Raw genomic sequence first — 55,847 nt, 5'->3', positions numbered from 1 at the left:
AATTACGAAAGCTTCTTTTTAAATTTCAAAAATACGTCTTAATACTGTTATAAATATTAAATATAGTTATTAATAGTTCGATGAATCATCTGACAGCGCCTTACCATACGCCATTGATATAACGACGTATTTTCATATCATAAATATTACGCATTGATCTTTTCTTCGAAATGCGATTTATGACTAATTTTTGCCTTTCTAAATTCAAATGCATTAAATCTTTGATGATTGAAGCTTTAAACTTGGAACTTGATTCTGGAATTTTTTATTATTTTCCGGTGTGAAAGCAGATTTTCTATATCGTTAAACACTTGTCATCTCTTCCGTGATATTATCCGTCACTTCTAAACCTGTTAACGCTTCCTATCTTCTAATCTTTCAATTTTCCGTTTAATCCCATTTTTGCACGCACGATCGAAGAATTAATTTCTGAGTGTTGATCTTTCGTTTATGCTTGATTTATTTTGTATGGTCTACAAAGTTTGCCGCGAAAAGAAAGACCAAGGGAAAAAGAGAGATGAGAAACTAAGACTTAACTCAGGAAAAATTCATGTCGCCCGTGAGAATTTTTACCTCCCACATTATATATAAAAATAAAAACTTTATTTTTACTCGTATATGAATAATATAGTTATTAAATTTTTATCTGACAGTAATAATTTAGTAACATGGTAAAAATTTTATTCTAAATGTTAACTTTTTAATTTTTTATTTCTATATGTAAAAATGTTATGTCTGATAAAATGTCCAATTATATCTTATTTTAAAAACACATATCATATCTGACCCAATTTCCGTTATATTCGAAGATTAAAACTATTAAATTTCTTAAATTTATACTTTCGAGATAATAGAGGTGTCGCAAATTATTGCTCGAAAACTTCAAAACAAATTGGCGATCTATAATCTATGGAACATAATCTACAACGTTCTCACGAGAAACTCTCGTCTTCGATATCCCCTAATTTATAATCTTGAAACTCATCGAACAAAGTGTTCAAATTACGCTCGTTAACACCGTTTCGTATAAATTGGAGTATATTGGAGAAAAGAACAAAAGTTTCATATATGTTAGGGGACACGCAAGTCTAATTTATTTTATCATAAGTTTTTATATATATACTTGTTCGTTTGGATTTATTTCTTTTATTTTATGTACATAAATTTATATAAAAACGAGTTATATATAAACGTTGTATTATAAAATAACTTATATAGTTTAACTTTAACGGGGGGGGGGGGGGTTAAACTGTAGGAATTAATTAATTTTAATTAGTGCAATGCATTCCAAATTAGCCAAATAACAGGCCCGAAAAGTCGACCATCTCGCGATGCCGGAATAGCCTGTGGACAATGACCTGTTCACGGTCAAGGTGAAAATCACGTTGTCCCTGGTATGCGTCGATCATACGAACAAATCCTCTTCCGCTACGTGATCGGAATTCAATCGATCAAATCGTGCTGTGATCTACGATCATTGATCTGGCCTGATTTATCCTTGCGTATGCGGCTGCACGCGAAACGACCCGAGTTTCTTTTTCATTTTATACGTCATGTGAAAAAAATTCAGTTCACGTTCAGAGCATGAAACATGTCCGTTTGTATATTGCATTTATTAATAAAATTAAATCTTATAATATAAACAATGTGATAAAAAATTCTAATAATCTTTGAGCGTAGTTAAAAAAAGTCTAAAATATTGAAGCACGCGTCAATATTTTAGATTTTCACGCGAGAACGTACACAAAAGATCGCAAATTTATTTTGTTGCCGCGCGTATATGTTAAACAAAATCCGATTACCATGCAAATTTAGCGACGAAAATGGCAGCTTTCCAGCAGCGGAGACCGTTTGACGTCTCTCTCTTTCTCTCTCATTCGATACACATTGCAAAACGTATAATCGGTATAATGATGTAATTGTTACGAAATAAGGTCGCGGAATGTTCGCACCGCGACTCGCTACGTGCGAAATCTATTTTGCAGCTACATAGGCACAACCGCGTGCAAGCGTGCAATTACACGTAATACATAATGGCCGAAGTCGGGAGGCGAAAACGCGAAGTCCGCGCGCGACGCGGCGTGGCGCGGCGCGGCGCGATTTCTCCTGCAAAGTTTTCCTGTCGTTGGAGAATCCCGGCTTTGTTCGCCGACGACGACAGCGGACCGCAGCTCGTTCGTACCTACCGAGAAATAAAAATAAAAAAAAAAACACCATAAACGGCGCCGATCGAAAGGTATAGAGGCGACGGAGCCACGAGGGCGTGCCAGAAAAACGGGGGAGACGTCGCTGCATTCCCGATGCACCTAAGTAGGCGCGCGCATAATTATGCGCATCTCGTATTTCGAAACGCTTCTCTCCTCGCGTCGGCCGTTATGCGCTGCCGTGCGGCTCGCCTTATCCAGACTTTCCCATCGAGAGACACCGACGCTTTCCGACGAGGAAAACGGCCGAAGGCGGAGTAACGTCGGGCGGCCTTTGCGCGAAGTGTCAAAACTGTCGATAGCGAGAACTTTCTTGGGTAAACCTTCGTAAGATCGAGCGACAATTTTTCTCGTCTTTTTTTTTTTTACATCAATTCGTGCCTGCATTCATGCCTAAATAGATAAATCACATATACAGAATGGTTAATTTGGTACAAGTGGCCTTTTAAGTGACAGCGCTAATCCTAATTAAGTTTCTCGGAATATAAGAAAGACTATGTGTATACGGTGAATTATTGAGTTGAATTATTTCTCGTTTGAATAGGCAACTTAATTGCAAAATCATCGCACAAGAACGAAAGCGGTTCACCTTGTGACGGCAATCTTCCGCCTCGCTTCTCGTTCGGCGAAGAAGCTATATTAAACTGTTAAACATTAATATGTAAAATATATATTTATATGTGTATAATGTGTTTTTTTTGCCAGAGAGAAAGAAAGAGAAGATTAGTACATTATATAAAGTTTCCTTTTTCTCTCGTTCTCTTTCGCAACGCCAGCAATCTAAAGTTTTGGAAAGAGAAAATTTGTTGTCGCAAGAGGATGATCCGATAAAGCTTGCTCTCAAGTATAATTTTGAGAAATAAATTAGATAAAAAAAACATTAGTGAGAAAAGGTGCACTTTTACGCAAGAAGTAGATCACCGAGGAAGATTTTAATAACAGACGCTTTCCCAAAATATTCTGTTCGAATGCGTGCATTAATGGATGCAGCCGGTACGTGCATGAATGCGTTCTTATAATGCATACAGAAAGTGCGCATTTACAGGAAACGGTTCGACGGGAACGCGACGGAGTGAATTATTGGCCGCTTCCATGTAAAATCTCATCCGAGAGCCGACAGCGGAATTTATTCTCTCTCATCGGCGCGTTCCTATTAAATAGAAAACTTTATACGGAGATTAACTCTCGTGGCACATTGCGCCGATAATTGCCAGGCCCCCCCCGGGGCTAATATCAGCGAGTCGCATTCGCGAGGGAGTTAATTAAGGAGGCGATATTATGAAGAATCGCATCTACGCGGTGACCCAACACGTTGCTTACTTTTCTTCCTTTGACAAGATATTTTTAAGACAATTTTAGTTCTGTTCTTTAAAAAAAAAAAATAAGTATATCAGTTGTCATCTTCTGCGATATTTTCGCGGATAATTTCTTTCACTCGCTCGTTAGGCGTCTCAATATATAAATGGAATTCTGGATTAACGTTCGGAAGATTCTGGAACACCGCGTACACGCCGCGGGATAATCCAGCGGGGATTATTTCTTTTCCGACGCCGTAAAACTTTCAGAAGGAGAATCGCGAGAGAGAAATTCTGTTTGGAAAGGTACGCCGGCCGATCTGTTCTGTATAGGTGAGAACGAAGGTGGTTCACCTTGCACAAACAGCCTTCCGTTATTTACCGTAATCCGCGCCACGGCCAGCGGCGCTATATCGATTCCCTTCGGCGGCGATAGAATGCGCCGGGACGTACTTAGCGCTTTCCTCGAATCGCACCGCGGTCGGATCTGTCATACGCCGGGAATTCGTTTCCTTCTCATTTTTTTTTCCCGCCATTCGCGCGAAGGACACGGCCGTATTTGGTGCAGGGTACGCGACGCGACTTATTCTGTTCAGCCGCTGCGTTGCGTTCGCGGGGTTTGATGAATCAAGATTCGCCATTTTAGGGAAATCAGAGTTGTCGGCAATCGAGATGCAATTGTAATTTCATGCAGGAAAATTTAGAACTCAGTGTATAATAATTTAATTGTATTTTTATGCTTATTAATTAGGCTCTATAATTATTGGTTATTCTCGACCTCTGATTATTCTCTACATTAAAATGCTTTCATTATACGAAGTACACGTACATACATAAAATGCATTCCGATCATACCAATCAGACTTTCTGGTTATCGTGATTAAATTTCTGCATGGTTTCTCGATATTTTATAGCTAGAACGTTTGATACAGATAAATTTAATTATAAACATCTGATTTGTAATTTTGTGCTTGCATCTAACAGATTCCAATTTATTGGCAAATTTTTTTATGTTTTGACCCGCGTATCTATTGCACGTCTGCAAAGTTAAGTATAAAATTGATGTCGATTTTGTCCGTTTTGTTTCGGACAAATATTGCTTCTGCATGCAACTCACGTGTCAACCGGACGCTTATTATGCGCCGAGTCATTCCGTGACAAAGAGGAATAGCGTTTTAAGGCACTTTGCTACGTGGAAGGTTAAACGGGGTTTTCGAAAATGTACATTTTGTCACCGACCTATTATCGTTTATTGCAACAAGCGGGATTAGCTGCCCGTTAGTCCTTGAAACGTGCGTCGCGTGCACTTTTTCGCGGCCGAGAGAAGCTATTAAGAAAGAGTCGCCTAGGAGGAACAGTTGCGCGATTCGAAGAAAGTCCATACGGCGACCCGAATTTTATGATCCACCTTTCTAAATCGACCTCTAGATCGTATTGCCATCAGCCCGCCGACAGGGCCGGCTTAAGCCAACACACATCCTTGCACACCTTCTAGCTTAAAAACAGGATGAGCTCCTGACATATCGGATTTTATCGAGTGAAAAACAAGAATGTAACAGTGCCCAGAATATTAATAGGATGATGAAGGTTCCCGGCTTTAATTTCGCCGCGAGATATCTTACGCCGGTCCTGCGCGAGATTTTTCCTTGTGCGATAAATTCGTAAAAGCAATTCTCCGTCACGGGGTGAAAAAAATATCATGCCTATATTTGTCGTAATCCTCTTTCTCTTTATAAATAAATTACTTCATATCGCTCGTGCTGGGTTACAACACTTGTATCTCCAAAAATTAAGATTCAACTTAATATTATATTCCTCTCTCTTCTTTCATTTTTTATGTTCATTTTAAAAGAGGTCAAAGTGATTTTAAAGCCGCGAATAAAAATAGCGAAGATGACTAATCCTGCCAAAAGAATAATTTATTTTTTAATTAAAAGGTTTCTCAGTTCCATTGAATATAAATTAATAATAATTTTTAAGGAAGGAAGAAACGATCGATTTTTGCATAGCTGCAGTGCAAAAATATTTCGTACGATTAATTTTGACATATATTTTATTGCATTCGTTTTTTTTTTATTATCTTTTATTGCGCCGGTTTAATGCCGAAAAATCGTTTATCATGCTGAAACATAGCCCAGCAATCATACATCTTCAACGTTGTTTGCGTAAAAGCGTCACGACCGTGCTCGCGCGTCGTTTATCTACGAGGAAGCTATCGATGTGGTGTGCGACCAAATGATCATCATAGATCGTGATCTACTTGACATCCCGGAAATCTGTCACGGATAGTTTCACGTTTTATTTATCCTCCTGCACACATTTCTCCGTGACAGCCACGTAACTTTACTACCGCTTATTACGTCTCGCTCGGCGACACGCGACGATACGCGACGCTCGTAATTGCAATTAGAGTACGTCGGCGAAATTGCAAAGCTCGTTTTCCTCACTCTCGTGAAGGTATGTGCACGCGAATTGGAATCGATTTTGATACGTAAGCTCTGCAACAAGTTGAAACTGTTTGCTCCAGATAACTGCCTCTTCGATCATTACTGTTAAAGCAATATTTTCCCGGAATGCCGACTGCACCTAGGTATCGTTTTATGATCGCCCAAATGGGTGACCACCTTGTCACGCTTTCGTGAAGAAGAGCGATGCGTCTCTTCGAACGGTTGCGACGGTTAGAAATCGCCGGTGAAATTTAATTGTTTGCCTTAGAGATATAAATCACACGGGAAAATGGAGCAGGTTGCGCTATCATTTTTCGGTCAGCTTGTACATTAATCATGAGAACTTGGCTAATTGCATTTCGTCAGATATTTATATATATATATATATATTTTTTTTTTTATTTATCATCAAATATTCATTTAATCGAACTTTCCTGCGTATTTTTCTAGAGAGAGAGAGAGAGAGAGAGAGAGAGAACTGTAAATTCTGAACGAGGTACATATCAACACGTAACATTTTTCATTTAAAATATACCATCTGAAATTTGTCCACTTGGCTCCCGAGAGAGTTACATGTTTATGTCGACACGAGAGTATGGATGTTTTCCGCATTGGACTGGACCTGCGGACATCTCGCAAATCGACATTTAACGGCCGTGCCTTTTTTAATGGTCAATCTTTAATTTTTATAAACCTTGCGCAAGTTATTCTCGTATCGGCCGATCGAATACCGGCTCCGATACGTGCAGGCTCCGAGCGCCGCGGTTTTCGAGGAATTCCTGATTTTGTAACTCCCTGGCGGCCCGGGGACGACCTTGCCTCTTGTCACTTTCACCAGTTCGTCCGCAGGGTCGGACGAGTTGGTGGTACACGGTCCTCTGGATGAAGGACCAAAAGTGGAGCAAAAATGAGAAAGAGAGAGAGAGAGAGAGAGAGAGAGAGAGAGAGCGAGAGAGAGAGGAGCAGAATGCGACTGCAGCCACGTGCAAACGTCCGTTTGGACCAATGAAACTGTGCACGCGTGTGCACGCGTGTGTGCACGCATGTGTGCAAGCGTGTGTGCACGCGTGTGTGCACGCGCACACGTATGTGCACACGTGCGTGCCACGATGGGAGGGAGCGGTCGACCTTGCCCCTGAGGAGGTGCGTTGCGATGTGCCGGAGGACGGAGGAGCGCGGTCAGAGTGTCCCTAGGACATGCGATCGATCCGCGAAATTCATATAGCACTTCGCCGGGGGATCATTGACGATTTCCTGAATCGGACCTACGCGACCTCGCGGCATTTCGCGCGACGAGAAAAAACGAACGCGCGAATCTTATGGAATGTTATTGTGTCTTGCGGGAGAGAGAAAGAGAGAGAGAGAGAGAGAGAGAGAGAGAAAGAGAGAGAGAGAGTAAGAGTGAGAGTGATAAAAAGTATTGAGGCGTGAGAGAAGAGGCGCTTCAGTTTTCAGAAAGTCTCGCTTTCGCCTTGCCTACTTTGCATCTAAATCGTCATTAGATTAGATTTTGCAGCCGCTTCGTGTATAGTCAAATGAGACAAACTTCCACGATGAGAAAACGGTTTGCCGACTTAAATGACTTTGCTTTCGATAAACACGGAAAGATTCATGATGCGTCGGTTATTTTCGATGTGGTGGCCGTTAACGGCGACGAGGAAGGAGAGGAGAGAGAGAGAGAGAGAGAGAGAGAGAAGGAGAGAAAGAGAAGGAGAGAGTGAATAGAGAAACGCTGTTCTCGGACTCTGTCCCTGAGAAGTTCGGGACACGCCGATCTTATCTATCGCTCATTTAGCTGACGTGGATTTTCTGGAGGTCCGCGGAGGGACCTCAACACAGCTCGGAGGGGGATGGGGGGGGGTGAGGGGAATCGTGTCCTCGCGCGGCTGAAAGCCTCGAAAGACTGGACGGACGGAGACGACGGACGAAGCGGTTTACGTGCTGCATGGCAGCTCGAGGGCACATAACACGGTCTCGCGCGCCGGGAACTTTCACTGTCAAACGTCGTACGTCATGTAATCCAGGGCCGAAGTCGGTGATGCAGCGGGGACGGCGGCGGATGAGGAGGAAGAGGAGGAGGAGGAGGAGGTGGTGGATTTCGTATTATCCGCGCGCGATCTCGGGAGGATTCGTCCCGCCGGGACCGACCGATCGACCGGGTTGTATTCTCGTATGTGCATAAGTATGAGAATGACCCCGCTTGCGCGAATAATGCGACGGTGTCGCAACGGACACGACTGAAAAATCCCGTTACGTTGTGGTAGATTGCGGTACGTTTACGGTCGGCGATTTTTAGCATCATCGTCTGTTTGTACAATGTCTTATGTTCGATCCTATAATTGCATCGAACGTAAAGAAATTTTGCTAAGAGATAAGTCTAAAATTTAGCTAAATGTAGGTCTACACTCTACATATATACTGCACGGAAAGAACGATTTTGTTGAAAGATCTGAAAATTTTGCCAAAAACAGATTTGAAAATAATTTTTTGTTGAATGAGTTGAATCATCAAAATAATTTGTTGTAATGTTAAAACTGATAAGCATTGCTATAATTTTGATATTCTAGCAATCACTTTGACTTTCGCACAAAATTATTTTGAATATTGAAAATTATTTTTAGATCTGGATTCAGTAAAATTGTTCTTTCCGTGTAGATAAATAATTTTGTTGAAACCAAAATAATTATGTCGCAATCTCAATATTATTGATGAGAATGATGAGCAATGCTGCAGAAACATTTTGATGTTTTAGCAAGCAGTTTCAATTTCCAACATAATTATTTTGGTGAGTCAACAAAATTATTTTCAGATCTGCAGAAGAATTCCATTAATTTTAGTATCTTTTAGCAAAATCATTCTCTCCATGTAACTTTCATGTATTTATCCCTTGAACATTTGCGATTAGACAGATTAATCGATACGGATCTGCACACATACAATAGAATTGAAATGTCTTTCGCCAATCCTGTCGCTATTTATAATTTTGATGTTATCTTTGTCATTAAAATTTATGGTTCTATACTACTAGAGATGATTGCAATCATCATCAAGTAACTGATTGATGACTTTTAAGTCAGCGTTGCGTTTAATAACCGCGGTACTTGACTGTTTAATTCTTCAGGCAAGAAGACAAGGGAGGCACAATCCGCCGCAATCATAATCCACTTTTGTCCGTGATTCATCGGATAATCGCGAACGCATATTCGTGGCTAAGAAAATCGCGTAACGCTTATGCGCTTTATTCAATCCGGCCGATTATGCGTCGCCTTCTGGCTCGAGTCTCCTCTCTCTCTCTCTCTCTCTCTCTCGTAAGATCCTCCGGCGGATAATAGGAGGTGTCGTAATAAACGTATAGGTATCCCGTTACACCTTCGACGTACATTCAGTGACATTAAAAAAAGAAGAGAGAGAGAGAGAGAGAAAAAAAGAGAGAGAGAACTCTTCGAGTGGGGAGAACACGATGTTAATGGGGAGTTGAAAGTTGAAAGCGACAGTGGAAGATGCTGAGGTTCTCTCGAATTCAATTTCGTTTTCATCCACGAGTCAATAATGAAACTGTATCCCTTCATCTCGATACTTTACACAGAGACGTGTCTATAAATATCAACGATCTACGAATATAATGTGTCGCGATAAATTCTCCGCGCTGATACAAATGTACCGATAAAAAAAAATAATCAGATAGGCGCGCGCACCTCGAAATACAAATGGGTTAATTAAGAAAATACATTGATTATCTCTTCCACGATCTCAGAGATATTGCGACGTTAAATAGAGATATCAATCGTGAGCCCCATTAATCGAGTGCGGCGGTCGCATAAACCTCCGGGTCGCACGCTCTCATGCCTTTCACTACGAAAATTCTTCCGATATCGTGTCCCGATCGCCATTAAAACGCATGAAAGAAATGAAAGAAACCCGGCCGGCGGAGCGGGCCGATAACAAGGACGGCGCCGCTCGATCGATCGCGAGAAATTCGCGCGCTCTCGTGACACTGACGAGACGCGGTCTCGAGGTCGCGTAATGCACTTCGCCGCTGGCGAACCAACGATCGCTTAATCGATCTTCCGGTCGCGTCCTTGCCTGTCTGCTGGAAAGGAAGAAAGCCTTGGGTTAGCCGGAAGAGCTGTTGACGAAACGGGATCGGTGAAACTGCTTTCCCTAATGCTATGCTCGTCTGTCATCTCCAGCAGCCAACTATCACGTGCCGTATCCGCGATTCTTTTTCTTTCCGAAGACTCGTATACCTCGTATACGTCGCGGTGTCTCTTTCTGGTGAAAAGCGGACGGAATGTGCGTGGGTAACTCGGCGAGGTGTGGCAAGTGTACGATATGCAGCTTACTCGGAGAATTTTCGAACTACCGATTCAGCGACGAGCACCCGTGAACCTGTGGTGGAGGAGGAGGAGGAGGGGTCGCTGGATTCTCTGCTTCGTCTTTCATTTCGCGCAGCGGCTCGGATTTCAACGAGACAATGAATAAAGTAGTTAATTAAGTCTGCTGAATATGATAGCGTAATTGAACACCGGAAAAAAAAAAGGAAGTCGAAGGGAGCTCGAGTTAACGAGGTCGCGCGAGGCAGCTAAACTTGTTCGCTATTTTCGAGCAGCAGGTTCTCTACCGGCGCGGCGGGTGAAAACGCCTCGCAGCGCCGGCTCGCCTTTGCCACTCTGAAATCTGCATAATCACTTTCCATCGAGATTAGATTTTCCCTTGCCGAGGGGAAGGGCGGATCTTACCCGCCGCGCGGGATTTTCCAGCAGATTGAATTGGCTCACATGCACATACCGCGAGGGGGGCGGGGGTTCCACCCGGCAATTTAATATCCCTCGTTACGCGGACTTGCGGCTTCGCCACAATTATCCCCGTTATTCGGCTCGGAGTATAATCGGTCCGCTCGCGATAATCGAGTCCCGGCGTATATTCGACTCGGAATCGGGGGAGTGGGGAAGGGAATTTCGCTCGTCCATGCGGAACGCCTCGTGTAACGCCAGTAGCGGGATACGGTTTATTATTACGCTCTCTACCTGTCTTACGTCGACGGCGTTACATTAATATCGCGGCAACGCACCGGAACACGCCGAGCCGAGCGAGAAGCGCCTGTCGCCGGTGCGACAATGTCGTAAATTTACAGCGATGTTTTGCAAATCGCCGTTTTTATCGCCGATTTCTACACGTCGGGTCCGCACACGCGTGCCGACACACTTCGGGTGCTATCCGGTCATTTTTATCAATTATGATGGTGCAATTAAGCGCAATTGACAACAGCCTTCGATAGCTCAGTTGGTAGAGCGGTGGACTGTAGTTGTTTATGCAAAAAATGAGACATCCATAGGTCGCTGGTTCAAATCCGGCTCGAAGGAGATCTTTTCTTTTAATTCCGTTATGATATGCTTTTAATTAATTGAGCACCTCTGAAGAAGCAAATCACAAGCCTTCGATAGCTCAGTTGGTAGAGCGGTGGACTGTAGTTGGCTAATTAATTAAGCAAAAAGAGACATCCATAGGTCGCTGGTTCAAATCCGGCTCGAAGGAATTCTTTTACCTTCTTTATGGTGGCCTTTTTAATTAATTAGGCACCTCTGAAGAAGCAAACCGCAAGCCTTCGATAGCTCAGTTGGTAGAGCGGTGGACTGTAGTTGTTAATTATTAATGCAAAAAGAGACATCCATAGGTCGCTGGTTCAAATCCGGCTCGAAGGAAATCTTTTTATTATTCGCTGCAAATTTTATAAGTCTAATGTCAAATAGAGATTAATCATTAAATTTAATCGAATTGGATCATTTATTTGAAGAAAATAATTTAATTTTTGCTAAGAACACATTTGTTTTTATTTATTTCTATTTTTTGTTTTTATTTTAATTATTTTCGGTTACGCAGAAACTATTTCTCGTAAATAAAATACGTATTTTCGATAGCTTCATCGACAGAGTGATGGAATATTTTTTTAAAGCAAAAATCGTAGATTGCTACGTTAAACTCAACCGTAAAAATTTTTGTGAGATATATGTCAATTCTTTATTTTATATATAGCTACGATATCACACTCTTATTTATAGAAGTGATATCCAAGATATTTTAGAAATAAATGGTCAAACTTTAGTAACATATTTTACTTATAAACTTGAAGAAAAGTTATATGAACGTACATGAAAATATTTCTGAACTTATGGTCACTGCATTAGTTTTTTTATCTTTACAGTGAATACCATCTGATTATAAAGTTTGGCTAACTATCTCTAAGACACCCTATATATGTATACGCACTCTTCAGCTCAATTAGTAGAATGGTGGACTGTAGTTACTCATATTTAAATATAGCATTCATAAATGGTTTAAATCCGGCTTGAAAGAATTTCTTTACTACCTTCCTTCCAAGAACTTTCTTTTAAAAGTATTTAACATCCTATGCAACGTTAATGAAAGTTTAACAGGTTATTATTCATTCTTTTATAGGCGAATACCTGCATTTTCTATATCTTTAATAGCTTCATAGAATGGTGGGCTGTAATTGATTATTTTCTTCAGAAGATCCATAAGTCACTGGTTTAGATTCGTCCTGAAGGATACTTTTTCATATTATATCATCTTAATTTAAATATATAATAACGCAATGCGTAAATATTTTGTTTTAATAGTTATAGACAACGTCTTTTAAAAAGATCTGGCTAATTTAAGTAAACTTCTCCATGAGCCTTCGATAGCTCAGTTGGTAGAGCGGTGGACTGTAGAGGTTTAGAGCTCCGTTCAGAAGAAATCCATAGGTCGCTGGTTCAAATCCGGCTCGAAGGAAATTTTTTTGGCGGTGAAAAACCGCCAATACAATATGAAGTAGATCTTGGTATTTGATAAATATATTTTGATAATATATTTTCAGACACCAAGATCCCCTTTGTGCGGTGTTCGTGTTCTTTTCACCTTATTGTTAGTTGTTTGAAACATTCTACGGTCCATTCAGATAATTGTTTTTTTTTAATTAGAATAAATTCGCAAACATCCTTGGTTTGATTGTATTTTTACAACAATAATGGCATCATTCTACGTTTTATCCATTTTACTGAAATTAAGCTATTTTTTTATATAACAATTTTATATAACAATAGAGCCTTCGAAGATATCATATTACATTCTATTTGTATGTACATTGTCATTGAGAGTTAAAATTTCTTGTTACATAATAATTTATTTATTTAAAATATTAATTTTTACACTGACATAAAAATAAAAAATGCGATTATGTATTTTATTCTATCTATACGTCGCAAATTTATCAGTTTGTTTTACATTTGCAGCTCGCCCAGCACAAATATCTGTTGTTTACGCTAAGCGGATTTTATTTTTAAATCATCCGTCACGATATCATCGGGCCGAGTGAAATTGAGCATTGCGAGAAAATCTCCGGGCCCCGCCTCCGATCTCGTCGAGCAAGGAGAATTTCAATTAACCGCGCGGAGAGATAGACCGGCAACGATGTTTATCTGCATGCGACTGACTGAAAACAAGCCGCGGCAAACAGATAGACGAATATCTGGCCGCGTCACTCGCCTTCCGTCACCCACTGACCTAGTAGGAGTCAATTTCACCGACTCATGCCGATCGTTTCATCGTTCGGCTTGGTATCGAGGCGCGCCAGCCCGCGCCGTGCCGCGCCGCGAGCCGCGCGCCGACCGGAGAGTCAGAAGTTATTAAATATTCCATTATCGGGGATTCTTGCACTTGCGAGCGGCTTAACGGGTCCGGTCCGCTTTGTTTCAGGTCGGATCTCGTTATATGCTACAGCACCACCGGAAGCGCCACCAGAAGCGGCGGTACGCTGCCTTCAGCTTCCGAAATTGCATTCCCCTATATCCTTGTTCCCTGCGCCGCGCCGGAGCGTATTATTATTAATAATGCAACGTACGCGATTTTGCATAGAGCGAACTGCGCAGTTGCACGGCTTGTATACACTTATCGACATGCAGACCGTTTCAAGTTGCTCGAATTGTATCCTCCTAGCACATTACATCTGCAATTCGGAGGCTCAATCCTCAAGACGTGAAAATATTCATGACAAACATTTTAGCCGCGTTGGAACGTGTGACGTAATGAGAGTAATTTATTTTCACGTGCATTAAAATTGGGCCGATACATCCAACTGAGTCATGTAACATTGCATAAAAGCACTTAACGTTTCGGAGCAATCAAGCGTCTTTGTGTAATCATGTGCGGATCACGTTCGCACCGAAGCGACAATATCGCTTTTAGAACTAATACCGGTGCGATAAACTTAGGGGGGCGGGGGGAACTTAATGACAGTTCTCGCTCGAGTCCATGAAAGTTTTATCGTATATCCACCGAGGATAATCGATCCGGTGCGGCGAACGCGATTAATACCCGGTGGCGCATCTGGAAGACGCGCGCACGTGATTGTGGCATCTGGACGGCGCCGCGCCATTAGGCGTGTTTCGTCTTTAAACAGCAACGGCCTTGCCGCGGCTCCGCGAGACACTCAGCTTTCTCTACTTTCGCTTATGCGCGAGATTTTCAGGTTTGCCGTTTAGCGCCGTTTGCTCCGCGTTCCGAGCACGGGCGCCGAGAGAAGAGGAAAAAATTCGGCCTATCCCGGTACGAAATGGATCAACGCCGCCTTCCCGCGACTCCGCTCATTAAAATGCTGCTCGCGAAGTCCTCGTGTCCAGTCCATTAAATCGCATTGTATTCAGAGCAATTAGCGAGATTATTAATTTACACTGGAAAGAAAAATTTTTCGGCCGCGATCGCGCTCGGTGCTAAAGAATTGAATGGTATAATGTAATCCTAATCAGGATTAAATGTAATGTCCCTCTCTTTAAAATAACATTGATTATTTATAACATATTAGTTCGTTTTAATTACCGCAAAATTAATTACCGTTTAATCAATTATATATAAATATTAACTGTTACATAATATTTCAATAGGTCTGTTATTGCCTAACAAATTTCTAAGGATTGTTTCCACCGATTCCTGACATCTAGCACAGAAAGAGATGTTACGAGACATACTATCTTTAAAGGATACCGCCTTTGTGTTGCGAAAACTATTAGCGTGCCTTCCGCGGATGAATGGAATTTGAACGTGGGTGCACCTCCCATTCGCGTGACGCAGAAAAATTATCTGACGAAGACTTTATACCGCGAGTAGAAGTGTGGATGTACGTCGATTATGCGAGTAGGCATTTGAGAGAGACCTCGTTTATGGTTGCCATGACATATTCTGCGGAAACGTGTATAAATATTTGACATATCGTCCTTTATATTTTCGTGTAACATAAAACTAACAATAATTACGATACATCGTGTGCAACCTTTCATTTACGATCGCGATTGAGGTACCTGTTGCTCGCGGAATAAAAGTTCCATCAGCGGCGGAATTCACCTGACGTTGATTAACCTCGTCTCGAAACGGCGCTCAAACGGCGACGAAAGAGAGGCTGCTGCATCGGAATGCAACCGTCGGCGGCCGGTTGGTATTTCACGAGGTTACCATTATTTTTTTCTCCCATCCCGTCCTTTCTTTTTCCCCGATTCGCCCCGATCCCGTAGGCAGGGAATAACGGTGGGACGGCGCGGCATGCGAAGCGGCGTATTTTGTTTGTATAATAAAACGCGAACGTGCGCGCGCGCGCGCTCGCATGTAACGACAGCGTAACGCCATTAATCTGCCTTAATTTATAGATAGGTGAGACTTGGTGAGCGTTCGTGAGATAGAAGAATAGCGGACTCGTCGTAATTCTGTTTTCAGCAGCGAGCTGTTATAAATGCGCGCGACGCGCTCCTCTTCACTTTTACGAGATTTAATTCGAAGTTTCGCATGGAAGCTCGCGTGCAACGTTGTTATAAATAATTGCATATTCCCGTTTGGGATGTATAATTATTTGCCACGCCTCTAATTACCGGCGAAAAAAAAAATAATAAAACTCCAAACTCTCATCCACCTCGCTGTAATTAGTCGGCTTTTTTAATCATGAATAACGAAGATATGTAAATATAAATATACTTTCTCAGCACATGTATGCTACTTCAACGCCTGTTTAATTAAGAATTTAGATATATCAAAAACTTGAAATATATCAAATTGGACGGGTATAAACTGTCATAATCGATAGCTTCTCAATAATGCAGGGCTCTTATCGTCACTGTCACCGAAAATTCGGAATTCAGTGTTCGAAATACGGAGCGCTTTCTTGAATTCTCGCTTTCGGGGATCCTCTCGAGGATCGACGGAGGATCAGCTCGTCCTTAATTCATCGCGTCATCGATACCCGCCGCCACGGTGAATCGAAATCAGATCAAGGCCGCGACAGTCGCGACACGCGAGTGAGATTTTCAGTGCAATTACGAAATCGGAATGAGTGCCTCTCCATTGTGGCGCATAAATTGAAATACGTTCTTTGCATCTCGCGATGGTGCACCGGCCGTAAAACTTCTGACGAATATCGAACGAAGATGTTCTTTTTCCACCGGAGACGGATGACCGGCCTGAGAAAAGGACGCGGCGGGACTCGTCCTCACGCGGGGAGGAGTTTTTGCGATTCGCAAACAAGATTTCTCTTCAACGCTCGCACACACGCGGTAGCGGATGTTTTCTCCGCAACGCGTTCTGTATCGCGCGATTTTAACGAGGCACATTAATTCCAATTAACTTCAGAACGAGCGCGCGCGCGCTTTAAAAGCTCCCTCGGAGCGCGGCTCTATAACTAACGACCAAGTAATGGGAAAATTAATGAACGGATGAATCTCCGTCCACCCGTGCTTTCGCGTTCGCGCTGTGTCTCGCATCTGAAAAATAAATTCTCCCCCCCCCCTTTTTTCCACCACCGGAATGGCGGTCAAGTTTGCGGGGCCTAAGCGTGCCCCACTTTCCAACCCATTACCGAACGATCGCAATGGTTAATGCGCGGTGAGCGAGTCCGGGGGGAGGGAGGGGGGAGGGGGAGAAAAGAAATAACGAAACAGATCTCTTCATGTGTGATTTCTCAGAATCTTTTATTCAAAGGTTCGTCGAGAACGCTACGTTGGTAGTATCACTTAGAGTTTTACAAATATACATACGCAATATTTAATTTTCATACATATATATTTATAAATTTATATATATATTTATATTCGGTACACCCTTAAAAAAAATAAGGGCACACCTCGAATCGGGGGAGCAATCGATTTGGCGATTTTCGAGGATTATTTCTGTGGGCGGGAGAGGAAGTTTGACGGGAAGAAAGCGCGTGTTTTCGCCGATAGATCGATATCGGTCGTGGCTTTCGAGGGGTATCGGGAGGATGCGAGGGGTGAAGGGGGAGGGGAGACAACGGTTATATTACATACGGAATATCCCACTCGCGGATCATCAAGCCGCCTCCATCGAAGGATCCGCGATTTCTCCTCGTGGGACGCGGGTGGGGCGCGACATTTTGCCTTTGCTTCTGCCGTTTTTTCGAGTGGAACGCGCGCGCGGCTCTCGTCATCATCGTCATCGTCATCGTCAGCGTCGTCGTTCAACGTGATCGGTCAATGTCGTCGCCGCCTCGAGGACCTCGAGGTCGTCGCCTTCGGGAGTCTATCACACAACTGCTGGCGCAGTGATGAAACGTTAGGTTTAATCGCCAGCTGATAACGAGGCACGCGCGAAAGAAGAAATACAGTAGCGATTTTCCTTTTATAACGTGGAGTGCGAATTTCGGGTATAAGACTGAAGACGAAGCTGAACGCCATTGCTGAAGGGGACATCTGTGAATGCGAAGCGGGTAGAGAGCTTCATTTTATACTCCACTCACCTTCAGTCCATTAGACTCCGTGTTATTCCAACTGAACCAAACTATAATCATCACAGATACGTCGTTCTCAACGATAAAAAGCAGCGAAAAAATATTGGCAACTATAAAACCGGAGTCTAACGGAATGACGATGATCTTTCTCCTCGTTTCTTCCATGTGTTTCGTCGCCGTAATCGCCACGCCTTGCTCTCGAAAGTCTCGAGGACGCTTGGCGCGGCGCGTTTGATCGGCGACTTCCGGCGCCGTGGTTGGACTCGCGACGCGCCTTTCGACCGACGTCAGGTTGAGATACGGGGAGGAAAGGATTTCGGCAGGACTGAGGAGAAAAGAGAAGGAGAAATTTGACTTAGACGAGAAGGAGAATCGCGCTCGGCAGTTTAGAAGAAGCCGTCACCGGTCGGGTCGTTCACCCAAGGGTAGTTGTTGGGACAGCGCACGCAACTCTGGAGGTTGATGGTCTCGCCGGGCACCTCCTTCGAGGTCAGTTTGCAGGTGTGGGGCACCCAGCACGCCGGCGGTCCCTCCACCGAGCACTTCTCCCGCCAGGGCTCGAAGGTCTTCGACTCGGTGATAGTGCGCGGGTTCTGGATCCACTGGATCACCTGGGTCATCGTCACGAAGTACACGTCATTGTGGCTCTGCAGGATCTCGTCGATCCAGTACAAGAAGGCGTCCAAGAACTCGGGATTGTTCTTCAGCCAGGCGGCGTGGAAGTAGAGGCCGAGGGGCGAGCGATTCTGCTCGTAGTGACGGTCGAAGTTGTGATTGAGGAAGTTGTAGAACTGATCGCCGGTCAAGATGTTGCTGCACGAGTCCACCATGGCGCAGCCGGGCAGATACTCGTCGTTTTGCGGATCCTCGCGCCGATCCAGCTCGTTCATCACCATCTCCCATACGGCGTGTGACCTGCGAACAATTATTCGATCATACTTAAGATGACCGTCGTTAAAGAACTTTTTATGATCGGGATTGATGTGTTCACCTGGTGGGGCAGTGCTGAAGATTTCCGTGGCAGCGATGCGGCATCCTGAAGTACATGGTGTACGGCCACAGCGGGGGGTTGTTCAAGGCCGCGGTGATGGTGGAATCGTACAGGAAGGCCTGCTCCTCCATCATGGTGAACTGATTGTTACCGCCGACCCGTAGATACGGCGCCCTCACGCCGACCACGCTGTTGTCCGTCAGATTCGCGAACTTCTCGGCGATGATCCTCATGCCGGCCATCTCCTTGGCCCAGTCGTCGACGGTCGCGTCCGACCAGAAGCGCTCGTCGTCGTTGTGCCTTACCCCAAAGTTGTCATGTAAGAATTACGTAGTGACCGTGTTCTGAATTTAAACAATTGTGACTATGGTCATGAGCGACATGACATGACAGGTAGGAGCAGGTGTACTCGTGAACCTGCCCTTCAATTTACGAACTCGTGAACCTGCTCGTCCTGGGGGGAAACCATGCGCACGAACGAGACCATGGGTCTCTCCGTGGTAACTTCGCGAAGAATATCAAAATCGGGGGCGGACGACTCTCTAAATGGCATGTAAATGAGAGAAATGGCAGTGTTAACAGAAGGAGTTGATTCTTACGAGATTGAATGGACGGCGATCTCGTGGCCCTTCCTGTGCATCTCCTGGACCGCGGAGTAGTTGGTGTACTTGTGCGACACGAAGAAGGTGGCCTTTATGTCACAGCCGTTCGGATTCTTGCGTTTGCTGTTAAAGATTTCTTTGTAGAGGCCGATGTTGTTGTTGTTGATGGCGTCGTCGAAGGTGATCGTGACCATCTGGGGAACGTCCTTGGACGGGAGGTCGCCGGGTATCGTGGTACCGTCCTCCGAGCAGAAGCAGTCGGGCAGGATACACACGGCGGGATCGCATGGTGGAGCTCTATTGGGATCGTTGTCCATGTCTGGAACATTGAAAAGATTGCAACCGTTTTGAGTAAAAAAAAAAAATATATATATATTTTTTTTTTAAGAAACTTTACGATCGAGAGAGGGAAGTGTCGCTCGATGTAGAGCGCCACTAATTTCCTTCAACATCAACCTACCGCAAATGTTTTCGTCGGAGCCGTCAGTGCAGTCCTTCTCTCCGTTACAGAAGAGACCCCTCTCGATACAAGATCCGTCACCGCACGCGAGATAGCCGTCTTGGCAGAGCGGCTCCTCGGTGTAAAGCAGGGGCTTGGCCTTCCTCTCTTTGTTCTTTAGCTTGCAATTATTGACGGAGTCCTTCCAGTCGCAGGTCTGCTTGTCGATGTCGAAGTACAAGCCGGCCGGGCATCTGATCGCCTGCAGACCGGAACTCGTGCACTGGATGACGTCGCGGCAATTGTCACCCTCACCCGCGACCAATCTGAACCACTCGCCCGCATCCTTGTCCTTACAGATCTCGCTCTCGAAGCTCTCTTCCTTCTTCTCCTCTTGCCGCTTAACTCGGATCGAGCCCTCTGAAAGAAAACGGCGCGGTTTGATAAACATTTTATGTTGTCCAGCAATTAATTATTTGTATTTAATAATATTTTAGATCTAAGAAACACATATTGTTAGTTAATACAATAGAATAAATTTGCATCTAAAAGAAGACAGATTATAGTAAGTACTTATATAGCATTTCCGTTTATCACAATTATTATAACAAAACAACTATTTATAAATAATCGTATTAATATTTCTATAATTATGTTGCTAATAAAATGTAATTCGTTAAAACATTTAATTTTCTCGTGTATTAAAAAAGACATAGGAAACAAGATAAGACTTGCCCAACAATCTTGCGAACTTAAAGATATTATAAATTGATATTTCAATCATCAAGTCTTTAGAGACATTATTCAGAATTTCTTCTAAAAAAATAGTCTGTCAGAACGCTCGATCCCGTTGGTCCCCCGGGCTCGCGAGATAACTTTGTGACGGAGCGACAAACAGGGAAAGTTGTGCCCCCACCCGCGCCATTTTCAGAGGTTCGGGGCACGGCAGTGACGTCACCCATCCGGGACCGACCGGACCGAGAAGCTTTCACGCTCTAATCTCTTATGCAACCTGTCGTCCCGATGATCGGCTCGGCTATACAAAATTATTGCTTCTGCCGCCGCGAGCATTGCTTGTCTGCGACGTGGAAAAAAAAGGAGATCCAGCTATAGGACCGCGGGGTAGAAAATACAAGAATAGATTAAGAAAATGCCAAGCGCCAGATTGCAGTGGCACTTTCGCCATCTTGAATGGCTATACGCGATCTCACGTGTCCACCTGTGAGATATCCGAGATATTTCTCATTAGAAACGCCTCGTATATTAATCTTCGCAATTGATCAGAATTCCTTAGATATTTATTCCTGATTTCTTTCTATAAGATACATATGTACATGTATTTCTCATAATTTAATTGATGTATGACTTTAATTAATCGAGATTCTTATCGGCGCTTTGGAAAACGTACGTTCAACATCGTCTGTGATACCGCGAATTATTTCCGGTAAAATCGGATTCTTAGCAATTCTCGTGTAATTCATAAAGAAGGCGATGACTAAATGTAACATAAAAAATAATTAATGTATTTAATCGGTGGAAGAATCTCGGATCGCGCGATTCTCGCGAGTCTATAAGAATCTCCTATACACATCACGATCGACGGTAACGCTTGGAGAACTCTCACATGCTGCCCCGCCACCGGGGAATACGCGAGCCGCATATAGCCGATCGACGTGGAACGATATCGGCGACGGCGAGAGAGCTGAGCAGAGAAATCTGTTACTCACCGGCAAGGACGAAAGCTGCTACCAGGAGCAGCACCAGCGAGGACCTCATGCTCGTCCTGACCCTCGGCGGGGAATGCAACTTCCTCTTCTCGACCACGTCGTTGCTGTCGTCGTTTTGCCACGAGAGCCGCTTCCAGGGTGTCACCCAACTCTTTACCCCTCAATCACTCCCGGTCAACTGAACGCTTCGAAACGCTTACAGTTCAGGAAGGGATGAAAGGGAACCGATCCAGGGGTGGGGTGGCGACGTTGGCAACGTATCCGTTCACCACTTCCGGGGCGGGGTAGGGCGCGCGGGAGAGGGGAGTGGGGGTCAAGTGCTGAAGCGCAGGGCTCCGATTCTTCACGGAGGGAGACCCTCTTAGGCTAGAACTCGGCCGCGCGAGACGCCCGCAACGGCGAATGGGTCCTCTTCGTGTAACGGCACACGGATCGGGGCGAGGACGAGTGACGCGTCAAGGACGCGGACCTTGAAGGTGTAGGTACCGCTCACGGACTGGCTGAGGCCCGCCACCGGACGGGCCTTATATTGCCACCACCACGACGGTGCCGCGAACGGGTCCCCTCTTTCTCATCTTTGAGCATTGCCGCCCGCGTATATCGTACCTCCGCCGCGTGATCCAGGAACGTACGTATCGAAACCGCCGGGACACCTCGTTTTCTGAGGACACTCTCGAGCATGATATTACCGCCGCCTATAGGTACTTGAGTTAAGAATCGCGAATCCAACTGGAGATGGAGCGAGAGCGCCTTTCAGAATATGCCGCGAACAATTGCTGGCTCGACGACGGCACAGTCGTTTAATATTCAACGTGAATCTTACTTCTCACCTTGAAAGCAACGTAACTCTGTCGATCGATATGATAACGTTCGAATAACGTGATGATTTTGGGAAAATTAATGGAGTACGTCATGACAGTGTAAAAACTTATACCGGCAGCGACAGTGTGAGTTTTTTTTCTATCGCGCCCTGGGACGCAGATTCAATCCCGCAAAGCTATATCTGAATCTAGATATCTCCTTGAAGATATTTTGATCTATGACTATCATTAATCGCGCGTCCGCTCGCAGGAAGGGAAGAGTAATTGGTCAATAATTTCCCGGCGCGGTATGAAAGTACAAGGTACAGGCAATTCATCTGGTGTCGGTGGTAGGTTCCGAGCGTACGACCTCGACCTAGGAAACTTAAAGAGAAGTATCTCTCGCGACGCTAAGTGCTTCACGCACGTTTCCCGCATAAAAATTCCCGCGCAACGCGTAGCGTGTTGCGCTATTCTCGTCGATTTTATCTCCGTCGCCGTTAATTGAAAGTAAGTACATAAATTAAGTTTCCGCGACACGGAAATTTATAGCGAGTGATATAAGAATGCAATAAAACGATCGTACGACCGCGATCGTTATGTAGAATGTTTCTTTATGGCAGCGGGGAATGTATGTCTAACTACTTGGAAATCTTTTAAATCGCTGTGAAATTAATAAAATCGACGAATCGGAGTAATTTTTAAAATAAGCAATCAATTTTACGGTCAGAAAACAAACATTGAAAACGAGAGTCCTGATTTCATTTAGACTTCGAGCAGCGTGCTATCAATACCATTGCGTCATTCTATATCTTTATTTTACATCTAATGAATGATAGAATGACACATGGCATTGACAGGTTCGCGTTCCTCGAACGCAGTCGTAATATTTTCAAATGAGATGCGAATATTTCCGAGATTTTTTTTTTTTGCCTAAACAGGGATATTACAATCGTCGTTGGCATTTTAAAAAAGTTTACGTTGACAAGACTTGAGAAAGTGATGAGAGGTGACGTAAGTTTATCAAGGTCGAAAGAATAACGACCTCCTTCGACGGCTTTAGCATTTCGGCCGGATAAAATCAAGGTATACGCACGCGGAGTTTCAAAGATGCAGATCGGAATGTCTCGGGATTGCGGATCAGGCAGCCTCGCCGTTGAGAAAACGCCATCGGAGAAATGGACGATGGGTACTCTCGTCTCTCCTCGCGCATCGTGAATTCAATTAACGATCCTTAAACGTCTCTTGCAGTTTATCGGCTTTAAAAACCGCAGCCGACGGGGAAGCGAATCCCCTCGGATCCCCGCCCGTTAAAATTCTTCGTCTTTATTGTGTCGTGAAGCGACGGAATGTTGCAACGATCCCAGCGATTCGAGTTATCCACGAGTTCGCGATCGGTCAGCTTGCGGCTGTTCGAGCTTTCGCGCGGGTTCTATCCGCGCTTCCGGTAACTGTAATCATAAATCCGAGTACGTGCATCGGCGGCCGATCGCGCGGGTACGAACGCCGAGTAGAAAATGGGGCGTTCCCCGGGCGTATAATTGCTGGAAAGTCGCGCGAACGATGCTATTAACGTTATCACCAAGCGTCCGAGGAGTTTTACATAATATTTGTTTATATCGATCGGCGGATCGCGAAAATTCGTCTTGCATCGCGCGAGCGCGCGCACGCGGCAGCTTTCTACGATGACCTAAGATTTTTACATAACGAGTCGAGAAATGAAGCGAAATAAATAATTTCGTTATAGTAGTACTCCTTACCGTTGCCGTTTTCTCGCAATGTTATTTTTACACGAACAAAACACCATCGCGCGCCGCACCGCGCGGCCGATCTGTCATCATCATCATCATCATCATCATCATCATTATCATTGTCGTCGTCGCCGTCGTGGATCTGCGGTCGAAAGTGAAACGATCGCGCACGCGGTCTCATTTGCGGACCGGGTGCTTGCTCGCCGCGCGCGCGCGTTCGTGCGCGCCGGTTAATGATAGACCGATAGATCGAAACATTACAATATCGTGACACACAATCGTCTCTCGAAAGTGGCGGCAGCGGCGGCGGCGGCGGTGGCGGCGGCTCTCGAACGCGACGCTGTAATCACCCGCGGGCGTCGTCCGGGCAGATCTTCTTTTTCAAATGTCAATGCAGAGGAGAGGAGGAGAGGTGGTAGGAGGGCAAGGGCTCGTTTGGCATTTTGGACGGGCCCGCGCGGACGCGCCTATTGCACCATCGTCGACGGACTGACTCTCGAGATACAAATGCCAAGCGGCGCTCGCGAATCTCTCCGCGAATTCCGGCGCGGATTCGCTTTTCGTTCGCGAGTTTCGATGACTCGGCGAGAAAAAGCATTTGCGGACCCGCGCGCGAGAAATGCGCCCCCTTTGTCAATTGCGAATTCCATCATTGCGCTCGCCGGCTCGCAATTCGCGCGATCGTGCACGCGGCGCGGCGGCGACCCGACGCGATTTGCCGAACATGTGTTCGCTGCAAGTCGATTTAGCGATTCTTTTATTTTGGAATTTAAATGTGGAACAACGCAGCGCTGTACATCGTTGTACGCATCGCGAGTTCCGCATTTAAATTAAAAGAAAATAAAAGAATCGCTAAATCAACTTGCAGCGAACACATGTTCGGCGAATCACGTCGGGTTCTATTTTCTGCGTATTTATTTCAAACGACTTTCGCGGATTCAAATTTCTACTCGCGGTTTTTACGAGCATAAAAAAAATGAAAGCATCTCCAGACTCTTCGGCATTTCGCATTTTTCAGTAGCATATAATCGGATATTGCGCGCCTCTCCGTGTGGTGCAACCGTCGACACAATGTTCACTGAACAGTGAACTCGAAACTGCTAGAAAGTATGTCTCGGCTCTAATGCACGGCTACCGCAATAAATACAGAACTTGCGTCTTAAAATCAGCGGCTAATTCGATAACGCTACTTATCACGCGACTTTCTGGCGACTTCGTCCCGTCGTGCCGATCTTACAATCGTGGCGGCGTTTTTTTTTCGCCGATGCGATCAGACGCAGGCAGGTGCCGCTGCATCGGCTTCGTCGTCGCGAGGAGATCCGTCGCGCGGATCCACGCGCGTGCCAGGAATTTGCCCTTTGCCAGATATAAAACCAGCGACCGTGCAAAATGCCACTTAGCTTGCCTAAGTAGCGGCGCGAAAGTATCGAAACGCGCTATCATTATCGTTCAATTGCGCGCGGCTTAACGGCATATTCTTAAGCCGTCCGCCTCGGACGTTCCCCTCAAATTCATCATCACGCGTTTGCGATCGACCGGCGCGATGGACCGGTGGATCGTTAAATCGCGAGACGAAAAATCGGTCCTCGGGAGACAGGAAGATCCTCCTCTCGGCACGACGGACTTCCTCGTGATCGCGATCGGCGGGATTCGGGGTCCCGGTCGCTCGCTCGCTCGCTCGCTCGCGAGAGCAGGAAGTGCAGAGGATGCATTCACCCATCCTCGGTCGAGCGAGTGGCAAGTTACGTTTTCCCGAGCCGCGGCGGTCGAGTGCAGCGATGATTCACGTAATTGCGATCGCCGAACGGAGCGTGATCGCGGCGCGCCGCGGACTGCGCTTAGAAAGCGACTCGGGGGATATCTCCGTTATCGATAAGGTCATCCACCGACTGGATCCATCGAATATGCAATATACGTCGGCACGTTCTCGAGAAAAATCTGCGAGATCCGATGGCAATCGTCACGATGGAGCAGGGCGGCGAAATTATAATTTTGCCGCGAAGTAAAACGCGATGATCGATGGGATCGACTGTGAATTGACGAGCTCGGCTGAAAAAAATGGAAAGAATGAAACGAAATGTCATTGGTAATGACATCCAGTGTAAAAAAAAAAAGAGGAAATCATTGGCACACGCGACGCGGCGGCGAACGCGTATACCTGTAATTCAGTCGTCGGCAAATACAGTGATTTAGATTTAAATTTATTATAATTTCGACATTCGACCTAGTAACAGTTTTCGATCCTGCGATCTGCGGAATATTCCGCGCGATCTTCGCTATAGAAGATCTTTCCCTCGAGGGGAAATTTCGTTAAGAATCTTAAATTAAACATCGGGTGACGTAAATTTCTAACAGGCGATCGCAAGAGACGTTTACGTCGCGAAACGGCCGCGTAAGGCGAATCATGGGCGGGGTGGAGGCTCTGGTGTCCCTCCGGGTTCCTCCGGGGATTCATCGGTCCCCTGTCATCGTGAAAAAGGCGAGCCTTTCGGGGCAGATCGATGCGGCCCTGACGTGACATATGCCACGGCGGTGAAAGGAAAGAAGAGACCGAGGCAGTGGGGTACGCGGCGTGTCGGCGGGCAGAAGGAGCAGCCGGGGCGCCTTCGACGGAGCCTTCGAGGCGGTCGAGCTTTCTCTGCCCGCGGCCAGAGCGTCGCCGATCACCGCCACCGGTGTGTTTTATGCACACCGTGTAGGATCGCTCGCTCTTACCGCGGGCTCCATCTCCCGTGGATCCAGCGCATTGCGTGCCGTCGATCCTCGATCCGTCGATCCTGGATCGTCGATCGCGCGAGTGAAGATCTACCTGGACGTTCGAGCGAGGACTTACCTGATCGGTCGCCGTCCCGCGGATTTACATTTGTCTCGAAGCGTCGATTTAAGAGATTACGATAATAAATAACTTTTTATAAGTTTAATGATTTATCTATATAAAACATATTTGCGAGATTGGTGGAGAAGTTAATCGGACGATTACAGGTGATCGTGCATCGGTGTAGAGAGACGTGCCACCGAACTACTGCCATCGCGGATCGATCATGGAGATCTCTCGTCTTCAAGCATCATCGATATTGATTTGGAAATAAAATGATTTATGCAATGATTAACATGTTGAATGCCGTGATCAATGAGCGGAACTTACAACTTTTAATGATCCGTGACGGCGCTGATCGGTGCTATTAAACGCAAAAGAAATTCATAAAATTTGTAAAAAATTACATTTAAATATAATTAGTAATAAAGTAATAGCTTAAAATGATAAACGTATATACAAGAATTTTGCATAATTGAATTAGATACATTACATATTTTATCGAGACATAAATCTAATAGTAAAAACTGCATTCCGACGCATGGACGGAGAGAGACAAATAAATTAGATTTAACATTCATGTTCATTTTTACAGATTTTTGCTTTTATACTTTTGTGAGAAAGAGTTTCGTCAACTTATTAGAGAACCAAGAAATTTACAATTTTAACAAATTAGTTATTTATTTTTGAAAATTTTTATTTTTTATTCTCTAAAAAAGGCCGTTTTACAAAAGAGATTAGTCGATTCTTTCCAAAATATGTTCGGCTTTATCTTATATAGTAATTCGGAAACTGATATCTGTCTGTGTAGCCACCGAGGGATTTGTTGACGTCTTCCAGTCGCTTTTGGATGACGAATCCTCTTCCTGGAGAAATTCTTTCACCTGGACTCCTCGGTGCACTCTTGTCGTATGTCGAGTTTGAACTGCCTTCGTCTTCGTTACCTCTCGCAAAGGAGATATCGGAGAAGAAATCCGAAAGATATATGTAGGTGACGAATATCTCCAAATTCTTATATCCTTTTTTGACAGAAGGAATCTAGGAGTTCTAGTCCGTTTAATTGGTGGAAGATCAATTTGGATAAGTCGCCAGGGAATGGATTTGCCTCTTTTTTGCACTGTAAAAAAAATATGTAAAATTAACAATAATTTCTCTTAAATGCACTGAGAAAAAAAATTTGTTTTATCTTACCAAATTATTTAGTCCGATACGTTCAACTAAACGTTATTATGATGACTCAAAATAATTTGTTACTATTATAAACAAAATACTATTTTTTAATTCAACTATTTTGTTTCAACAAAATTTATCGTATTTAACTCAATCGTTTGATTAAAAATACACACTATATTTATTATCCCCATTAGTATCGTTTAGTCAGTTTGATACTTGGAATTTGAACAAATATATTACTTGAATAACTAAACAGCATGCAACCACAAATAATTACCATTAATTAACTTTAACTAATTAGTTAACTCCAATAATTAGTATTTCGAACAAAATAATTTAATTGAGTCGATTTAGTTAATTCTTAATTAAAAAATTTTGATGTTTGATATGAGTGAACTACTTTTCTGTGTGCAACTAAAAAATTGTTGAATCAACCATTGGATCGAACAATTATACAAATTTAGTTCGTACAATCAGTTTTTTTCTCAGTGTGACCAATCAAAAAACACTCCGAAGCATTTGCAATGCCAAACGAACCATAGCCACTGTCAAACAGTTTTAAGAACTGAAAAATTCATTGTCTTTCAGTGATATTCATCACTGATGATTTTTTGAATTAATATATTATCACTAAAAGAACATTGAAATACTCACTGTTTGTCACAGTTCTCATGTTGTGTGGGGTCAAACCGACCGCTACATTTTTATACTTTTCTTCGACTTTTATTGAAACTCGCGTAAAGTCGATTCGTTCGTTTTTACATACGCACACGGATTGCATTAAACAAGCACGCGACGCACTGTCACAGTTTAGAATTCTGAATTAAATCAATGCGAGCACGCGAAAAAGTGCCAGAGGTGCGTGACATGTGTGCCGCAGCGATGCACCATATGCGGTCCGCTTGGTGCCGCAAATGTTCCGCAGCATTTTTCGATTAATTAATTAATTAATTAATTAGTAGAAATTCTTTCTTCTGATTGGCCAATTAAATGTTTCGGTGCGGTTCGTGTAGTGTCAAATGAACCGCACCCTTTTCATTAAATTTTAGAACCCCTCGCGAAACGCGAGCGACAGAGAGCCGCAATTCTCGTAATAATGCCACGAAATAACGCAACGCGGCTTATTATTAATGTCGTCCCCGTGGTGATTATATCCATCGATTTCGCGGTCAGCATCTGCATAAAACATGAAAATTCACGAGCAACGTTTATACGCGGTACATGTACATAAACAGAAATTTATGTACATAAATAGAAATTTGCGGTTGGTATTATGACGACAGGAAATTGAGAGATTATATTACGGTACGTAATACACATCTCGTTTTGTCCCCTCCTCGCCCCTTTCTAATTTACATGCGTCGGTTTAATTTGGTACTTCAAGAGGCACCTTGAAGGATATGTCGTCCCTCGAAACCGCGTCCTTCAAGTCGGAGCTATTTATATTTCCCCGCAATTGAGAGGTGGACGAAAATAGAGCGCTAGTCCTTTAGGAGTATTACATGCCGCTGAATATTCAGGAGCTCTCTAGCTGTTTCACGGGAGGACGGGAGAGGGAATTTTCGCATGCACACCTTGCAGAAATGCGCGATTTAGCTCGGTGTAGTTGGCCGGATAGCCTCACTGAATCTTGCCGGCTAAGCGGCAAAGATACTCCGCTTGATCCTGTTCTCGCTTTAGACCGCATAAACGCCGCAATTTCTCTCCATGTTTATTCATCGCGAGGGCGTATCTCCATTAATTGTCGCGCTAGTTAAATATTTAATCTGAGATTATTTAATAGAAAAAGACACGATTTTCTTAGAGAGACATTTCCGTTTAGACGATAAATAATGGTATTTCGCAAATAATTTTGAGAGCGCTTTCTGCAGTTGCGGCTGGATTTTCATGCCTAATAAATTCTATATGAATTTTTAAATCCATTATTCAGCCATTTAAACCCGCGCTGCGAAACGATGTCGGACTTGCAACGCAATCGTTAGCTGAAGTTGGAATAGTGAGATCGCAACTAATGTTTTTTCCTTAATAATTCGATGTGACTAAGCATCCTAAAATGCACGAAGAACTTCGCAGGATAATATTTTAAAAGATAATAAACTCGACGTAGGCGAAATTGTTAAACAAGATGCGATCGACCAGGTATCTTGCCCTCGAGATATATAAAGTGAAGAATTGTACATAATATGTAATCAACTGAAAGCGTCATATTTATCTATCGATAGAACGTCTTTGGGGTAAGCGATGCACAATTTCGCAAGTACTACACCCCCGAGATATTCATCCCTTCCGACCGCGAGACCTTGACTGTCGATTTTTCGATCGTCTTGAAACTAAATGGGCTACTCGCGTCCTCGCCGGTACTCAATTTACCGGATATGGATCAGTCTCGGAGGGCATATCGATCACGTAATGCGACGCGCCATCGATCGTCGGTGTATCGAGGCAATTTAGACGACATGCAACCGCGCCGAAAAAAAATCGACCTTCTTTTGGCGTTTATGCGTAAAATTGTATTACGTATATCAAGCGCGAAGTGATGCGGCAGCGGCGGCTTTTCTTTTCATTAAACGGGCATCAAGCTCGGCGCGGTTTATCGTAGTAAGTCACGCGCGACGCAGCGGCACACGTGCCGCGCGAAATTGCGTTGCAGTCGCATTGCGTGGCGCATCGGGAGATCCCGCGACCCCTGTTTTGCCTGCACCTACAACGCGGACGACCGGTCGGCGGGGCCGTCCGGAATATGTGTAGAGGTATATCGATTTCAGCGGGGAAACGAAGGGGAGTCGGAAGAACGTCCTGCACACACACATATACACACACACACACACACACACACACACACACACACACACACACACACACACACACACACACACACACACACACACACACACACACACACACACACACACACACACACACACACACACACACACGAGGCTAGCCGCCGGCGTTAGAAGCGCGGGACCTCCCAGGGCCGTATATAACGTAAACCGGCCGGTGCTCACCCCCTGCGTGGCCGGTGGTGGGTGACCTTGACCTACGGGGTTCCTGCCGCGCCGGCGTCGCGTCCTCTCCTCGTCTCCTTCCTCACGTGGCCGCGTCCCGTCCTGGTCTTACCTTGATCACGTCTCCCCCCCTGCCCTGCCCCCTCCCCATCCTCCCCCTCCTCGCTTGCCACGATTCGATTTATCTCGCTCCACCTGTGACCAACGGTGCATCTGATCCGATATCTCCGATGCATCGCGATAGTCTAGCGACCTCGGCGATGCGCCCGGTTATTGAAGTCGATGGACTGGGAATTAAATCAAAGCACGCGCCGCGCCGATGGCGCGGCGGCGCGGCGGCGGGCTGCGCCCCGGTCGTGCGCGCGCGGCGCGCGCTGCCACGAGGATGCGTTCTCGCGCGGGGGGTCCCTCGCGAACTCCCGAGGGATCCGCCGGATCCGGCAGCAAGAGCTTTTTCACCTGCAACAATGTGTAAGAAGGTAGACACAGGGCAGTTGGAGGACACGGAAGATTCCACTGTCGCGCACTTGTATACTCATCTTGTATCGTTCTCTTTTTTTTGGACTTTTCGCTTCTCTCTTCCGTCCCCCCCCCCTCCTCTTCTTCCTTTAGCCTCGTCTCGGTACATTTTCCGAGCGATCCCATCCGGGTGCAACCATTTGTTGCTGAACGCTCTCTCGGCTCGTCGCCGGCGAATCCCCTCTTTTCGAAATTCGCATTGTCCTCTCTCTCCCTCCCCCCCTCTCTCTCTCTCTCTCTCTCTCTCTCTCTCTCTCTATCGCAATCCGCCCGCGTGGATTCCCACGATTTTCCATTTCTCTTTCTTGAAGTAGCGCACAATCACGTTCCTTCTATACCACCATCAGCTTCCCTCCATTCCTACCCCGAGTACTCGACAATACCAATAGTGGCGCTATCCCTCGCGAGTGTAAAAATGCATTATTCTGTGCAGCCTTTATCCGGCACACTTTATCGGCTCTTTCTCTCTTTCTCTCTCTTGAACTTCTCTCCCCGTGACATAATAAATTACGTCTGTCCGTCCCGATCTACAACCGCCGCAGGCATGTATTTTTCCTACAGTTACGCCACGGTTCATTATCTCCTTTACATTTTCATTTTACCTACTTATACGTGTTTCCATTTCCATAAATGCTTTTCCACGTTTCCACGTTAATTTCGCCGCGTTGTCAACGCGGACAGGACGTTAGAGGAGCGACTACTAGAATGAGATGGCATTTACAGACTTTCGTGCAGTTATCTCTTCTCTCTCTCTCTCTCTCTCTCTCTTTCTCTGTCAGTTTATCAGGATATGAAGCTCGTGCTTACACCGGAATCGGGATATATATTTAAACTTGCGTCCCAAATTTTGAAGGTCCTCGATACGTCGTCGTGTCCTCCGAATGTCAACCTTGACAGTTTCCTCAAGTCCATTCTTGACGTATCAACAAAAATACTCTTTTGCATCTCCACTCACTCATTGTTATCTATTTATCCGATTTCATTTGTATTTTTACATACGCCGCTATATTTGTCTTCTTATTCAAGACAGAAGCTTCTCTTGTTATTCTCAATTTATAAAGAACGAGCTTTTTTGGACAGCTTCGTATTTTTGTCCTCTTGGAGTCGCGTATACGATCGAAGACACGCTGTCGTTCTTCCTTCGCGTTTTATTCGGAAATTTCTGATAAATCCGATTCAATCCTTTTTACTTCTCGACTTTATCGTTTCTCTTTTTGCTTCTATCGATGTATGTACAATTCAATCCTAACGTTTCTTAACTCGAGTTACATACATGCTAGCAATTAGAAAAAAAAAACTACTTCACAGTAATACAATATCGAATACGATTAAAATTTGATACTGCGTCATCGTTGTACGTGTATTCGAAAGGTATTTATACTCTTATTGGTATCTATAGATAAGTAAACGTTTAATCCCTATTTGATGGACGTGCTAAAGTACAGCAATCAATGGATTATTCGTATTCCTATCGGTTGTGAGAGAGTAATTAGTTTAATTAGCGAAATGTAATTGAAACGCAGCAAATGTCATAGATTAACAATTAATCGAAATTGGCTGCCACAGGCGAGATAACGGATTCGATTAGCCAACAAAAAACTAAAATTAAACCCATTAGATTTTTGACGAATTCAGAGATTTCGATCTACGGAAATTATTTCTGACTTTAAACATCCAATAATGAACGCGCGTCAATTAAAACTACTATTTCGGCATGATTGTTTTTTTTTACTTAATAAAATTTAATTAATTTTTTGTACTTTTTACTTTAATATAATTATTATGATAATTAAAAAGTATAGCAATGGCGTGAAGAATCGTATGTGGGCTCGGAGGAAAATCAGCTTGTGATCTGAGCAATTTAATTAAAATCCGTGCAGTGCGTGTACATGAATAATTCGAAAGAACGTAGCGAGAGCGCGCGGTGTCTATTTGTGGATGACGCGTAACGTGCGCGTTCGGGTTTGCCGCACGCGTGTGTAAGAGGAAAGTCCATTTCGGAGAGATAAAGTTTACTCGGCGTAACAGCGGCGAATTGCGCAAAATGAAATAATAAACAAGCAGAATGGACGATGGAAATGCTTTCTCTTTTTTTTTTCTTTCTCGCCGTAGCGCGCGAAGGTATAGGCTTCTCCTGAAAAATTCAGGCCCAGCGTCGAGCCACGTCCGATCTTTCGTCGTCCACCTGCCGATGCGGCTCATCGGCCCGCGCGTCCGATAAGCGTCGGCTCACCACCACTCTCTCCCTCTTTTTCTCTCTCTCTCATCCCCTAGAACGGCACAGTGAAAACAACCCCTCCCTCTCTCTCTCGTCTCGGTGCGTCCTCCGCCGCCTGGCTTTCTACCCCTTCCCCGTACCGTCGGCCGCCGGACCAGTGGCAATCCCCGCGGGGCGAAGCACACGATCCTGCCGCGGCGCGCGGCCGCCGGATCCAGTCGCATTTCGAACCCCGAGGAGAGCCGAGCGTGCCGAGAGACAGTTCCGTAATCCTGGACCACATAAATAGACGCCTCGGAGGATCGTGCCGGGATCTTCTGGCATGCGATCAGGAGCATGCAGGTAGGAAGCCCCCTGCACCCGTCAACGGCTGACTCGACACTCGTCGCGCGCCGCGCGCCCGCTCCTCCAAGTGGAGTAAACTCTCGCGCGCGTTCGTTGATCCCCTCTCGATTTCATTTCGAAATGATCGCGTGATTTACCAAAGGCGATTTTTCAAAGTGCAATATATACAGATGTTGATAATTTCCTCGGTCAATCAAGTTGACCGATTAAGCGGTCAATTAAGCGCGACTGTAGGAAGTGATCTGACTTTTTGTGCGATAATTTAATCGATAATTGCTGAAATTATTTCGTGATGTTGTCACGTAATATTCTGTAGGATCGGTCGGTGTGTAAATTGCTTTCAGTGTCATTTAATTTGAAATGTTTCTTGCTTGAGAATCACGTCCCTTATCGAAAGTCAGCTATATGCAAGAAGCATACAGGTGGGTCGGGCAGAATGTCCTAAGGTCCTAAGCGAATCGGTAAACCGCTATTGCAACGCAAACATTTGGTATCACGGAAGACGGGCCAATAAAAGTTATTGCTAAAATAAACTGAACGTATTTTTATTTTTATTTATATTTGTACATTTTTTACAATTCAATCGTCGCATCCTTATATCTATATGTGTATTTTTTCTGTATCTATGGCAAATGTACGTTTCTTGCAAAATGAATTCACCTCACCTATATTTCGTCCATTTATTTTTATCGGTTCTGCACATCTCTGAAATATATTTTACGTTATTGAATTAGATTACACCGGGATGGCTGCTATGAAAACTTGTTGAATTCAGTTTACGACATGCCGCACTAAAACTACCAAAGAAATTTGAAAGGTTGATGTAATGCACATACACACACGCACACATGCACGGCCGACGGGCTTTATATTTTATACCAGAAACTTCCTTTGCCGTACCTTTTTACTTTATTTTACTTAATAGCTACTCTCTTTTATTCTCCAATTTTTTAAATTAAAACCAACAGACCGTATAAAATCATAAAATACATCGCGAAATTATTAAGCTGAAATAATATTTATATAGTTGCATTTATTCTTTTTAATATTTGGTAAAATAACTGCGTTGAGATCGGAGATTTAAACTCCATTATGATAATTAAATGACTAGGCTGGATCAATCTGTCAAGAAATCTCTTCGCGAGATTGCGAGGTCCACGAGTTTCACTGTTTCGAAACGTTTTCATGGGCGCGTAAACGTACCCCGCGCGAGGAGTGTCGGAAAGTATAATGGTTTCTCGAGCGAGGGTCTTTTCATTTAGTCCGAGACACAGGCGTCGTGCCAGGAAAACGATCTCCGCGCCTTTTTTCTTGCCCTCATCGACCGCCGACGCGTGCCAAGGCCAAGCAGGAAGACGAGATCTTACAGTCATGGTCACGAACAAGCGTGTCTCTTTATGCAGCACTGTACGCGAATCCGGTATATACTCCGTCCTGAGTGTACTATTAACGGTCGCCCTCTCTCGCGTTTTCCAATCGATTAGCTATCCTCGTAATTCATTTCTAATGACCTTTCGGACCTTAGGAGAAATCAACAAAAGGGGTATGCTACATTGAAATTTTATTAGCTTCCTCCACGTTAGGGAACGTTCGATCGAATAAGCAACGCAAAATATGCGATCACCAATTAATTAATAGACCCGTCCGACGAGACGAAAACTGACGTACACGCGAGGGGCACGGTATATTTTTCGGGTAAAAGCGAGGCTTCGTGGTATTTCGGTGAAGTGGCGGGCGAAACGTGTCAATTCTGCAAGGGTTGTTATAAATTATCGGGAAAAACGAAAGTTTCTCCGGTCTCGTGACGGAGGGGTAGTAGCATGCACAATACTTTTATTGGCTGTTAGATTAAATAGATTCGGAAAAATGCATTACGAGATTTGCGCGCGGCGGAGAGTTTTCCTGGTGTAGAAAGCACGACGCGATTTACTTTAACTTTCCGCAAGGTTGTTTGACTCGGCGAGTGACTCTTGAAGTTCTTCGCAACTTCTGTGCTTGCAAAGAGAGAATTGTTTAAACGTTAAATTTCGCGAACTCTCGAGCGAGTTGTGGTCATTCCGATGAGATTTGCGACGTAGCCCCCCTCCCGTCTCTCTCTCTCTCTCTCTCTGTCTCTCTCTCTTCTCTCGAGTTGCAAACCTCTCGACTCCTTCTCGTCGATTTCGAAATTAATTGATGTCGGAGATGAAAGGAAGAGCTTTCTGAGGCACCCTCTCTCTCATATAGCTTGTTCTTCGCGCGTATGTTACAAAATCTTTCTCGCGCTCTTTTCTCGTGGGGTTTTCCACTGGTCAATTTGGAGTGCCGCCAAGTTCGCATCTCGATCGCGAACTTCCATTTGGCGGAAGTCTCGCAGAAGAAAAAAAAAACGGAGAGAAAAGGCATTTGCACATCTGACACGCAAATCTTGCGTTTTCGAGTGTGACGGAGTAACACGAAGTAACGCTCGATTTTTTGCGCCGTGGCGCGTTTCTCGCGGTCCGATTCGAGGGAGACATCGCGATTGTCGCGCGAGTGCGGCGCGACGCAAATCCCGGGAGCCGCTCTCAAAAAAAAAAAAGAAACAAGAGGGATGAAACAAATATGATCCTTTTTTTTCGAATCGGGTTAACTCTTTTCCATCGCTCTCGGCAAACGATGACTTCCACCATCGACGAGGAAAAGAAACCGCGTCTCGTGTAATGAGCCAACTTTTTATTACGGCGGAAACGGGTTCGCACTTTAGAGAGAGACTTTGCATTATCGATTCGACAGCACCGTGCGTTCCCCTCTCTACAACTTTTAGCGTGACTCGGAATCATTCCGCGAAGCAGTAAAAAAAAATGTATGATGGGTTTTGCTCAGTGCAAACATTAAGGAATAGCGTGGAACGAAGGAGGAAAATGCGGAGAGACATCGAGGCACAGGAATGCGACATCGTTTTCAATATTTTCGTTCCGTCCGTGACTGTGTTTTCCCTTTCCTCGCCTGTCGACGGAGCGGTAATTACGGAGCTTCCGTGTCCCGTTTCGATTTCTCGACGGTATATATATATACATAATATATTTCGGCTACGACCCTATTGCCGACACACTTCCTGCTCGCACATTATTGATCGGTTTCGTATTTTTCTTTGACCAACCCCTGGTTCAACTCCTCAAGAAAAGGGCTCGAGAATCAGTCCTTTTTTTTATATACAGTAGAAAAAATATTCAAAATGTACTTTACATTCTTTACAGTCGTAAAAATATTCCGCAGAAAACGTTTAAGAATTAGAAAAAAAAAGAAAGAAAGAGAGAGAAACAGAGGAAGGGACAGGATTTCGGGACATTTGAGCTAACGTGCTTTTTCAGCTGCGCTTCCTCTCGTTCGCGCTTTATCGATCCATTTCGCATTTTGCTTCTGCTGCCTGTCGCCTTTTTCTCGACAGCTTTTTTGTACAGCGGGACGACCTTTGCAAGCTCGCCGCACCGGAAACCAGCGAGCCGTTTATCCCCCGGTTGCCTGTCGTGATGGACGCGCGCCAGCCTGCGTGAGTGCGACTCTCTCGCGCGGCGAGACGTGCGAGACATTTTGAACTTTAAACCGTGTATTATTATTATCCACATCGTTGTCCGCGCAACACGTCGTCGCAGGTTTAATAAAAATCAAGATCGCCTTCGATCGACAACGGATAGAGAGAGAGAGACAGAGAGAGAGAGAGAGAGAGAGAGAGAGAGAGAGAGAGCCCTTGCGACGAATATGCTCGAAGGCGAGAAAAGGCCGAAGGTGAGGCACGAGCAAGGATAGGAATAATAACTCATTGAGAAATTATAGAAGGATGACGGTTCAGATTGCGCTTTGCATTTTATTTTGGTAAATCATAGCGCGAATCGATCAATGATAACGGTTCTTCGGTCCTGATTTGTAGTCAATATAGCATAGAATATATCGCTCATTTGCTACAACAATGACATAACTAAAAAAGTTGTCGTTTTTAAGTTACTTGCAAAAAAAGGATCATAAAAAAAGGAAAATACTTTAAAGAGAAAGTGTGAGAGAGAGAGAGAGAGAGAGAGAGAGAGAGAACATAATTTTATTCCTCTACAATCAGTTATTACATTGAAATTGCATTTCAAAATTAATTACAAAATTTTAATGATTCAAAATATTCAAACTTATTTTTTGAAAAATTTCGTTTTTTAAATTGTGCATCCAGCGAGCGATATACATACATAAAATTGAACGGAAAGATGAACTGTGATCGACATCACATTTCAATAATTAAAAAAATAGCTGGACCATTCGTAATTTAAACATGTGACATTTCCTTTTTTTGCTATATTCGTACAATGGCGTCGTTCGAGATTCAAGATTTATTTATTTAGCGTTATATCAATAAAAGAATTACATTAACAAAATATGTATATTCGCAGATAAAAGCTCGGATTTTTGAAAGAAATAGAAAACCTGTTATTCCTCAATGCACGTACAATATATATGTAAATTATCGGAAAAATCTATATTCATCTCCATTACCTGCATCTTTCGATAACATCTACTTATTTAAAAAGAACAAAGGTTTATTTTTAGAGAAAAGCATTCTCCTTCGTGTAAAGAAGGAACGCTGTTTCGCTCATGAATGGATGTACTTTACGAAAAATATACTCGGCACACATATACCGCGTCTCTATAAGATTTTTAACAATTCGCGTGACTTTTTATAAGTACGATATTAATTTCATAAAGAAATAACGGTACAGTCGAATCTCGATAACTCGAACCTCTACAACTCGAAAACCTCTATAAATCGAAATAAAACCTTAACTCGAATTATTTGTGAGATATTTAGATGTATTATTTTACCTCTGCAACTCGAATTTAAAGTAGCCAGACCTCTACAAGTCGAAGTTCACCTCTATAAGTCGAACTTCTATGTTGTCGCTGCCTCTATAATTCGAAGTTGTAGCTAATGTGTAACCATAAGTAATAGCCTGATATTTGTTTTATAATTACATTTTTTATACGTATGCAATAAATAATTCACTGTCAAATATTGAATATTTTTTTCTTTAAAAGCCATTATAATCGGAAAATTATGAAAAACCTCCGTAAGTCAAATTTTCGTAATAACTCTCTTTTACTCGAATTTCGTTAAGTCAAAACTTTATAACTCGAAGATTTTAGCTCTTCCCTTAAGATTCGAGTTATCGAAGCTCGACTGATTTTTCGAAAATTGTCGAAGATTTTTAGCTTATAATTAGTTATACACTATGAAAATTAAAAGACCATATCACTGACGTCATATATCATATGACGTCAAAGATATTTTGTCGGATTACGAATGAACGGTAAGCAGGCACGTGCACGATATTTCGTGACAAAGAGTAGCGTATCACGCGGAAGTTTCAATTTATCACTACTTTGCAATAACAATCTGTGAAAATCCGTGCTCTTGTCTACGCGACAATACAAGAGATTTCGTGACATTTCAATCGTGTCAGGTGTGCGCTTCGAGGATACTCTTCCATTTGAATGAACAAGTCCACGCGAGACAACAAGTTCTCTCTGCCGTTATAGTTTTATTACTCTTTTTAAAACGTCATTAGGATGGAAGTAAAGCTCGTGGCAGCGAAACAAACTGAGTATCGCATCGATTAATCTGCTCTTGAAACGCGACCGTGGCTAAAAATATTTCTTTTCAATATTTCACATGCTAATATCCATGCCCGTGAAGGACCGGCCTTTTGTTATGTGGCGCGAACGCAGAAAATGTTTGTCTCGTGCCACGGCGACATTACCGAGTTCTCTAGGCGGCGATATTTATTATCGAGAGTCATCGAGCAGCTCGTGAAAGCAAAGGCGCAGGGCGTTCGTTCGCGCGTGCCGCGCGATACGAGCCGCCTTCGTAATATTTCAAAGTCAATTCAGTCCCAAGTGCATGCCGCAAACAACAAAATTAAAATCTCGTTTACCTCACATTCAAGATATATAATCTAATGTTCAAAGTGCATTTTGTCTCAACATGTCCTCCGACAAGTTTGAACTTGTACGAAGAACAAAAGAAAAAAAGAAATAAGATTCCTTCCCCCAAAAATATATATGTTACCGTCAAAACCCATAATCCGTCAAAATTAAATTTCGATTTCACTAGTTAAAAGTAGTTTTAATAGTTTTGCGTGGAAAGTCGAAAACCCACGTAGAACAGTATAATTATAGACCTCGTTCCGCCCCCTAAACAGGAACAGATATGGATTTCCACGCAACTAGTTTTAACTAGCAAAATCGGATTTTGATGGCAACATATATAAGTATGTAGAATTTACGACACAATTATAAAACGATTAAAATCGTTTAGCAGAAGCCATTGAGAGAGCTGGGTTTGTGCCTCAATACCGGGGTACCATCGAGCAACGTTGTCATCGCCGAGGTCTGCAACGAGACGCGCGGGGGACTTCCGCTACTTCAGGTATGGCCCAGCGACTCGCCCAGAGCCGACACCGACGGACAGGCCCAAGCTTTTGTGTTCCCAGACGTGCAGGAAAGTGTCAACGACAGCGGCATCGAATCCATCCAGGTGTGATTTTCACGATGATACTTACAGCCTTGGCCATAAAATATAAAGCACCCACAATTTATTACATTTTCTTGGCGGTAATAAAAGTCAAGGACTAACAAAATATTAAATTTATTATAAAAATAATCTCGCTAGAAATAATTAGTCGATTAATTATTTCTACTTGGAAAATATTATTTTTTAATTTATTTTTCGCTAGATATAGAACGTTTACGTAAATCTGTAAGGGTGCTTTATACTTGTGATCAAATCTTTTTTATTAAATCTTCAAACTTATATCAATAAAATCAATGCTTTTCAATTGTGTCTGCGTGAATCGAACAAACATAAGCACTCTCGAGACGTTCCTACGCTGTAAATTAAATTTCCACTGAGACATCAAAACGAACGCGAAAATGTTCAAGATCATTTCTGCGTGGGACAGGGATTGACCTATTTTTTTTTAAGATCAAAATAGCTAAACAAAAGAGAACCAAAATGACAAATCAAAAAACGAGTGTAATTAATTGTATTATAAGATGTGAGATAAATTATAATTTATTGATACAAATAATCAAAATAACATGGTACGTTTCGACTTTACTTTGTTAGTCATTATCAGCCAGTAAACAGAGATACAGAAAATATAATTAATATATAATTAATCAACGAAACGTTGAAGAAGATATAAAAGCAAGAAGAGAAAAGCCACATAAATGTACGCATAATGTAAATAATATAGAAAATAAATATAATATGAATAACGAAAGTCATGAGAATTAAACTTAAAACAACGTAAAAATTGTTTTCTATGATAAATCGGTTACGTTAAACGAAATTAATTGAAAGTATCGCAGCTGATTCTTTGGTCGAAGGCGAGAAAAAGTGAGGTCAAAAAGATAAAACTTGAAACGGTCACGAAATTTATGGTCAAAGTATTACAAATTGTATCCGATTATTTTAGACTTAACATAAATTATATCAAACAGAAATTAACACGTTCAACAAATCCAACGAAAACTCTCCACTTTTAATACAGACAAAAGGCAAAATTTGAATATCAGTTAAATACATTAACGTTAAATAATTTAATTAATAAACGTCGAAAGCGAGAAAAGTGGAGTCAAAAAAGATAAAATTTGGGACAGCGTCACAAAATTTGTGGTCAAAGTATTACAAATTGTATCCAATTATTTTAGACTTAACATAAATTATATCAAACAGAAATTAACGCGTTCAACAAATCCAACGAAAACTCTCCACTTTTAATACAGACAAAAGGCAAAATTTGAATGTCAGTTAAATACATTAACGTTAAATAATTTAATTAATAAACGTCGAAAGCGAGAAAAAGTGGAGTCAAAAAAGATAAAATTTGGGACAGCGTCACAAAATTTGTGGTCAAAGTATTACAAATTGTTATCCGATTTTTTTAGACTTAACATAAATTATGTCAAACAGAAACTAACAAGTGATCATCCAACAGGTCCAACGAAAATTCGCCGCTTTTGGTACAGTCAGAGGCAAATGAGATTTGAATGTCAGTTGAACAAATTAACGTTAAATAACTTAATTAATAAACGTATGATTTCTTTTATTAAATTCTTCTCGCGCGAGTCGATTCGCGCCTCGTCACAACGCGAAGAGAAAAAAATAAAATCTTAACTTTGGTGAAACGCGTTAAAGGCGTCGCCGTCGCCATGCGGTGCTACCTGCAACAGCCCGGCGATGACGCCGCAGCAATCGCGTCGCGCCAGCCTGCTGCATCCGGATCACGCGCGGCTGCAGCTGCATTATCTTCATCACAACCACCATAGCGCGGGATCGAAGAGTCCGCCGTCGCCGGACAGGACGTCTATAGACGAGGACCACGAGGACCGGCCCGCGCCGCCGAGTCCCTCCAGTTCGACCACCAGCAGCCTGCGATCGATGCCGAGCTCGGCGATCGTGTCGATGCACTCGCAGGACAGGAGACGCAGCAGCAGGTAATTGATTTGACACGTTTTCACGCCGCACGCCTTTCCGACATCTTCAGCCGCGATAAATCGACTTTATTTGTTCATCTTTAGCTTTGTTTTATCCACTGAAAAAAGTAATCTTGCAATTATAGCGAGAATTATTTTGGTACGAAAATTTAGCTAAAACGGATAAGTGATTAGTAAGCACTGCGATATCATATATGCTTTGTATTTGATCAATACAGATAATAGAAACAGAAATTATATCTGAACTATTTGTCAAATTTAGCACGAAAGTTCTTCTTTAATCAGTCCAGACTCCAATCCAGATTCTAATCATATATTTGGTTATGAGACCTATATTTTCTTGCATATATTCTTAGAATATTGTTGCTATAAATTCTACGTATGACAGACAATTTTTTAGCAGATACAAAAACATCGATATAATTTAAGTGTAATATTTAGAATCCTAGCTGAAACAGCGAAACATTTTCCTGAGTGTCTCTTCTGTCTATAGTCTTTCATTTAGAAATTTAGATTTACTTTAATTTGATTCTTTTAACGATGGTACGCAAAATGAAGAAAAGAAAAATATAAGTAAACGCATAAATAAAAAAAAATAGAAACAAGGGCTAACGAGAGTTATAGCGCGATAAATAAAGCACAGATAGGCAAGCATAGAAGTGCTGTATTGAAGGTCTTTATTCAAATATTTCTTTAATCCATGGACGTTTCAATTCAATTTTAAATCATCCTCAGCTAATGATGGAAAGTTGATCTTGACGTTTCCGGAGTAAAAAGAACGCATACAACATTTTGGCTATCTATACATTATCGTGATAAACCTCCGTTGTAACAAATGAGCAAAGTTACCAATACCGACGCAGACTGAGACTGTCGTGAATAGGTTCTCGCGAGTGGTGACGACAATTTTCGACAAGTATTATTGCAAGAAATGGTATCTCCTCTTCTACTTTTTACACCGGTGAAGCATCGGCGAGTATCTGCTTTCCGACCTTATCCTTGGTCGCGTATGCGCATGTTTCAAGCAAGGTCCCGGAGATCCGAACGGCAGGAACAATCTATTGTGGGGTATCACGTTCGATGCCGGACTCGCTCTTGACTCGTGTCAAGGAACGACCTTGACACGATGTAAATGTACGGAAGGTATACGTCGAGACGACGTATCAGCGTTTACGATTGTGTGCGCGTCTATGTGTACGTGTCGGTAGAATTGTTCGTTACTTGTACGAGTTCTTTGCCGCAAACACCGAAGTGGTCCTCCTTCTACGACGAGGGCCTCGAGAAAATCGCTTTTCTCTCTCTTTCCTCCTAATCTTGACACCGACCGCGCCCCAATTTCGCTCCTTTTTTTTTTTACACGTATAGTAATCCTGCAATCTCGCGAGCGAGCACGCAGAACCTCGCGCGAAGCCGAGACATTGGATCGTTTCGATAGAGGCCTACACTTTTATGCTTTCCCTCGTCGCACCTTCGTCTGCGTTTTAATTTCCTTCAAAGCGAGAACTTTGCAGCGGGAATTGTTGCACTCGTTACCAAAGTTTTCGCTAAAGTCGCGTGAGAGATTTCCAGAAAAGTTTGCCAGAAAAATTTACCACACAGCTTGTGCAATAATCTCAAGTTAAATGAAATAACTATAATTAAAGTAGATAATACTATAATTAAAGAAGTAATGTAAAGTACATACCTACTTGTAATATAAAAATTTTGAAGATGTAGAAGGTCGAATATATTCTTAGAGATGCTGCACTAAAACTATGTATCTCAAATAATATATAGTCAAAAATAATGCACATTATTTAAATAAAATGGTTAAAAGAAATGTACGCTGCAGCGCGTGGTGCATATTAAAATAATTAAGAGACTTCCGTGTTTCTTTCTTCCACCAGCAGATACAGCATGTTCGACGCTCTGGATCTGGAGTACGCCCTACTGAGGGCGGCGGCCCGCGGTTCCGTGGGCCCGTACTCCCTGTCGGAGTCCCTCCACAAGCTGACCTTCACCCAGAGCCTGGCCTTCCCCGCCCTGGCGCGCGGTCTCGCCGCCAAGCAGAGCGGCGTGCCGAGCGGCAGGTCCCAGCAGCCGACGGAGAGCGGGCTGAACGCCTTCGCCAAGGTGGTGACCGCGATGGTGCTGATGCTGGTGAGCGTGCTGGTGTTCGGTGTGGTCTACAAGTTCGCCAAGACGTGAGGCTGGCTGCTGGCGCCCGGCCGGTATCCTGGATCGACGCAGGATAACAATCGTCTGGGTGCCGGCGGCATCTTCAGCGGTAACGTCTGATGGAGGCCTGAGGAAGGGGTCTAAAATCTCTCGACTCGCGCCCGTCCGAGGCGCGAGAAAAAAGAAGCGACGGAGGAGGAGACACACGGGACACTTGCGTAACACATACAGTCCACGTCGGGGATGACGTTTCGACTGAGCGTTCGTTGGTCCCTCAGTGGCGAGATTGAATGTGTGCGAATGCGGGATGAATGGAAAGACGACTCATTCTAGACTAGTCTAATCAGCCAGGTTGTAAAAAGATTTTATACGATGTCTTACTGTCTTTGTTGTGTAACGAGAAAGAGAGAGAGAGAGAAAGAGAGAGATATGTGTATATTTACGTAAAGCTTCAGATGACGCTGCCATGAGAAGAGACGCGAGATTGATAGTGAAAGGCATATATAACGTTATCGATAGGCTATTCGTAACGATAATTCGTTAAACCATACAAGAAATATGCAAATCAAACCGTGAATGTATATGTGTATATATTATACACACAGATTATAACTACAATATTGCAATAATATTGTAATCTATGCAATATAGCTGGAATGTTACAATGTTGCAGCAACATTGTAACATTATATATACCATATATATGTATATATATATATATATATATATATGTATAATACACACACACACACACACACACAATTACACACAATTTGATTCGCATATTTCTTGTTCGTATATACGAGTACTATTGCGAATGTGCATAAATAATGTCAGGTTTGGTGTCGGCACAAAAAGTTTCGATATGGAGAACATGTAAAATGAGAAAGTCACGTAGTCTGAGAAGGATTACAGAATGCATATTTGTTACGAGTCTAGCCGGTTTATTTTCTGAAAAATAGTTGTACGCGGGAATCAACAAAGACGAAAGATTTTCCACACCGACGGGTGCACGCGATCCGAAGTACTATCTCCGGTAACGAACGCAAACTTGTGTTTCCAGCTGCGATATCACCGAAGAAAACGTTTCTGCGCCGCTCACCGCGATGCTTCGAGAGCCGTGGGAAAACTCATTAAAATGTTCTTCACAGCGGGTTTTACCGCACCGGGTTGATACGCGGGTAACTGGGACGGGTCTCGGTCAATATAAGCCGGGATTGCGGCTGCAACGACGAGGAGGAGAGGACAATTGTGGGTCGAGCCCATCCGTTGAACTGTCTATTCCGCGCGGTAACATCTCGAGTGGCCCAGGCGCGCTTTATGCAATCGAGCGAACGCTCGAGACTTCAACAATCGCGGTTTTAATCGCGAATTTCAAACGCAGATTTCTTGCGCGAGATAGAGATTAAACGCCGTAATTTTTTTTTTTTTAGCATTACATCTCCGAATTTTTACTGACAATGAGAAACGACAAAATCTTCCCTAAAGCATTTTTCTTTTTTTTTTTTCTTTCGAACATCGAACATTTGCTCCGGACAGAATCGATCCGATCCGACGTATAATGTAAAATGAAAGAGAAGCCTCGATTGAGAAGCGCGAGAGGTAATCTGTTCGGAAACGATCTTTCGTATCGAACGTTCGCAAAACGATTTTTTCGACCACGCTAAAATTCTTTCAATCGTTTAATTAACCTTAATACCTCTCCTGGCCAATGTCTACGTTGCTTTGCAGTGCCTTGTCCGCGCGCAGAGTCGCCATATCTCCCACGGACGCCGCATGCGAACGCGTATAATCTCGCGAATTTTTTCAGGTGTATATACCTCTGACGACTGTCCAAGTGCTTTACACAAAACTTCTATATATCCGTGACAATCGGCCGGGCGACGGTCGCTCGTCCCCCGGCAAAATTAAATTATATAGTGTTAAAAACGCGACTCGGGATCCAAAATTCCGGCGAACACGTCGCGATTACGAAAAACTATAAGCAGCTTCCGACGATCGCGAAAATTAATTCCGACGGCAGCTTTATCGTCTACGCTTCGTCTGAAACCTTAGTCGAGGCTTGAAATCGGAATCGAAACCCGATGCGAGACACTGAATAGTTTTCATGCCATTAGCCACGTCGATCGACGTTAAGGCTATCGTGTATTTTTATAAAAATCTCATATCGATCGTTACGTCAGTAAGTAAAAATAAACCTCGACTCGCTTGTTATATACGCTCTCTCATTAAAGACTTTTCTAAAGGGTACAATTTATTTTTGCTAGATCCTTAAAGATCCGATTTCGATTCCGTTTCGAGCAAATGCGAATGCTCAAACAGGCAGCTCCTCGAGCTTGTTTCGTACAGCCTAGAGAGAGAGAGAGAGAGAGAGAGAGAGAGAGAGAGAGAGAGAGAGAGAGAGAAATCGTTTGTTTTATATATAATAAAATTATATGAATACATATATATATATATATATATACATACACATAATTATATATACTGTATATATTTATGGTCGTTACGGAGGCGTTATCTTCTTTACTTTGATGTTGTGCTCTGTACGAAGCAACGAAATTTCTAAAAATAATCCAAGACGCGTCACGATACTGCGGAACTACCGCGCTCTCTACTTTTTTTAACTTAATCGCATTGTACGATGTATAACATATATGTAACGCTAACGTGTTGCACTACGATGTACGTGTAAGGAAAAGACATTTCTTTCTTTACCTCCTCTTGTGCGAGACACGACGACAACGACTCTCAAAACGAATCTCGCGCGCTGATGTGTTTTTCGTGTTCGTTGAACAAAACCGAAATTGATGAAAGACTCCTCACATCACATTCCACTTTACAGTTCCACGAGACGTATACCGTTCTAAATTCTGCTAATGAAAAAATCGAAGAAATTCCGCACCAGAATTTATGTCTCGGCCGTGAAATTTGGATTTTTTATTCTCCGCAATTTTTACTTCTTTTTTGCGGTTTCGAAGTTTTGCGATTACGTTATATGAGAATTCTAAAACAGCGCGTTTCCAAAATGCTACTTGAAGAGAAGAAATAGAGCTGTTTTTTCTTTCAGCTGCACATTCGGTACTTACTCTGCGAAACGAGTGTAGACCATGTCCATCGAGAGTGGAAAAAATACAGAGAAAGAGAAGCGAAAATGTGAAGAAGGCAGCTGGAAAAAGCTGACCTAAATTATTCTGTGGTTTTTTTTTCATTGCAACGACTTGGTAGGGGGATAATAAAATTAAACGGGGAAATTGGAATATTTTAACTTCATGTAATTTATCTTCTCTGTGTGTATCTCAATAAAGACTGTAATTAATAAAGAATTATTGAAAGGAGGATTGAAATCATCAGGAACGCAAATTGAATATGGAACGTTCACATTCGAGCTTCGCGTGGGCGTGGAATAGCATTCGCAGATTTTCGAGCGGCGGTATACGTTTCCGTAATTATGTAATACTTACCGTTCTGTTCGGAGATCCCCCCCTCATGCAATTCCCTGTCCAATATCGGGTCCGATACACCAACCGCGAGAAATGGGTTCGATTCGATAATCAAATTGTTGCGCGTTGAATTTAATCGTGCCAATATGTATCCGTGATCGTATTATACCAAAGCGATTTTTCCCCGATTCTACGCCGTCTACGCTAAATATGTACTGCTTGTAAACGTTGTAACTACCTCCTTTCGATCGTCCCATTTCGCGGTAAATTACTTTCCTTTCTTCCATAGCGAAACGAAAGAAGAGAAAATAAAAAAAGGGCTACGAAATTATAGCTGACGGCGGCCGCTTTAATTTCACCTTTGTTGTCTGGTAATCCGATTGTGTTTCTCCTTAAACACAGTGGCGTGACGCTAACAATTTTCGTAATTACGAATAGTTGGAAATTAAAGGGGATACGTTTTTGGGACCGTGAGCGTCAATCAAACCACGTTCTTTCAATTAATTTCATTTTACTCTCTTGCACAAAACTCACAGAGTTCTAATTCGAAATTTTATTTACAAAGATATTTAACGTCGTTTTTTAATACTAACATTTGCTACTCCTGTTGTCTTTGATCGGTATAATCCTATCTAGACTCTTAAGAGATGAGTTCTGATTTCGTGAACCAACTGCGAGAGAGTTGAACTGAAAATTAGTGACAAAGTTCTGCTCCAAGATGCCAAGAAATTTTCAGACTTATTCATATACATATGTATGTGTATATAAAACAAGTCTGGAAAGAATATGTATGATTGTTACTTTATGTCTCGACTTCGTGATGAATTATACGACTTCCGAAAAGCTAGCGCTCCATTAGGCCAACCCTTTGATGTTTCAAAGACCGTCTTTTGTGATGTCCACAGAATTTCATTATCAAGATCTTGCTAATCGTTTTAGCCTCTCTAAGATAAGCTACGTTCCAGGCATCTCGAAACAGTCGTAAGTCTTAAGCACCAGTGAACCAAGAGCTTGTCCTGGACACGCGAATTTACACAGTTCACAGAAAGACAAATAATAGGTGATCTCGCGGATGAGTCTCTCGATGAGTAAATCTCGAGAGTGGCGCGAGCGCATCTGTTTGGAAAAAAAAAGGGATAATACCCATATTTTCTCGTAGGCAAAGACGCCATTTATTATCTCGCCGACGCCAGGAGTGGGGTTTCTCGCGTTTTACATGTCACCCTCGGATTTTGTCGCGTGCAGTCGCGCCTGCCGCGGCTTAGAAAGTCGAAAGTTTTACAAGTCTCTCATTTGTTTTTCTCGCTTGCACCGAACTTTCGCCCCGTCAAATTTAAAGACTGTGCTAACATATCAACAGTGATATATTCTCCTTACATGACTATTACACGATTACACGCGGATCGTTTTTTTTTGCGCGCGCGCGTTCTACATCACTTGCAAAAAAAAAAAATAAACGGATCAGAGAGGAATTAATAGAAATTCAATCTGCGAGGTAGAATCTCTTCTAGAATCTTTAACGTCGAAGACCAAAAGTTTTCGAGCACCTTTCAATTCTCCACGATGAAAGCGTTTTACACGACAGCCTTTTACATCTCTCCTAACAAAGAAATGAAGGATAAAGAAAAAATTTTTCTACATAGTCCTCCGCAGTCTCGAGGATTAAGGATTCGGAACTTTACAAAGTAGTGCGAGTTTCTATTAATTTCTCTCGATCGATCAACTCTTTATAGGTGATTTACGTCACACGTCGATCCATCCACATTCCCTGCCCCTATCGACCCATGAAAATATAGCATATGTACGCGAAAGAGAGTCCGTTTTTTTTCTTTATTGCTATCTTACAAGATATAACTCTCCGAACTACGCTACGCGTGTGTACAATTAACGTGCCGATCGTTACGTCCTCCGCGTGTATGTACACGTCGATTTCGCGCGTCTGTTGCGTAAATATGCATGATTGTGCGGGCGAGAAGTCGGCCGGAAATGGAAGTACGTGATTCGTGGAACGATTCTGGAAGTACATTGCTTCTCTCTCTCTTTCTCTTCTTTCTCCGCATATACGGGTAGATCCCCCATTTCTTTTTTTTTTTTTGACGTTTTGCTTAGCTTCACTCGCGTTTAGGCCGATACCTACTTATTTTTTGCATTCCCATTCAATCTCTTATCGTTCACACCCTCTCTCTCTCATTCTCCCTCTTTCTCCCGCAACCCTCTCGTTACATTCAACGCGGCCGCGAATTGCGTTACTTGCAGCTTTACTCGAATTGTCACGCGAATCTCGTCAAGAGCGAGCGGAGTGTAATTACTCTTGCGCGAGGGGAGATGTTCTCTCTTTTGTGCTGAGATTTGTGCCGTCGTACGTAACGAAAGAGTCAGTAGAAAAATTTCATTAAGGTTTCCTCGCGTGTGCGCGCGTTACCCGCACACGTACCCCCGAGTCATCTTGGTCTGTGATAAACCTCTCGGCGACTGTAGAAAAATAAATTATACTACCGTATCGGCGATGTTTCGTTTTTCCTTTTTCTTGCACTTCTTCTTTTTTTTTAATACCGTGCACATTTTTAGTTCCCTATAGTGCTCTTTATATTTTCATTTTGTCAAGTACCGCCGTTATATATATATACATATATAATATATTATATACTGTCTCCGATGTACATATATCTCGTGTGCGCTCTACAGACATGACGTGTATCCGGGAGAGAGAATACAGTTCTCTAAGACTCCTAAAAAGACGTCGCCCGCGCTAGATCGTTGATTTGCAATTGAATAAACGATAATAATAAAATTATGCCATATGTACGAAACGGATGAACCGGAAGTGGTGACGCGAGAACGGACAACGACTTCTTCGTACTTCCGTGCCACATACCTCGTCCGCTTTCCCGAGATTCTCTTCGTCTCCTCGTATTACGTCGGCGATCCGAAATGTCGCAGATCGAATTCGAGTCGCGCGTAGATCAGGCGAAGAAAATTGACGACGGGCTATACTACATTCGAGCTGTGGGTGACGATTTTTTGGATTATTGCTCGTATATCAAGAAGAAATATCATCCGATACCCCCAATGGAATCACCGATACTAGTAATGAACGGAACTCGCGAGAATTGGTTCCCGCGCAGCTTCCGCGTTTGATCAGTGCGCGACTCGGAGAAAGAAGTTTAGCCCTAGAATATGAGACTCACCACACGCACACACACACACACCACACACCACACACACACACACACACACACACACACACACACACAGACACACACGCACACGCACACGCACGCACACAGACACACACGCACGCACGCACGCACGCACGCACGCACGCACGCACGCACACACACACACACACACACACACACACCCACACCCACACCTACATACACAATAATGCGCAAACTCCGATCGAGCAACCTTCTTTCGTGGTGCACATTGAATGCGGGCGGTACTTGATCAAAATCTTGCAGAAAACAGGGTCTACTTTGGAACCTGATAACTCAGCTCCTAGGCAAGCTAGAACAATTTTCTTTATGCCATTTTAAAGGGAATGTTTTCGGCTTCAAAACTAATGTAGTGACGTTTCTCGCCTCGTTGTTGCTTTGCCCATGAAAGGCTGCAATGTCATAACATTTTTAAGACTCAAACACTCTCTGCTTTTGGTTTTTGTGAAAAAAACAGTTTATTGGGACGAAAAATCTCACTTAGGCCATTTTAAAGTAGAGGCCTTACCCTTCAAAACGCGCTAAGGAACAATGTCCTGCGATTCCTGGAAGCCGAGATATTGGTTTCTGAAAATCGACAAAATTTGCAGTTTTTAAAGTGCTCCCCTAATTTTTTTGCGTAGTGTATATATACATTATGTGTTAAATTATATCGTTCCTTCTCTCTTCGTCGAATTACACCGCGCACGAGATTCATGCAATGGGTGGGACGGAGACCGCGGGAGGGAGTGAGAAAGAAAATTGCAACCTCGCGTCTAGTTATTCATATGTGCCTTCATGGTATTACCGCTGCATGGAGATGTGATAATATTAATATGTGGTAAGTATTATATTGTGGTTAGTATTACATGTATCTAAATGCTTTGTCCTCACAACATTATCGCAACATGGAGATGTAGCAATGTTACTACGTAGTGGTAAGTAAAACATGTATGTGCATGCAGATTGAGATGTAGAAGTAATTATAATATGTGTCTGAATGCTAGCGCATTTGACTTTTATCTTTCTTGGGTACGAAAATCTCTGACTGCATGTTAAGTTTTAGTGTCAGTCCAGCAAGTATAGACTGGAGCATCATCAGTGTATGCCACGGCTGGCAAAAATTTTACGCGATCGGGAGAATGATTTTGATACAGTATTGCGCGATCACAACAAAATCGGGAATGATGAATTATGCTTTGTGCACATGACGTGTAAATCAACTTGTTTATATAGAACAAAAATTTGGGAGTGCCAAATGATAGATTGGAAAGAGAAGAACAAATAGTGGATGCTGAATATAGTCCTAAAAATGCCGGCGGAGGAGCGCCGAAGACTCCTGGTAAGTACAAAGAGCTATTCGTCTGGAAAGAGAAACGACGGTTTTTTCTTTCAGAGCTACATTGTCAGTAGGACGAATGACGACGACGATAATGACGACGACGACGCCTCCGCGCGAGGTGGAGGGCCCGCAGGCGCCAAGGAACAGCAGCGCGAGGGTCAGGAGTCCGCCGGTGGAGACGAGTCCGAGGGTGAGCCTGCAAGAGCAGGTGGAGGTGCGGAGGAGCCCACGGGAGGAGGCGCCTCTCCGAGTGATAGTTGACGTGGCCACTGGAAAAAGAACAGTGTGCTTCTATCATTAACGTAAGTATTTTTTAAATAGCTATCCTTCTTTCTTTTTCTTTTTACACATTTTTTTAAATTGCTCCTTTGTCTGTTGTAGATAGTAACGGATAGACGGATTGGAGAATAAATTCATAGTTTTTCATATATTATATACATAAATTTTTTCATAAAAATTTTTAATTTTAATCATAATATTTTTATTCTATTCCTTTTCCATTTCGCGTACGTGTGATAAGCGCGGATTGGGACGGCGATACCGCGGGGTGGGGTGGCGGGCCCGCGAACGTTGCGGCGGCGGCGGCGAGCGCGGCGGCGCGCCGAGCGCGTTTCCCTCTTCCCCGCACCTACAACGCGGCTCCCTCTTCCCCGCGGACCTCGCACCCACAACGCGGTTCCCCGTCCCGGCGGACCCACGACGCGGTTCCCCATTTCCGCGGACCCCGCACTCACGACGCGGTTCCCCCGTCCCCGCGGACCCCGGGTCAAGTCAGCCGAAGCGTGCGGCTTCCCCGCGACTTTCCCCTCCCCGCGGACCCCCTGCCCCTCATCCCCCTCTCCAGAGCTCACGGATTAGAACCGGCCCATATTAGCTACTCACATATATACATATAATATATATATTAGGTGTTTCGCGTATAGTTCGGTCTCGAACTCGTCGAGACTTGGATTTCGACCGCGAAGCAGACTAGGTATAACCAAGGTGGAACACGGGTTTCGGAAATAACGTTTTATTTTCAATCGTACAGGCGATGAGGATAGACGAAGAATAGATCCCCATGGTTCGACTATCCTCTCCGCGAGCTTGTCGAATAACTGTCTCCTGTTCAGTTTTTGGTCGTTGCCCCTCTCCCTCGAACTCCGCGTGATCAGCTCCTCGATCCACCGAATTCCCGTGGAGTCACGGGGGAGCCGCGTGAGCGTAGTTCAATAACAGCGTGCAAACAAGTCCATCGGCCGCCCCTTCCATGCGTGTCGACGTAAATGCCAAACATATAGACAAACACAAAAAATTTAACATTGATATTTTTGTTTCAGATTTTTAAATGTAGAATTTTTAGATGTAAATACTTCAGGACTATAGGACTTTTTATTATTAAATCTCATTACAATTCTTATCTTTGTATTTTAATTATTACTGAAAGAAATACTGAAAGAAAAATAAACAGGTAGAAATGTATATAATATGAGGCTATATAATAGTTTTTGAATTATAAGTGTTTAAAGTTAACTAATCAGATCGTCTAAAGTTGGCACGCTCAGATACGGCACAACACAAACTCCTAAAAACAAAAGCTGACTTTTCGCCCCTTTTATTAATATCGATATCAGGATTACATGTGAATATAAGATTATTTTTATTGATATTTCTGCAAACATATTGCGCAATAACATTGTACAATAATATTTTCTTTTTTATAATAACACTTTTTGTCTTTACATAATACATAAAGTGCAAACTGTCAGATGACATTTCATTCAAAAATCTGTTATCAATTGCATATCTTAAAGGCAAAACTGTAGTTATCAAACGGTACGTAATTAGCAAATGATACTTGCCCTACAATTATTTTACAAAATAAGCTACTATTGCTAATATCCTAAAATAAAACTCATTCAAGTACACTTTAAACATTTTATTAAAATAATCCAAAGAAAACAAACATGAAAATTAACAATTAAATTACAACTAAGTTTAACAATTAAATATGACAAACTTAACAATTTAATATGAAATACAACAATTAAATACAATTTTAGTTATTAATTAATAAAATAAATAAATTATGTACGTTATAATAATTTTTCGAACTGTGTTCCGTTCATTTCTATGCACAATCTTGCACGTCGTAATAAACTTTGTTGCACATTTAGTATCATTTAGGGAGATACGGTTGCAATTGCTTCTACGATACGATCATCTAATTATTCTTGATTATTTACCGGTTCTCGGTAAATATAAATTTTTAAGTGTCCCCAGAGAAAAAAGTCAACCGAAATTAAATCGGGTGACCTCGCTGGCCAGAATTGTGGTCCACCTCGTCCTATCCATCTTTGGATACGTTGCATCCAGATAATGTCGAACGTTTAGACGTATGCGTTGGTGCACTATCATGTTGGAAAATCATGTTCCTTTTAATGTGCAACGGAACATCGTCCAATAAATCGGGTAAATCATTTGCTAAAAAATTGTGATAAATTTGGCCATTTACCCAGGCAGGCAGTTCAAATAGACCAATCTGTAATAAAACAAAATATTAAAATTATTTTTTAATAATTTTTTTAAGATGTGTAATAATTTAATAAACAAATTTAATTATTATTACATCATATGTACATCAAATTTGGAAATTATTAATTATTCATTTTATGAAAAAACGTTATATTCATGTTTTCAAAAATTACAAAATATCTTACTATTTTGTCATCTAAAATTCTAGCCCATAAATTAATTTTGAATCTATGCTGGAAATTGTTAACCATGTATTCATGAGAATTATCCTGTGACCATGCGTGATAATTGTGAATGTTAAAAAGACCTTCATGAGTAAATTCATTCATCGGTAAACATTATTGTACACTCGCTCACTAAAAGGTTGCGACACTTTTTTCTTGATGGATTTCGGAACGCCCAAATATTACATGGATGTGAATCACTGCATCTAGTAAGCTAGAGTAAGGGTTAGAATATCTGTCATAAGAATTTATACAAGGTGGAAATATACATTTTTGAAAAACTATGAATAAGTATCAAATATGTAATGCAATGTCTTAATAAAAGATAATATGGTTCTATTGTATAATTTATTTATAA

At 43.0% G+C, this 55,847-nt stretch overlaps 2 protein-coding genes and 4 non-coding genes across 6 annotated transcripts; 5 read left to right on the top strand and 1 right to left on the bottom strand.

Moving 5' to 3' along the window:
* The first annotated feature begins 11,214 nt into the window (after positions 1-11,214).
* Trnay-gua lies at positions 11,215-11,309 on the top strand. The gene is made up of 2 exons: positions 11,215-11,251; positions 11,274-11,309. It is a non-coding gene; the product is annotated as a tRNA-Tyr (tRNA).
* Positions 11,310-11,380: 71 nt separating this feature from the next.
* Positions 11,381-11,481, top strand: Trnay-gua. The gene is made up of 2 exons: positions 11,381-11,417; positions 11,446-11,481. It is a non-coding gene; the product is annotated as a tRNA-Tyr (tRNA).
* Positions 11,482-11,548: 67 nt separating this feature from the next.
* Positions 11,549-11,648, top strand: Trnay-gua. The gene is made up of 2 exons: positions 11,549-11,585; positions 11,613-11,648. It is a non-coding gene; the product is annotated as a tRNA-Tyr (tRNA).
* A 992-nt stretch (positions 11,649-12,640) lies between these two features.
* Trnay-gua lies at positions 12,641-12,738 on the top strand. Its single transcript has 2 exons — positions 12,641-12,677; positions 12,703-12,738. It is a non-coding gene; the product is annotated as a tRNA-Tyr (tRNA).
* A 4,187-nt stretch (positions 12,739-16,925) lies between these two features.
* LOC105450335 lies at positions 16,926-21,980 on the bottom strand. The gene is made up of 5 exons (XM_011690124.1): positions 21,488-21,980; positions 19,782-20,180; positions 19,319-19,640; positions 18,720-19,019; positions 16,926-18,643 (listed from the first exon to the last, which is right to left on the bottom strand). The coding sequence occupies exons 1-5, from the start codon at positions 21,534-21,536 to the stop codon at positions 18,115-18,117; spliced, it is 1,599 nt and encodes a 532-aa protein (XP_011688426.1). The 5' UTR covers positions 21,537-21,980; the 3' UTR covers positions 16,926-18,114.
* Positions 21,981-40,099: 18,119 nt separating this feature from the next.
* Positions 40,100-44,802, top strand: LOC105450362. Its single transcript, XM_011690155.1, has 4 exons — positions 40,100-40,123; positions 40,436-40,651; positions 42,317-42,615; positions 44,502-44,802. The coding sequence occupies exons 1-4, from the start codon at positions 40,100-40,102 to the stop codon at positions 44,800-44,802; spliced, it is 840 nt and encodes a 279-aa protein (XP_011688457.1).
* The last annotated feature ends 11,045 nt before the right edge of the window (positions 44,803-55,847 follow it).

The sequence above is a fragment of the Wasmannia auropunctata genome, unplaced genomic scaffold (genome assembly GCF_000956235.1).
Source record: "Wasmannia auropunctata unplaced genomic scaffold, wasmannia.A_1.0 LD336063.1, whole genome shotgun sequence".
Taxonomy (NCBI): Eukaryota; Metazoa; Arthropoda; class Insecta; order Hymenoptera; family Formicidae; genus Wasmannia; species Wasmannia auropunctata.
Note: the sequence above shows the minus strand (reverse complement) of the source record. Positions and strands in the feature narration are given on the sequence as shown.

Excerpts from the sequence above, each read along its gene's own strand:
- LOC105450335 (XM_011690124.1), bottom strand. The coding sequence starts at position 21,536 with ATGAGGTCCTCGCTGGTGCTGCTCCTGGTAGCAGCTTTCGTCCTTGCC. Across the intron at positions 20,181-21,487 it reads AGCAGCTTTCGTCCTTGCCG|AGGGCTCGATCCGAGTTAAG; the intron begins GTGAGTAACAGA and ends GTTTTCTTTCAG. Across the intron at positions 19,020-19,318 it reads ATCGCCGTCCATTCAATCTC|GCACAACGACGACGAGCGCT; the intron begins GTAAGAATCAAC and ends CTTTGGGGTAAG.
- LOC105450362 (XM_011690155.1), top strand. The coding sequence starts at position 40,100 with ATGTCCTCCGACAAGTTTGAACTT. Across the intron at positions 40,124-40,435 it reads CCTCCGACAAGTTTGAACTT|AAGCCATTGAGAGAGCTGGG; the intron begins GTACGAAGAACA and ends ATCGTTTAGCAG. Across the intron at positions 40,652-42,316 it reads GCGGCATCGAATCCATCCAG|GCGTCGCCGTCGCCATGCGG; the intron begins GTGTGATTTTCA and ends AACGCGTTAAAG.